The sequence below is a fragment of the Nilaparvata lugens genome, chromosome 8 (genome assembly GCF_014356525.2).
Source record: "Nilaparvata lugens isolate BPH chromosome 8, ASM1435652v1, whole genome shotgun sequence".
NCBI classification, from domain to species: Eukaryota; Metazoa; Arthropoda; class Insecta; order Hemiptera; family Delphacidae; genus Nilaparvata; species Nilaparvata lugens.
This window is the reverse complement of record NC_052511.1, coordinates 12,883,775-12,955,863: the sequence shown is the minus strand read 5'-3', so window position 1 is coordinate 12,955,863 and position 72,089 is coordinate 12,883,775. Positions and strand designations below refer to the sequence as shown.

At 33.5% G+C, this 72,089-nt stretch overlaps 1 protein-coding gene across 1 annotated transcript; it reads left to right on the top strand.

Moving 5' to 3' along the window:
• The first annotated feature begins 25,011 nt into the window (after nucleotides 1-25,011).
• Nucleotides 25,012-71,380, top strand: LOC111050841 (aminopeptidase N-like). The gene is made up of 16 exons (XM_022337205.2): nucleotides 25,012-25,198; nucleotides 26,209-26,619; nucleotides 48,156-48,314; nucleotides 48,957-49,064; nucleotides 50,326-50,511; nucleotides 53,995-54,175; nucleotides 57,486-57,636; nucleotides 58,530-58,611; nucleotides 58,823-58,991; nucleotides 60,060-60,270; nucleotides 61,236-61,510; nucleotides 62,323-62,510; nucleotides 67,461-67,622; nucleotides 68,902-69,030; nucleotides 69,510-69,585; nucleotides 70,529-71,380. The coding sequence occupies exons 1-16, from the start codon at nucleotides 25,116-25,118 to the stop codon at nucleotides 70,724-70,726; spliced, it is 2,769 nt and encodes a 922-aa protein (XP_022192897.2). The 5' UTR covers nucleotides 25,012-25,115; the 3' UTR covers nucleotides 70,727-71,380.
• The last annotated feature ends 709 nt before the right edge of the window (nucleotides 71,381-72,089 follow it).

The window sequence follows — 72,089 nt, the reverse complement described above, 5'->3', positions numbered from 1 at the left end:
GTATTATTTCGTATAATTTACCAATTTATTGTCAGAGTCATTCGTCAACTGCCTACCAATGTTTACTACCTTATTTTCAATAATTAGGTTAGAGTGAATTGCGCCAAAATTGATGACAAGCCTTATCTGTCAGCTGTTGATACTGCCGGCTACTGTGCTACTGTGATATCTCTATATTGTCTGTTTTCATTTTAAAACTAACTCAAGCTTGTTCATTTCTGCAACCCCTGTTTATTTTCTGTTTATCTGCTTTAATTTTATTGTCTTCCCGTTTAACGTAATTTTTTGTCATTTTCTGTGTTTTTCGAACCTCTGTGTCTAATTTAAATATTAAAACCGCGTGGAAAAATTCCCATATTGGTTCTCCTCTGTAGGAATTATTTCAGGTATTGGAATATCAATATTGAATTTACTTGTTATTCATAAGAAATAAATTACATTCGCTGTGCTCGGGTTTGAATTGCCTGGAGATATTGGTAGGCTATCACGCCTGATTCTCAGGCAGTTTATATCAGAGTACGGCGGAAATATTATTTCTTGTGGAATTGTAGGATATTCTGGACGGGTGTAGGCAGCTTTGCCGGCTGATTTTTTATCCGAATTACAGGTGTTAAGCGTCCAGAGGCTCTTGCGAATCCACAAGATTGGCGCTCGAACTCAAGACGGTGAAGGAGAGGGAGCTTATTTCATCTTAATAATCATAAATATATTTCAGAGATCGACTTATCTACGCTTGAGAGGGAGCAGAAATATAAATATTTCTTTTCAGTGGAGTCGTGGGTCGCCTAGCCATCAATACTCTGTTCAATATTGTTGTTCAATTTTATTTCTTAATAATTATTGATCGAATTGTGCAGGTATTTTTTGTTGCACTAATGGGGGCTACACGGTGTTACTCTGATGTATTAATCGCTGAAATGAACAAGCTTGAGGTAGTCGATTTATTTATTAATTTGTGATTGTTCATACACTGGATATTATTTTGATTGTGTTGAATTTTATGTTGATCATTACGGTATATTATATTGTAGAGTATTATTGTATTCTAAAACGTATTATTGTCGCGATTTTGTCTTGCTTTGAAGTTGTGGGAATTAGTCAGCGGTATTAATTCTTCAGAACTACAAGATAATTTGCACTGACCTGATTCTGTTATTCCAATTTGCGCGCACCACTATCATTCACTCACTATTTTTCACTTATTGGATTTCGTCTACACTTCACTTTTTGGGAGAATCATGGCAAACCCCGCCACGGAACTGGATGGGTCTACCACATTGTTTACACCGGCAGATCCTGTCTCACCCGAAGCTCCTCCAAAACCGGCAACCAGCGCGACTTCAGTTGACTTTGAGCGCGGCATTCGAGAGCGTTTGTCATCGACTCAGCTAGAGGAAAGTCAGCCAATACTTAATTCGGTGCAATCATCACCAATCGCCAACGTCGATCGGCGCGAGGTAGATCGTCAAACGTCTTCCAATGATGTCGTTGCTGCTGAGTTGGAGACCAAACAGCCGCAGGGGCTGCCATATCTACCACCTGGGACAATCGAAACCATACTCGAAGTTTTCAAGACCACTGCTGCTGGAATAGAAAAGAAATTAGAAGAAACCGGCAATAGATTGGACAAGAAAATAGAAGAAACAAGTAATAGTTTGGACAAGAAAATAGAAGAAACCAGTAATAGATTGGACAAGAAAGTGGAAGAAATGACCGCAAACTTTTTGCAACTCAAAAGTAACGTTGAGGATTTACATCGAAAAATGGATGAAAAACAAATTGAAGCTAAGAATTATACAAATGAACAAATACAAACGGTGAGAAGTGAATTTGGTGAAAGAATTCTAAACCAACACCGGGAAAATACTGAAGCAAATGGTGAATTGGAGAGCAAGATTACCCAGGCCAATGCTAAGCTAGCTCAGAATGATGTGAGGTTAGGTGAATTGGAGGCTCAGCAAACAAATCACACGGCCCAAATAAACCAGCTGAGAGCAGATGTCACACAGAATTCAGCTGAAACTTTAAATCCCGAAGTAATTAAGGGATTGAAAACTCAGCTAGATCAAACTAAAGCCGAGTGTCTACAAATAAAGAATAGTTTGGCTAACGTTTCTGGTGGTAATAATCATAATACTGGACAAATCTTGTCATCTTTACCAATATTTTGTGCCGGGCACTCTCTTTAATTCAGGCCTTTTCCAAAGTTATAATAGTAAATTTAATACGCAATAGACTAGAGCCATTATTGTAAGTGAGTTAGCGAAATAAATTATTTTCTCTCTCTATTATGAACGGCCATGACTTCGAGTTTCCCATGATAGATATTTAAAAATTGTGGCTCCGAGTCGTCGAGGAATGTAGATTATGGAATTATCTCTAAAACTTAGCCTTCTTGTCGCGACATAAAATGCGATAAGTTGGAAAACAGCAAGCATTGAAATTATAACAAACTACCGATTTGGCAGTTACTATTTGGTCCAAAGGCTGTAGAAGCCACGCGACGATTGGTCAAATTGATTCCATTCGCCCAATAGGAGACCTGTTTCTAAATACAGTAGTGGGGATTCCCCAGTCGAGAGACCAGATTACGTTCCGGAGGACACTTTGCTAGGAGCACTACGAGAGTAAAGATGTAGTCATTATGTTTCGCCCTTTTTGGGCAAGTTTATAAGTTTATTTCAGTAGTTAATGTAGGAGCTAGTTTTATTTTTTATTAATGTTTAAATTTACTAGTAGTGCCATGTCCTGAAAGGTTTAATTGTGTTTCTTCATCATGTACGAACAATTGTTTTTTCAAATAACCGCTAAGGTACGTAAACTAAGGTTAAAATATAATTTAGGGAAATTAATTAAGTGAAACTTCAATCAAAAGATTTTATCAACAAAGCCTGTTATTTTTCAAGTTAATAATATTGATTGAGAATAATCCTTTTGATTTTATTAGTGATGGAAGATACTTATAATTTTTTTCTACAGAAGTATAGAAAGTTTTCAGTTACGTTACATTTGAGTTATTGTTTCTGGAGATATATTATCGTAGAGTATTGCTGAAAGTCAGGAAGATAGCCTTTAAATTGGAATGAAACTTTTAAGAATTGTTCATATTGAGTTTATGACATTTTTTAATTTATATTTTTCAGACTCTGTTTTCTTATGTCATTAAGGCTGTCGAATGATTTAGTAAATTTTTTATGATAGAAATCTTAATAGACGAAGAAGAAAGTTTTTCTTTTCCAGGAAATTAATATTAATGAATGTTCAAATTTTAATACAATTTAAATTACTTTCTATGTGTTTACTAATTTTATTTAATTAAAGGTAAAAATTCCACAAGATGAATCTTATAAGGCAAACATTATCTTTCCTTAAAGTGAAATTTTCAATATTTTTTTCTTTTATTGTGTTATAAAGTGTCTTGTTTTATTAGGTGATAAATTCATAATTTCAGTTGATACTAGTTTTTGGACTTGTATTTGTAGGTAAATCAAATCATAAACTCTGGAATGTTCATTTTTAATTAAGGTTCTGAGCAGTTTTGGGCGAATGCCCGTTATTTACACTTGGATTGCGTCCTATAGTTCATAAATAATAAATAAAATAAATGTTGGCTGGCGCACAAGTTTCCAACAATACTAGCCGAGCTACTATATGAAAAATTATATTTGATTTCGCAAACCAAACGAAAAATATCATATAAGTTAGCATCATTTCAATTTGAATTATTTGTGAAGAAAGATCCATTAATTCTGATAAAAAGAATCAGTAGTTTAAAGATAAAAATCTATATAAAATGAGGATTCAAAGAATGAGAGAATTTAATTAATTGTAATCAATAGATAACTCCTGTTTTAGCTTTTGATGAATTGTAGGAAGAGTTAGAAATTAATGCTGTAATACATTTATTTACAGCGGTTCATGTGTGTCCCCAAACCAACTTCTTGTACTACCACCCCTTTGGTTCCGCAACTTTATGTAAAACCGCTTCAAGACACCCGTTCAGACGACAGGTCTAGGGACGTAAGAGGACGTCGCCGTCAAGCCAAATTCAACCGGTAAAAGCTCACCGCCAAAAACAAGGTACTGTAACCCTGACGATAAAGCAACGTACAAACCAACGAAAGTGCAGTGTAGTGAAACAAAGGTTCATTCGAGAATGTCAATAAAAAGTGGGGATTCAAAATTATTATGAAATGGGTTATATGGGTTACTATCGACGAAATTTGGGTTCAACGTTTTTTTTTCTTTCTTGAGTAATTTCATGTTGAAATTGATTGGTTATTTTATGACTGATCTTGTTTGGTTTTGTGACGTATTGCTATCTAAACGGGGATAGTAATGCGCCCCCGAATCAGATGAAGAATGTCAACAAAGTAACATGATATTGTTGTTTCTGTTGTTCGATTTTAGCTGCCAATGTTTATTGAAGCTGTTTGTATTTTTCTATTATTTCAAATTGTAGTGTCATCCTATAGTATAAACCTATTAAATCAGGCATGGCAAGATTAATTGAAGTTTTCTTGACTCTAGCCCGTTCACCTGCATGAATTAGGTATAGACTCAGGTATTTTCTAGATGTGCCGGCCTATTTCTAAATTCTAAATTTTATTCAAAATTATCTTATCTATTATCTTCTTAGGCACACAACTGCGCCGACTCTGCTGTCTAGAGAGATTTAAATCTCTGGAATTCAAATTTTCTAAAAAATTAAATTTTTCATAACTTACTCTAATCATACTAGATCAATTTTTCTGAGTCTATACTTAATAATTCATTCTGTGAACGTGTTAACTGTCAATATTTTAGGTTTGGAGTTGAATGAATAATTTATAGTTGCTACTCCAATTTTTCTGAAGTTTAAATAATTGTAGATGAAACAGAAAGTTATTCAGTTATGTTAAACCATTAAAATGAAAATCTTTTGAAGTGCTTAAAGATAAAGTTAGGTATCATTGATGCTTAAGTTGAAAGTATTCTAAAACTTAATATTGAAATAAATTTTTGAGAAATTGAAGGTTTAACGGTAGAATAAAAATTGGTAGAAGAAACTAGCATAGGTGAAAAACAACTGATTCTAAGTGCTGAATAAATTTTTGTATTCTGTAATTCCGTGAATGATGATAGAAATTATTGTAATGTCAACGTACGTATTCTGGTCTCACGTCTGGTAGTTGAATATCATTATAGTAGTAGTGAAAGGGAATATTGAGATTTTAAAGGTCAACCCAAGTAAATTAGGAAAATTCGGAAATTATTATGGGAGAATGTTTGAGGAAAATAGGAATTTTTTTTTTGATAAGTTTTGGTAGATCGAAGGTAATCAGAGAATAAATAGGAAACTGTTTTATTAGTTATTGTTGATATGTAGTTTTGTAAAGTTGATGAGTAGTTTTGGCCTTGAGATGTTTAAACTAAATAATTGGGTATTGTAGATTAAAGTTGAAACGATAATCAAATCCTTGGGAATTTGTATGAAAATAAGTTGATTCAGTTGAGGTTGTTAAGTCCCTTTATCAGTAATGTTTATTCTCGAAAAGGTGAATCAGTTTTATTATTGGAAATATTTTTTTTTTGTGTGATTTTTGCGGTAGGCATGCGTAGTGATAGTGTAAAGATCCGTTGTGTTGGTGACGTTTCCTGTAGGCTGTGGGGAATTTTTTTGTTTGTTTAGTTGAGACTCAAGATTTAGAGGAGGACAAGGGGATGTCCTGCCTATGTGTGTTGTTGTTGAATTTAGGTAATCGGCGCGAGTGTAGGTCCGTGTCCAGAGAGAACGGAGCACTGCCCGAAAGTTGTCCATGTAACAAATCAAGGAATTTAGCTGTGACTAACCTTGCAAATTTGTACGGTGGAATTGTATAATTTTAGCGAAAGGCACCGAAGATGGTGTGAGCTAAGATTTTTTTGTATCTAGTAAACGGTCTGGTTCATTCGAGAGTTATGGGGCTCGTCAGTAGAATAACGTAAACCGAAATCTAGAATATTTAGTGAGTCTTCGTAGTGATTGTAAGGAAAACAATCAGTGTAATGCAGTTTAGGGAAGCCCAGTCAAAAGGTTCGTTAATGTTTGGTAGGAAAGTCAGCCGCAAAAACACAAGTAAAAATTGGTAAAAAAAAGGGGTATTATTGAGTTTAAAGTTGATTAGAAATTTGGTATGGTAACGAAAATTGAAAGTTTTAGACAATGAATATTTAAAGTGATTAGTTAAGGTATACAAATAAAATAACAGAGAAACTTTTTCGAGTACCTAGGTAATGTAATATGGTTATCAGTGAAAGTAGAAATAAATATTGGAACAGTACTGAACGGGTTAAATTAAAATAAAATTAACAGTGAAATTCTTCTAGTTGAATTTGAAATGAAAAGGGAAAAATCTCTTTAGTTAAGCATGAGTTTAAATTATTTTGTAGTTGAGAGTTGAAAGGTTGACTAAAAATTTAAATGGAGATATAAAGTAGAAATAGGTAGGAAAATTCGTGTCAAAAGGAAATAGAATTTTGTTGGGAAAATTAAATTAAAGTAATTAACAGTATAGTAGAAATCTTATCTTGGCCAGTAGTAGTTAAATGCCGGGTGAACTGATGTAGGAGTCTTGGTCTAGTTCAAAGGAAAACGGAGAAAGAAGAGTGAGAGAGTTTTCCATGTGAATAAGTTGAGATATTTTGAGATCTAGTAGAGTAATTGAAACTAGTTGGATATGAAGTTTATTGTTAAGAAATAATTATGTGAGGCTCCAGTAAGGTTGAAAATGTCAGTGCACTTGTAAATCAGTAATAGTGTAATAGTAGTCTATTAATGTGTTAGTGTATTGGTAAATTCAATAATGTTGATGATCAGAAGTCAAGCAGTAGCAGTCCAATGCTAAGATAATTGTTCCAGTTGAATTTTCATATTATTGAATCATGCCTTGAGAATTATTCTTCCAGTGTTTAGAGAAAATGTCACGTACTTTGAGTTTGCGATAAATAATAGCCTGGCACTCGATCATAGTTTTGTTTTGACTAGCGTTCTGTCGTAAAGGTTTCCTACTGGAATATTATGATGCAAAATGTTCAACGGTTGAAACCACCATAAACAGCAATTTGAAAGATGACTACTTGAGTTATGTTGAAAAAAGACCCGACCAGGATACAGATCAGTCTATTGAAGACAAGATTTTTTGTCGTGAGTTATAATTGGATAAGTTTTTGTGAGTATGGCGCCACTCTATAGCCTTGTCTCTATACACTCAACGAGATGATTCCTAATGAATGAGAAGGAGAAAAGAGAAAAAGAGTTATGATAAAGATATTTACCGTATTTGTTAGAAAGGATTCATTACGGGTTCATGAAGGGTTAGTCAAAGATTTTGTTACGTGACAATATAAAGTATATAGAAGAAATTCCGGAATGTAAATAACTTGCGCAACTAGATTAGTCATTAAATTATGTTATTAACTTCGTAATATTAAATATATTTAGGTAGGTGAATTAGGTTTAATTTTATTTCATGCGCGGCTGCATACTCGCGGTAATTGAAATTATTGTACAGTTTTCCCACGGTAGTAGATAATTGATTGTTTGGTAAATCGGGTGATGATCAATTTTTGAAGTTATCAACAGTCATAATATCCTATGTAGCAATGTATGTATGTGATGTCTCTAATAATAATAAGTTATTTAGCATAAGACGATTTATCATAATATTCTATACTATACCCATTTTCAGTTTGACAGTTTGCGGGTTCTGCCCCATGAGGCTACTAGTAGTGATGGTTTGCGGGTTCTGCCTCCCGAAGCTGATAGAGTTCCCCATCCAAGTGTTAATAACAGGAAGGCGAGACCTACTGAATTGGTCTTTACAAATGAATTCAAAAATAAAGACAACTCCAATTTAAATCCAATATCTTCACCCATTATTCTCGAAAGTTACACCATTTTCCGAGAGGATGTCATAGATGATTTGTTAGATGATGAAGCTCCACATCGGTCCAGCTGCTCCACATCGCACCAGCTGCTCCACGATGCTCCGGCTCCACATCGGTCCAGCTGCTTCACATCGCACCAGCTGCTCCACATCGCAACGTTGGATCTTCACATTATCATCACAGCACCCACAACTCAAAGCAAGTTGTTTATTTATTGTATTATATTGTTTATTATTGTAATATAAAGATTTGCTCACTGGCAAGTTAAGCCTACCCGCAATTACAACTAAATTTGAAATTAATTCTAAAATATAAAGTAAAGTTATTTTGAATTATCCAGACAAAAAAAAAAAAATTATATAAAATAATTTGGAAAAATTAGCTTATTAACTTACTCTAAAAAAAAAAAAAAAAAAAAAAAAAAAAAAAAAATTGAAGATAAATAGAAAAATAGTCTGCTGTGATATTTATTAATAATTTTAGGTGTAGGATATTTTTGTGATTGAAAATCAACCATTAAATGGTCTTCATTATTATTAGTATTGTTTGTTTGAAATATTATTGTTGTTATCATTTGTGCTGTTGCATTATACATGCACTATTAACTATTAATTATCATTTGGTGATAAAATTATCTTGGATATTATATTTGTAGCATGAAAGCACACTATAGATTAGAATTCTTAATTTATATGTTATTATTGTTATTAACTTAATGAAATTATTGTAATCACATAAATGTGATTAGTATTTTGAAAAAAAAAATATGATGCATCAGAAATCTAAAACATGCATTCAGCAACTAATTTATAGGAAAATTTGAATATTATGTTACTTATTGTATTTTTGTATAGAAATGTTGAGAAATGAAGGGAATTTTGGAATCAAGCTTTAAAAATAAACAGGGTAGAAATTTTGATTGAACAAGTGGAGACTAGTTAAATGTATTGAATCACAGAGAGATATTATCAATCTTTGTAAGCTGGCATACTTGATGAAACTTGGTATAGTTATATTTTAACAGACCTGCAATATTGGATTAAAATTGTTATTAATGTTAAATTGTAAATTTTTGATAAAAATTGTTAATTGTTGGCATGGCCCTTTGATATTGTTATTTTGGCATCTTCTATGCACTCTATGCAGGTCTATTTCACTCATGCACCTCTGCTCTTTATTCTGTGAGGAGTGATGGGGGGCTTGTGCACCCATCCTCTCACCGTAGGGATTTTTTGGATTCTGTGCATGTGGTATTATCCCACCTCTGTACTTCCTTTGTAAGTCTGACTGGGCAAAAATCCCAGGACCTTAGTTTGTGGTTTCTGGCACCACTGCTGCGGCACAAAGCCATGCATATTTGTTGTAACATCATGCTTTTTTGTGCAGATTGTTGTTTGGCTGTGAATTTTTTGTGATAGACCCTAAGTCGTAGTTTTAAGTTAGCATATGTCATTGTACCCTTCTTGATTGAAATTAGAAAGCCTTTAATGGCCTAAAACCTTTCTAATTTGGGGGCTTTATGTCAGGATACAAAGCCTATGCCAGCATATTTTCTAAAATTAATGTATAATTGAGGCATAAATCAAATGTACTCACGTCAATTATGTAAAACTCATTTAATTATAGTTTTATTAAATCTTACAGTATTATTTCGTATAATTTACCAATTTATTGTCAGAGTCATTCGTCAACTGCCTACCAATGTTTACTACCTTATTTTTAATAATTAGGTTAGAGTGAATTGCGCCAAAATTGATGACAAGCCATATCTGTCAGCTGTTGATACTGCCGGCTACTGTGCTACTGTGATATCTCTATATTGTCTGTTTTCATTTTAAAACTAACTCAAGCTTGTTCATTTCTGCAACCCCTGTTTATTTTCTGTTTATCTGCTTTAATTTTATAGTCTTCCGTTTAACGTAATTTTTTGTCATTTTCTGTGTTTTTCGAACCTCTGTGTCTAATTTAAATATTAAAACCGCATGGAAAAATTCCCATTGGTGGACTTTTCCTTATTAGGCACAGGATTGGTTCTTGCCCAAATCACGTGGTTCTTCTTCTCAGAAGAAGACCAGGTGATTTCCTCTTTTTGGAAGAAGAGACACTTGCCTTCTGAGAATCGAATTATCAGGACCCGTTTAATTTGTCCTATTAAAATTAATGTTTAAATGGTTTCTCTTCTTGTTAAATGTAATATATCCAGTGTGTTAAATGTGTAGCTCCTCTGTAGTCTTGTGCTCTTAAATTGAATTGGAAGGCAAGTTCAATTTGTATAAGCTTATTCCTGAGGAAGAATTGTGAAACTAAATCCTGGGTGTCGCCATTCCACGCCAGATCTTCAAGTGAAATAAAATTATTAAGTGAATTGGGCCCCACGATCGAGTTGGTGAGCGAAAAATACTTATTCTATCCAATCAGTGAATTGAGAAAGCTACAATTTTTTATCAATTAATTATTGTGAAAGAGTGCAGGACTATATCCTCCTATAATACTGTGTAACCCCTATTAAAATCCTAATTGCACTATATTACCAAGAACATTCATATTATTATCTCATATCAAGAACATTTATTACCAAATTTTGAAAACTCTATTATTCCAATTTGTCAATTATTTAATTAATTATTATTATTTGATTCTTAACGATTATAATTCATCAATAAATTTGCATAATTGTTAACCAGTTTCAGTAATTTCTCTAATTAGATCCTGCTCAGTTCGGTCTATAATTACCATATTGGTTCTCCTCTGTAGGAATTATTTCAGGTATTGGAATATCAATATTGAATTTACTTGTTATTCATAAGAAATAAATTACATTCGCTGTGCTCGGGTTTGAATTGCCTGGAGATATTGGTAGGCTATCACGCCTGATTCTCAGGCAGTTTATATCAGAGTACGGCGGAAATATTATTTCTTGTGGAATTGTAGGATATTCTGGACGGGTGTAGGCAGCTCTGCCGGCTGATTTTTTATCCGAATTACAGGTGTTAAGCGTTCAGAGGCTCTTGCAAATCCACAAGATATATATATATATATATCGTGTAACATATTAAATCTGGGTAGATAAAAAGCCCTAACAGAAATAGTAATAGGTCTAAAAATAAAGTAATTGGCTAATATCGCCAAGCAGATAATAACCAAGATTAGATAGCATCAGCTTGTTCTGGCTAAATGGTACAAGAACCTAAAAAGGATTTGAAGGAAGTTTATTGCTCATAAATAGATTATTATATAAAATATTTGAAGATTGAGGTTATGTACATGTATTCACGGATCGGTGACCTAGAGATCGATCAAACCGAGGAACGTAGAATCTGACCAAAACCCCTTGGCAGAGCTTTATTGCAATCAGATGGTGTGCAATATGAAAAAACACCCGTCCACGTGGCTAATTATTAGGTAGCATGGAATTAATATTAATGTATAGAATATTAACTAGCATGTAAAGAGCATAAATAAAAAACCAAATAAAAATAATTTAATGTATTCAGGAAATAAGAGTTACCAGGCGCATGAATACCGAATAAAATTTGCATGCACCAATAGTAAAATGGCAGTTAATAGGCGGCAACTGTAGGCCAATTCAAAAATATTTCTATATATTTATATAAATGTACTAGATTTTGTGTTAAAAATTTGTGTAATCTATGTTATCGATATGGCTCGAATGCAAAGAAATTATTAATCATATAATCTAAGCAATATTTTGGTATTTTTTGTAAGATCTATTTGAACTTAATGGCGGAGGATTAAGATATTTAAATTTTATGCTAATTTGAAAGTCGGAAAGAGGATCTGTAAAACTTGAAAAAGAAGAACCAGCACTCGCCAGCCAGATGCCACCATAAGAGGACCCCAAATATTTTAGAGCGAAGTACCTTATTAATAATTTTGTAAAATTAAAGTTAAAGTAAATTATTAAATTTCTTAAAAGACTTCGTGATGCTATTGTGAAGCAGAAGTCATTTTTCATTTTAATTAAATTTATAACCCCTTGGAGGAGACGATTCCGGCTACCATATTCCCGACCACATGGAGTTGGATCGACATTGGCGGCTTACAAGAAGATTTTCGACACGTGAGTGATTAAATTTGAATTTAGTGATGGGCGCCCTAGTGCTTCGAATTAATCTGATGATCAAAGCTAGCTCGCCGAAAGGGTTATTATAAATTGAGAAATTAATAAGAGTAATACTTGCGCAAGTAAAAATTAGTATTAAAGGTATTTAATTGAAAGAAAAATATATAGATCAATATTTTAGAAATTTCTATTTAATCAAAGAAGTACGAAATCTAGGCTATTAAAACATATGCATATAATATTTAATTTTTTGCAATACAATTTGCGATAATTTATCATAGTTCTAATTCACTAGATGAATGGCTCTACCTATTCCGTCAGGTGCCGAATCTTGCACCCTGAGATGAAAATATATATTCGATACAAATAAATCTACTAAATACTAGAGATTTTATATATATATATTTGGATTATTAGTGGCTAATTTATCAAGCTGATCTTAGAGCACATATTTTTGATTGAATATCCAAGTCGACAAGTATTAGCAAGTGCATGTCGCAGCTACATGCAAAGGAATGCATATGATTTTAAGATAAAGGCACATGGTAATGATTCGTGCCATAAATCTAGAATATAAAGTTTAGCCTGTGATATTTTGCTGATATAAAATTATTGTTCTATTTTTTATATTATATTTTTTATCGCTCTATATATATTTTTTGCCTCGATTGATCTTTGCATTATTTGTGTAATATATGTATGAAACTTCATGGTGTGCAATTTATTTTTTATTCCTCAACACTATAGTATAAGTATCATTTATATATATATTTATTATTTATTGAATTACAAGAGTTATTGGAGAAGCCCATATCTAGGCCTATCAAGATTTTTTAAGACTGAATACTATTAGAAAACCACGACCTAATTATATAAATCTCATGCTTTACCGACTGATGCCAAGCAGGAGGCTAATCGTTATTTTAATATAAAGAATAACGTGACACAAAGACATGTCGCCCAACGTGATAGGCCACGGATACGGCATAAAGACATGTCGTACCAACGTGGGACTGATGATGAGAGCCAAGCTCATTGAATAATTATTTGAAATTAAGTCAATAACCATATTGAAAATTATAGATAACTTATACGAGTCGTGAGGAAAACTGGCGAAGGAAAATTTGTATTACTTTTTGGGGAAACAAGAGCTTTAAATAGAGAGAATTATATGTTTTAAAGAAAATTTTATATTATTAGTACTGTGAAAAATTACATGTTTATAGAGAGAGATTATATTTTATAAGCCTAAACTGCTATTACTTTCTAGTCAAAAATATATTAGGTGTTTAAGCCGGTTGGAAAATAAGTCGCAGCCTGTAAACTAGCCAAGAATAAATCAACAAAACATTGGGGGCGCTAGAACATTGTAAAAAACTTAAGTATAAATACCTTGTTGTAAGAGTATCCAAACACTTTACACATCACTGTTCACTGTAAGTCCCGGTTTGTGTCTTTTTTTTTTTTTTTTTTTTTTTTTAAGCATTCTCGCTCATCATTCTTATCACTGTTTAATTAGCATTTATCATATTTGACATAATGAATCACACTCCCGCAAACTCTGAAGTTTCATATATGTACGGCGGTTGCACAGATCCCACTTTGTCGACTCCAAGCACATCAAACCCCACCACGGTAGATGCCAATACGCCACGAGAAAGGGAACCAGGAAGCGTCGGGTCGATAGTCTTCGATCCACCAGGTCTGCAACCTCTATCATCCACTCGAATCGACGCCGCTGACACACCATTGAATCAACGGATAGTAGAGATCAACTTTGAAGGGGGCGAGGAGCAGCCTGCAGAACCCGCATCGCCGGAGGCCGAGTCACACCTGAGCAAACAAAGTATATTTTCAATCACAGAGTTAGATCCGCTTCAAAAGGTAATAATGGAACAAACTAGCAGTACTTTCAATATTATGTTACAAAAAACAATGGATAATATGATGCAGGAGATTAAAAAAGAGATTGCTACAGTAAAAGAGGAAAATAAACAAACAGTGGAACAGGGTATGAAAGAGACCACAGGCGCTATAAAATCAGTAGAACAACGGTTGGATAATATTGAAACTAAAGTAGAGAGTCATAGGGAAGAGTTAAAAGCAATGATAACCCTACAAAAAGAAAGTCAGGATAAAGTTACGGCAGGATTATCGGAAAGGTTGGATACGGTTACATGTGAACTCAATGAAAGGATAGATAACCTAACTACACAAATCACTACACCTATTCAGGATATAACAAATAACATTAAGGCCGATTGCCACCAAGAAATCCACAAACAAATTACCGTTGCCAATCAAAACTTAACAACTACAGTTGACAAAAATATTAACAATATTAAAGAAATACAAAACAAACAGATTAATATGTCCACAAAAATGAACCAATTGCAAGGTAGCATCAATCAAAACACTGAAACCTGTAAAGCTTTAAATGGAACTCTACTAATTCAAAAATCCACTCTGACTCAATTAAATCAAGAAATAAACGCAAATAAAATTACACATAATAGTCAATGGCAGATAACACAGGAAAAAATAATAGCATTGGAAAATCATATTCAACAACAACCTCAAGGAATTCAAACAGACAACCTCAACGTACATAGTATATTACAAGGACTAGGAAAATTTGATAACACTGATCGCCATTTGCAACCTCAACCATTCATTGATCAGATAAAATTAGTACAAACTCTTGCACCTACCTCTTGGAATTTTTGGCGTCTCCGTTTGACTAATTTATTGATTGGCGAACCCCTGATGTTTTTTCGGAGTAGAGCCCATGAATTTACATCATTGGATGAGTTTGTCGCTGTCTTCCTGGAACAGTATTGGAGCAGAAGTAAACAGTTGGACGTGCTAGCGGACATCATATCATGCGATTTCAACCCTAACTTAGACGGTGCATGTACCACTTTCGTCACTGCCATACAGTTTAAAAATTCTCAATTGAGCGAGCCCATTAACGAATCGGCATTAGCAAATATTATTTTAAAGAAGCTACCGTATCAAGTTAGAATGGCACTCGCCACACAACCCATTACTGATTGTAAGCAGCTGATAAATCATTTATATGGCATACAGTCTGCAATGGCAATATCAAACCACCGCTCAGACCAGAGATACGCACCAAATCAACATAATTCAAAATTTAATCCGCACAACAGCCAAAATTATGAACCGGTATCATATGATCGCTACCGATCTGCTCCTCAATTTGAACGCCGCTATGAGCACAGGCAAAATGGTAACTGGAATAATGAAAAATTTCAAAATCGCACAACCAACCACAATGCCCAGCAGAGCAACCGTAAGAATCACTATGATGGCCGTGATCGATTAAACTCAAATAATAATCACACTCAGAACAATTACAACAGAAATTATAAACCGCCACCTCAACAAGTAAGCACAAATTATACATTAGCACATGCAATAGGATTGAATCAACAAAAAACCCGGAACCCAGCACCCAACGACCCGCCACCAGATATACAGAAAACTACAGCTAATAAACCAGGACTATATGATACCCCCAATATCCAACCACAAAAAACCGCCGCCCACCATGCACTTAAAGCACCCTGTAAGCATCAACCCCTCTTGAGCCTTATATTCCCCGCCGACGATCCATCACCGCAGGTAGAGCAGCCCGCACATCAAGAGACCGCCACCGCAACCGTCTATCATTCGACACCACCAAGGCACCCCAAGGAACCCAGGATAGAGGACCAAGAGGACGGACTACCCGGATAAGAGGAGCGACCATCGTAAGGCCCGGAGACGAAGGCGCCCGAGGACACCCGACCGGCATCAGGACGAGGAGGACGGCATTCGGGAGAACATGCATCGCAAGGCCCGGAGGCGGAAGAAGCGACGAAGGAGGAACCACGCGCGCGCATACCGGCCGCATGCACGGTTCAAACGCCCGAAGAGGACACCGGACCGACACCGAGGAGGACAGGAGCGGACCGACGGCGTGCATCCGCGGCACATACGTTTTAAGAGAGCCAATCAACGATGTGACCAGAAGAATGGGCTAGAGAAATGTGATAAAAACGGAACAAAGAAATGGATTAAAAATGGAACTAAAAGGACTATTATGGATTCGTGCATGGGCAATAATAAAGTGGACTACTTGTGGAGATTGATGGACAGAAAGTGGTTGATAAAATCAAGAGAAATAAGGAATTATATTAAGAAAGTAAAAGTACCTGGATATTATATGATGAGAGATAATACTATTAAAAAGATGATAAATGTTTTGTTATGGTGTTTAATGTTTGTAATAATGGCTGTGATATTAATAAAAGAGTGTGTTGTAGATATGATGGAAAATATTATATTGTGGTTATTAAAAGAATCTATTATTGATAATTGGGAAGCTAATATTATAAAAATGTTTATTGTCTTGAGCCTACTAATTTATAATGAACCGAAATCAAGAGTATTAAATGAAAATGAAAGGAATGATGAGTTAAGAGTGCAGGATGAATCGGAAAAGAACAGATTAAAAGAAATTATTATTAAAGGAACAAGGAGTTATTTGAAAGAATACACGAGATACAAGGGCTTTAAATTTATGATGAAAAAATTATCAATAGGACAGCCTCACAAATCAACAGCAGATAACCTAACCGGCCTTGTAGCTATAACAAGCAGAAAGTCAAAAGATACGGGAAAGCCACGAAATTTCTACATGAAATATCACAGAATTTCAAATAAATACGATAAGAAATCAAGGAAAACATTATTATCAAACCGATTACTAACCTTCCTTAATAATTTTTAATCTTGGCATAGGACCGCGTGGCAACAATCCAATGTTTTAATTCCTTCCAGCCGTTAGAAGCCTGCAACAAGAAAAAGAATAATTTTTAAATATGTAATTTAATAATATATATCAGATAAAAAAGGACACAAGCGGGGATAGTATATTTAAACTTTGTTAATTACCTTTAAACAGAAAAAATGCAGCAGTTAGGTTAGTTATGAAAGTCGATAGCAAATTCTGATGTAACATGTAGCACTATGAAATGTAGAACAGCGACCAGCTGACCAAAGCCACCCAAATCAAATGAATGTAATGTCTGTTGAACATATGTTATAAAAAGAAGTACTGTACCCAAAGAGTTATTTATTATTGTTATTTATTATATTTATTAATGTCGATATATTTATTTATATGTTTTTATATTTATTACTTTTAATTATGCCACGTTTGTTACCTGAAAAAGACTTAAAGTGAATACCAGCTACCAAAACCAAAGAGCCATTAGCAAAAGAAAGTATTGTACCTGATGTATAGAAAATTATTTATATTAAGACCTAAGAAATACTATAAGATATAAGCCCAGAAGTTTATGAATCGAAATTATTGTCTAAAAGGAATCATTTATGAGAATTATGAAATGTGTGTAGTTAAGTTGGCGGCCCTGCAAGCGGCGAATTTAAAAATTACTATGTTTTAAGTGGTGTCAGGAGGAGTACGTTTAGAAGTTTATATTTATGATATTTTATGTGTGTTGAGGAGGAGAATTTGTTATTGTATTTGATAAAGGTATAAAGGAGATGCAGCAAATATGTCTGCGAACTGTGATAGAAGTATGAGAGTATAATTTATAAATAAAGTATAGTGTATATCGATGTATTGAAGGGTGGGTTTTCATTAAAAACATTGTGATTCTCAAATATTTTGAATTCAAACCCAGGGGCGCGTGTAACATATAAATCTGGGTAGATAAAAAGCCCTAACAGAAATAGTAATAGGTCTAAAAATAAAGTAATTGGCTAATATCGCCAAGCAGATAATAACCAAGATTAGATAGCATCAGCTTGTTCTGGCTAAATGGTACAAGAACCTAAAAAGGATTTGAAGGAAGTTTATTGCTCATAAATAGATTATTATATAAAATATTTGAAGATTGAGGTTATGTACAAGTATTCACGGATCGGTGACCTAGAGATCGATCAAACGAGGAACGTAGAATCTGACCAAAACCCCTTGGCAGAGCTTTATTGCAATCAGATGGTGTGCAATATGAAAAAACACCCGTCCACGTGGCTAATTATTAGGTAGCATGGAATTAATATTAATGTATAGAATATTAACTAGCATGTAAAGAGCATAAATAAAAAACCAAATAAAAATAATTTAATGTATTCAGGAAATAAGAGTTACCAGGCGCATGAATACCGAATAAAATTTGCATGCACCAATAGTAAAACGGCAGTTAATAGGCGGCAACTGTAGGCCAATTCAAAAATATTCTATATATTTATATAAATGTACTAGATTTTGTGTTAAAAATTTGTGTAATCTATGTTATCGATATGGCTCGAATGCAAAGAAATTATTAATCATATAATCTAAGCAATATTTTGGTATTTTTTGTAAGATCTATTTGAACTTAATGGCGGAGGATTAAGATATTAAATTTTATGCTAATTTGAAAGTCGGAAAGAGGATCTGTAAAACTTGAAAAAGAAGAACCAGCACTCGCCAGCCAGATGCCACCATAAGAGGACCCCAAATATTTTAGAGCGAAGTACCTTATTAATAATTTTGTAAAAATTAAAGTTAAAGTAAATTATTAAATTTCTTAAAAGACTTCGTGATGCTATTGTGAAGCAGAAGTCATTTTCATTTTAATTAAATTTATAACCCCTTGGAGGAGACGATTCCGGCTACCATATTCCGGACCACATGGAGTTGGATCGACATCGGCGGCTTACAAGAAGATTTTCGACACGTGAGTGATTAAATTTGAATTTAGTGATGGGCGCCCTAGTGCTTCGAATTAATCTGATGATCAAAGCTAGCTCGCCGAAAGGGTATTATAAATTGAGAAATTAATAAGAGTAATACTTGCGCAAGTAAAATTAGTATTAAAGGTATTTAATTGAAAGAAAAATATATAGATCAATATTTTTAGAAATTTCTATTTAATCAAAGAAGTACGAAATCTAGGCTATTAAAACATATGCATATAATATTTAATTTTTTGCAATACAATTTGCGATAATTTATCATAGTTCTAATTCACTAGATGAATGGCTCTACCTATTCCGTCAGGTGCCGAATCTTGCACCCTGAGATGAAAATATATATTCGATACAAATAAATCTACTAAATACTAGAGATTTTAATATATATATATATTTGGATTATTAGTGGCTAATTATCAAGCTGATCTTAGAGCACATATTTTTGATTGAATTATCCAAGTCGACAAGTATTAGCAAGTGCATGTCGCAGCTACATGCAAAGGAATGCATATGATTTTAAGATAAAGGCACATGGTAATGATTCGTGCCATAAATCTAGAATATAAAGTTTAGCCTGTGATATTTTGCTGATATAAAATTATTGTTCTATTTTTTATATTATATTTTTTTATCGCTCTATATATATTTTTTGCCTCGATTGATCTTTGCATTATTTGTGTAATATATGTATGAAACTTTCATGGTGTGCAATTTATTTTTTATTCCTCAACACTATAGTATAAGTATCATTTATATATATATATTTATTATTTATTGAATTACAAGAGTTATTGGAGAAGCCCATATCTAGGCCTATCAAGATTTTTTAAGACTGAATACTATTAGAAAAACCACGACCTAATTATATTAAATCTCATGCTTTACCGACTGATGCCAAGCAGGAGGCTAATCGTTATTTTAATATAAAGAATAACGTGACAATATATATATATATATATATATATATATATTTATATATATAGAAGATAGAAGATTTCATTCGGCTCAAACAAAAGCCAATCTAAATGGAGGTAGAATAATAAGGTTGACAACTTTCAGTTCTGTTGTTTTAAAATTTTCAAAAAAACACTTTCAAAAAGTTTATGTAGTACCTACTATTGTGATTGAGACACTTTTGGCGCTATCATAGTTTTACAACTATTCTGTTCCACACTCCAATTTCTTGCAGTCGTTAACCATATCTATAATAAAATAAAGAGTTGGCTTATACACGTACGGGATAGGAAAATTATGTTTGACGCATCATCACGTCTGAACTACTGGACTAATTAACTTGAAATTTTGCTTATAGGCTCGATTCTTAATTGACCAAGAATGGTTATAGGCCTATTTTCAATTCTTCAAGATTTCATTACGTCAAGTTTTCAGATTATCAAGTTTGAAAATAGATCCCTGCGAAGCTCGGGTTCCTGCTAGTCATAAATATATAGACAATCAGTCTCCTGAATTGTTTGTTTATTATTTGCATTACCCAGCTGTACTCCGTACGAAGTTGCCTTTGACTTGGAAGGACATGCTCAGCAGAGAAGGCATAAGTTACAATAGAACAGAGATACAGACAGTTATACCATCAAATCATAGATCAAACAGTATCTTCATTGATTTCCAGGTTCGAGAGTGAATCTTTTGAATTTTCAATGAATATTGAGAAAATCTTACTAGGAGATGATTCTTATTAAGATTAAATATCTAGTTCCTGTGAAGGCGATGTAGATTCTTAACGCCTTCTCCTCCATAGAGAAATATTTAATAGAATTTGAAAAAACGACCATGTTGAGTACCTGAGAGACATAGTATCTGTTCTCAAGGAAAATCCTCATAGAGGTCTCCCTAGAGGTCTTACACCAGAACTGCACGGGTTTGTACGTATTATGTTAGCCGTACCGGTGTCAACATCAACTGCCGAGAGATCGTTTTCTGGTCTCAAAAGACTGAAGACCTTATTACGATCGACGATGGGCTAACGAAGACTCAACTCCTTGAGTCTTCTGAATTTCTACAAGGAGGATGCTGAAAAATTAGATTTGAACATGGTGGCTGATGAGTTCATCTCGAAAAACGAATGTGACTGATGGCGTGGAACAATCAATCGATGGTGTTGTAGCCTCAAAGTTTTGAATAATACTACTGTTTATCGGTTCTACTTCTCTTCATTACTATTACACAGTTTCTGAATGGTGATTCATATTTAGTAACTATTATTTTTTATTTCTAAATATCTTTTTATTTTCGTGTTTAAAATGTAAGGAGGAACTTGATTTATTTACTAGCTAGAATCACGATTATAATTGCAAATTTGAATAAAATTTGGTAATAAAAAATGGTAATAATATAGGGAATTGAAATAGTTGAATGGATCATAATCTCTATACAGAATTCATTACAAAATCAAATGCATAGAAGCAGTCTTACTGTGCTTGCGTATTTCCACAACCCCCTCCCAACATATTCGGATGACACACCCCTATAGATCATAATGAAGGACTTTGTCCCTAAATATTTGAATGAAGTCGGCGCCGCTGTATGCAACAATTGATTCATTTTTCTTCCCAAGTGTTTTATTATTATATATTGAGCTAGGACACAATTAAGCTTTGAAAGAGGACTCATTCCATATTCACATTCTAGAAAAATGAAAGAGGATTACACTAACGTTTCACAACGTAATAACTGTATTCGATCAATTAACAGTTCATCATTTGGAAATAATCATGACAATAGAACATTGGTTGATAAGTGTCTCTACAATCTATTCAAATTCAATCATTGGATTGTAATTCTCGAGTTTGCTGGATAGATAAACGAAGTAGCAAAGTGAGCGACTGTCATTGGCCTAGATAAGCCACTCCCATAATTATGTCTAGGCCAATGGCAGATGTAGACCTTGATAAGTTATAATAATAAGTTATCATATTTCGAAACACTTGCTCAATACTATATTTTCTTCTGATCCATTTCAATTTTAGTTCACAAGTGATTGATGATTTTTTGCTAATTTTTTCGTCTATATGATCATACTATTGGAAACGTGATCGATGAAATTTCCAAAATACTATTTAATTTCTAATTATATGTTATGTAATTTGAGGAGGAAATAAATTCATTTATTCTTTTCTACTCATCAAGGATAACTGCTACAATATTAACAGCAGCATAATTAAACTGCTCCATCTTCACGGCTTCCTGGGTCAGATAGTTAGATATTTTTGATAGTTACGATTCATTACTGTAGGGCTCATCAACTTGAACGTTTGCTTGCAAAGTATGCTTATTGCTCATCAATTGGTTATGTTTCACAAATTTACTACTTAGTTTGAAGTTTGAGATTCTCTTTACTGAATTGAGTTATGGAATACTGTACTCAGTATTACATGTAGTAGCCTACATAAATACCACATGTTTCTTGACTTGTATCCGTGAATGAATAGGCCCGGCCCGGCGCCATTGATAAGAGCACTCAGAGTCGTGAGTTGATAACACTTCCTCCAATATTCATCATAGTTATTCAGACTTGAATGGACACACAGAGCAGTCGTGAGACTGCATATAAATGCAAGGTCGTGGCTAACCTAGACTATGTCCAGAGCTCATAAATTTGCCAGACGTTCAAGTTATTCAGCCATAAACATGTCCCCTGCAGATGCTATCGGGCTGCATATCGTCGGCTATGATTCAATTCCAGTAAGTCCCTGTAATAGGGGTTGAGATCAATTGAAATTGGGGGTGACTTACCTTGAGCACTACATGAATAAGCTTCTGAGGAGATTGGTTCAATTTGGTAAAATAGTGCGCTTCCTGGTTGGTTTACTAACCAGGAAAGCTGGTTGTCTCTATGTTTTCGACTTGATATGATGTGATGTGGAGGCTTCCAGACTCTGAGAAACAGCACTCCATTTAGGCCTAATCGTATTTCCATCACATTAATAATATCACATACGTTACATGGGCCTATTCCTCGTCTCTCTTCTCTCTTCAATATCTCTTTTATCTTTATTATCATCATTTATTACATAGTAAATTACAAGGTTTTGCAATGTTCTTCCCGTAATAATCATAGTTCTAATAGTGTCTTCAGTTAGCTCTGTGACATTCAGTAGCATAAAAAATTACAAACTCGACCATATTCTTCCAAAAATGGAAGAAAAGAGATCAAGTTGGAATAATTTATATTTCTAAGGGTGCGTTCAGACTAAGCTCCACAAACACGCGTGTTCCAATTTTTATCAACTGCTGCTGCACTTATTATAATTTTCTGTATCGTACTGTTTCTGTAAAAATACAGATAATGAAAAAATAATAGCATCAGCTGATGGGAAGTGAAATGCGCGTGTTCGTAGCGCATTAGACTGTACACACCTTTAGAAATAGAACTTATTGAACTTGATCTCTTTTCTTCCATTTTCGAAAGAATATGGGCGAGATTGGAATTTTCCATGGTACCGTACTGATTTCAGTGATGAGCTGTAGAACCTGGCATGGAGACCACTCTGCTTATCTCGAATGTGTTCAGAAATACTCTACAATAATAGTTGGAAAAGTGTTAACCGAAGCTGATCTGGTAACATTAGTAAAGATTGTTAGGAGTGAAGAGTGTAGAAATTGTAAAGAGACCTAGCTACATTCAATCAAATTCACAAAATCAGAGCTATGTAATATTGAGAAGAAAATAGGTTACACGCACGTACTTAGAAGAAGACAAAACTACACACAAGATAGCTTGCATCAGTACACAAGAAAACTTTTTCTTGGAGACCTGTTATTACATTTTTCCTCTCAATTTGAGGGACTCTAGAGGCCGTTTTTAATGATTCACAAACCTTAGGGTGCGTACACAAAGAAAGCTGGTTGCCGGCGCCGGAAAACCAGCCGCTGTAAGCGCGTCCCGGCTTGAGAAGAACTTAACATGGTTTCAAGTGTGCCCGTACACAGTAAACGCCGGTGCCGGCTCAACAAGCGCAACAAGCGCGAGCTGCCGGCGTCAACCGGCAAACAAGTATGAAGAGAACATTCTTGTAGCCGGTTTCCAGCAACTGACTCAGTCTGCGAGTGGTCTCTGTGCTGTGCGTACAGTTAGTCTCTAGTACAGTCTCTGTACTGCAGTTGGTTAGCGTAGTGTGTACTGTGCAGTAGTTTTAAAGATGGTGATACAGATGATTTAATTTCCAAAGTTTTACTTGGAAATCTACCTCAAAAATATGACAAGACGCTCTTCTGGTTCTATTGGTTGTTTATGCCAGTTTGACCACTTTTTAATCAAACGTCCTTCAATGTTTCTTAATATGTAATCGAAAGTCGCTAGCTCCATTCTCATGTATGTGTAGAACCGTTGTGGGTCACCTTTTAGTTGCGGAAACAAGTGATGGTATTCACCAAGTTTCTTCCTATGTCTATTAATAACATGAACACCGAATTTCCTCCTTTGCAATAATTTTAAATGAACACTCTCCGCCAAAACACATCATCACTAGACGAAGACATCTTTGACACTGCTCAAAGTGAACTGACTTGTCGCGCTTGTTACCAGCTTTCTTTATGTACGGCTTCAAGCTTTTACCGCGCTTATAAGCTCGAGGAGCAAGCTGCTGGTTTTCCGGCGCCGGCAACCAGCTTTCTTTGTGTACGCACCCTTATTTCGGCTTCATTAGCTGGTTCACCTTCTAAGACGAAAATATCTTACTGGATTTTGTATAATAATTATTTTTGCAAATGAAATTCATGTTTAAATAGGGAAGATATTTGATGATATAAAATTGAACTTCAATGTTTACTAAATCAAAATCAACTCAGAGTGAAATATATGCAAAACGGTACTAATTATTAGGTAAAGTTAGCCGATCAGCCTTTTTAGCCGAGAACATCCTAAAATATAATTTTTCAAAATGAAATTTATAGTAAATTTACTTGAAAGAGATATTTGATAATAAGAAATTGAACTTTTATGCATACTTGATTATAACATAATAACAGATAACAAACTCACAGTAGAATAGGCAAAACGGTACCAATGATTATTACTGGAATAAATAGCTGAAAGCTCACAGTCAAATAGGCATAATGGCAAAGTATTATCAAGTGTAATTGAAATTTAATAGCTGAAAAATTCAATAGACCATTGAACCGTACTAATCACCGTAATTGAGCCTCGGCAATTTTCTTGATAACTGACGATTACAATACGATAATTTCTGTTGGTAAGGTTGGCAAGCATGTTAGCAAGCCAGTTCTAATATTTCTTCTTGGATAACCAGCAATCAGTTTCTGCGCGACCGTCCAAGTCGCCGGACCGGTTCCAGTGTTCTTAGTTTGTAGATTTTGAGTGCGGTCCGAAATGTTGGAAGCGTGGAAGTGGAAGTGCTTAGCTTTGGCCAGCCTGTTATCATGTGCTGCCGGAGTGGTCAATGATCCTCAAGGGTAATTATTGATTTTATAAGTTAAGACCTGCGAATTTGAAGTCAGCTGTCAGAATGATTAAGACCAGATTTTGAGGTCTGAATCGCAACAAAATGACTGAGAGGATTCATTTCGAGCACTCACTGTTAAAATTACCTAAAAATATTCATCTCAATAATCAAAAGTTGTATTTTTGAAGAATACTGTTAAAATATTCTCCATAAAAGCAAAATATTTCTTCCACCATACATTCATTATTTACGTTATGCTTACAACGCAGACTTCAACTTCAAGCATTATTGATCTCAAAATTTATGAATTTGTTTCAAATACTAGTAGGTCTGTTTGTGGAGAAGCTATTGATCAAAATCTCTTTACAAACTGTGTTGATAATCAATATGATGATGAGTATTCCAGTTATGGTAGATTCATGGCTCTTTATCAACCCATGTTGAGTTGATATCCAACAAGCCCTTGGCTTACCCTCATTTTACACTTGAGTGCATCCAAGAATTTGTCATTTATCATTGTATTGTTCATCATTTTTTTCAAATTTCTGATGGAAAATCCACTGTTTAGAAATATATAGTTTCAGAAGTATACAAATTGAATGTACTACTGAACAAGAATCTCCTCATATACATTTCTATTATACTGAAGGAAAGACACAGCAGGCTTATGCCCAAAACTGTCTCTCTTCCTCCATATCCATTCATTAAATTGAGGATTGAAACTTTAAAGCGCAGTAGAACTAGAAATTTTGAATTGAAAATAAATTATGAAGAAGTAATAAAGTCACTGTTTGAAGGCGGGTAATGTGTTTGATTTCCCCTGAACAAATTACGTTTGGGTGGTGTCGTTTATCGATTTATCTATCACCTATTTTCTCGTTTATGAATATCGACTGTAGAGGGAGTAGGTTGGGGCAGAACAACGTAATTGTAAGAGTTAGGAAACATTAATTTATTAATTGTATTAAGTTTTGGAAACATTATCTCAGTATTCTCAACCCAATTGTTCATGTTTTTCAGGGTGACTCCAGTAATACGCCCAGAGGAGGACTACTTCCTGCCAATCACAATCTTCCCGCAGCACTATGACCTGATGATAATGCCAATATTCGAGGGAGAGACTCCTGTGTTTGTGGGCTCGTCAGTGATGACATTCACAGTCAACCAGACAGGAACCTCTTCAGTCACTTTCCACAAGGGACCCAATCTGAACCTGGTGCAATCCACTATCTCAGTCACAGATAGCAGTAACAGCTCTCTGAGGATCCTTAATCGGGTCTATGATACTGAGACGCAGATGTTCAGCCTATCTCTGGAGAAGGAACTCGATCCAACAGAGACCTACAAAATGGCAATGATGTTTGAAGGAAAAATAACCGAGGCTGGGTTCGGCATGTTCCGGGGATCCTACGAGTACCAGAAACTCAGAAGGTGAGAGCTTTAGTTTCTTATCAACAGGTATTGTAGCACAGAGGAAAGAACATTTAATATTATACTCAATACTTGAACTTAGAATTCAATAATATCTGATTATAGTGAAATCGTGTGAAATCATCATAATTCAACTGTCATTTTTAAACATTATCCTTCTATACAGTCATGTTCTTCAATCTTATCTGCTTTGAGAAATTTTTTCTCATGCCGCGTTCTTTCATGACCAATGCCGCTACTGAGGACATGCAATAAGAAAAACATACTCAAAAGTGACAAGATAAGCTACATTGGTCTCAGGAGATTTTACAGCATTATAGGGCTTTGTGTATTCTTTTGAGATTTATAATAACAGTTTGTTATGGAGAAAAATTTCTCCACGTATTAGAAAAAAACCACACACAATCCTTATTCTTATTCAATTATATTGATTAGTTGTAGATCACTTTGTAATGCAATTATCCATTCACTCTTTGCATCAAACAACTATAGAACTCTATTAATTAAGTAACTAGTTCCCTCTAGAAATAAACAAACAAACAATAGAGCTTTTCTTATTCAAGACAACGTGAATGGTTTTGATCCAAAATGATGAGTTAAGGCCTAAATTCAATTATTCTCGTTCCCTGCCTAGCTAGTTTTTCCAATTTGGAGTTCGCTTTTTCTGGCTGGTGGTGAATTGACTCCAAATACTTGATTATAATCAGTCGGAATATCTCTATGCAAATCCTGAAGAAGTGATCAGTTTCCACTTAATAATACAAATTCAACTGGAAACCAGTTTTATTAGAATTCCTCAAAATGTCATGTTATCCTGATTTTAGTACCGCTATATTTCTGTCATTCCAATTAGGAGTTCAATAGGAATACTGTCCTACGTATCCTCGTATACTGTTCTAAATTATCAAAATTTGAAACATAAATATCAAAATTTAAAACAAAATACTCATATTTGAAGCTTCCATCTATAATAGCATACAATAAATGCCTCTTTAGCAAATGAATGAGGAACTGAATCATTTCAGTAAATAAGCATGTTGTGAATAGTTATATAAATTAATACTGGTATGCTAGTTTTGATTTAACAAGGGTTATAAGAATTCTTTTCATTTGTTTACTTCATGCATAACTTGATCCAGTTTCCATTAGAATGACTATTGGAATATAAGATTTCATCTCAAAGCTTCCTCAGTTGAAAACTCGTGAACTCATCGAAAATTCTGATGGAAAGTCAGCGACGAATTTCCTTCTGCAATTGCATTTCAAAATACTGAAGTTGACTGGCTGAATAAATTCCGTCAGTAAATAAACAAATCACAACGAGAATTGAGTTTGATTTGAAAATCAGGAAGATCGATTATTATTGGATAAGCTTGTTTCTGTTGCGACTGGCCCACGGTTTGCACATTACAACTTCGATGTTTTTATTGATGATTGCTAAGGAGAAGAGAATTGTGGATTTCTAGGAAGAAGAGATAAGTTGCAGACTCGAAAGAGATGAACAGGAAAACAGTGTTCACTGGAAATACGATCAGATTTTTGACGGTGAGGAGAAAATTTATCAACTCAAGTGGAAACTATGTTGACTCGTTCATACCTTGCAATACAATCACATTTCTATATTTTATTTTGAGTTCACTTCCACTTCTATTGTTAGTTGAGGATGTACATCAAATCTGGCCGATTCATTAGTAGGCCCAACAATAAATTTTTGAAAAACGTTAAAGACTTCTTAAGGTAAATGTTTTGAAATATTCAAGCAATTGAATCTTATAATCTATGTTCTCAATATGAAACATAAAACTGATATAACAAATTTGATACATAATAATAATTCCAGGAACAATTGTCAGAATTATCCTCACAATATCCAAAATCTCTCTCAAATACTCAACCTGTTGAAACAGCTCTTGGATTCTTGGAATAAGCTAATTATTATGTCCTGGTTATTGGATACAGGAGCAATAATTATTCACTCGTGGAGAATCCCTTTACGTTTTCATGTTTCTGACTGCTTTTTGGATGAATAGAGCATCACTGGCTGTTTCTCAGTGCATAATTATTCAAACAGCATCCATTTTCTCGAACAAATTAATTGTAACATGAATTTCGATTATTTGAAAAACCTTGTTCCAGTGTGACCTTGGGTTGATGAAATTAAGGATGGTTATATTATAACGTATTGAAAAATATACCATTTTTTTAAGAAATGGAAGTGAGTGAGATCTTATATTATTATCCGGCTCTTTATATCATATTTTACAGACGAACTTCTATAAATTATGAATTCTAAAAGCTATCAATTTACTTTTGAATTGAAAGATGAGTTTCATATTTATTTTCCTAGAGAATCTGAGGGATGCCAATTTCTTTACAGTGGAATTATTCTCATGTTGTATTTTCATTTCTCTACATTTCTGTACGATTGGTTTGTTGAGAAACGATTTAGAATAGAATATTTCAATCTAATAGTTCATCATTGATAAATATCTATAATAACGAGTTCGGAAAGCGTGTTCAATACTCATATTTTAAAATCATATTCTCAAAAATGTAATTTAGTGCTTCTTTCAAGTATTCAATGATGATCGATGTACCAGATCTTCGTGAACGTTATATGTCAATAATTATTGTGAAATAAACTTTGTACTAGATGTCCACTACCTACTTGGATTGAAATATTCAATTCCAATAGAAAGGTAAAACAATGAATTGATTGGAATAAACTAAGATTGTAGTATCCTACACTTATTCAACTCACACTTACGTTCTTATTTGATATTTTTGAATCATTAATGATTATTATATCTATTAGATGTAATTGGTTCTCATTCTCTTATACATTTTCTCACTCAAATATTACTCATCCAATAGTAGGATTGATATAATAATATCATAGAGAAACAATAGCGTAAGTAGATATCCCATGGTATAGGGAATTTATGTCGCAACTTTTACTGTTATCTCAAGCCGATTACTGTCGATTATTGTCAATTTCTACTGTTTTGTTGGGGTGAGAGTGTATGAACGGCACAATTTGAGAGACTACCAGCGTCACACAGCTGCATAGGAAAGAACTACGTGAACTATCGCTTGGGATAACAGTAAAAGTTGCGACATAAACGCCCAATACCATGGGATATCTACTTATGCTATCGTTTCTCTATGATAATATCTAGTACTAGGAGGATTGATAATAATTGACGTACGGTAAGTATATCATTACTACTGCTGCTTTGAGCAATATGGTTTGGCCTTTTTTGCAGGAGTACTCGTTCTCCTATCTCATTATAAGAGTATATTGTTTTCTATAATTATATTGCGGTTGAGTTCAAACCAAAATTCTGTTTGCTTTGGTTCAGATTCATGAAGAAATTATATTGGATCGAGAAATGATTGCAAGTATCAGAGTATAACTGTATCGTTGTATCGATGTTGAATAGAATTAATTCAATATTTTCATTGTTTTGGTGATCATTCTGATTGACTGTGACTTAGAATATACTGTGAGTATCAAAATCATAGTCCCAAACCCAAGCAAAACATGAGCCTTTATTAAACGTTATCTAATTTATTGTATCTTATTTACCGTCATTTTTGCACAGTACTGTCCAATTAGGTACTTCTATGTTGATCCTTTATGGATTTTCCATTTTGTTCCATTGTACCATTTATTTTGAATATCGGTAATAATGGAGCAAGTAATAGTCTACGTTTTTACAAAAATTAGTTAATTGATTAGTTTTGTAACAACTTCTCTAAATGAACTAATAATGATCACTATCAACAGTGTTAACTAATATTAACTAACAGTAACAGAACTTGTTTGAATGTTTCTCAAGAATTCCTCGTGTTAGTAAACAGAAGTTCAAAGTTGGTCAAGGTCAGTTCTGAGCTCTGCAGGTCAGAAAAGTGAGTTTTTCTTATCTGGTATTCTCAGCTATAATTACAGTTTGATCTTCTCATTAAAGAGTCGGAAATAATCTATATTGGTTATAGATGCGTAATACTATGATGTCATAATATTGAGATTTAAGTAGAGTTGAATAATTGAGATAAGATATGGAGGAGAGCTGAATTGGTGCCAATTCAACCAAAAAACACGAATCAAGTCTTCACATATGCATCCCAATAAAAATTTGAAAATTTCATACAGTAAATTGCATTAAAAATATGCGAGTTAAATGAAAATTTTGACAAAATTTATCAATATCAATCATTTGAGAAACTGTTCACAGTTCACATTGAATAGAATATCTGAGAATTTTGTGCAAATCAACTCAACTCTCCACTAAACCTATTCAAATAAATTTTAATAATACTCATATTTGGCATTTGATTAACTTCTCAGTTGCACTCTAACTATGAAAATAATATGATAATTGGAATAATTTTAGTTCATCAAATGAATATAATAATATTAAAAATAACTGGATGATAATAATAATAATAATAATAATAATAATAATTGGATGCAACACCGGTTATCCAGAGTTCACATTTTAGTTCCAAAATTCGAAATCTCAATTCCGGATTCAAACTCAAACAATAGATCACAATAAATTGAAATGAAACCTGTCAAATCGAGGAGTACAGGTTCCTCTAAAAAGTTTAAAAAACCGCCAGTTTATTCCAACATTCCTCCTCGGAAATTGCACGTTACCTTGTGACAAGTATTAAAACTGATAATCGATCTCTAAATCACTCTCAAACACTTAGAATCTTCCAACGTTTTCCCTCTCAAAGAATGGGCTCTTCTGTTGATAATATTCAATATTGATGATACTTTATCAAACAATTCTTCATAGTTCTTACGTTCAACTTTTCAACTAAAAGGAAATGAAATACTCCGAGACTACACGTAAAGACCTGATTCAGACAAAACTACGCGTTGATTTTATCAATGAATCAATCCATCCTCATAACCTTTCTCACTCAATCAGAGCCTAATTTGGTTTCTTGTGTAATCTCAATTTTGGCTCCAACTCAAATCCAATGCAAGTTTGATCTTCGAAATAAGGAGTAGTGTCCTTTCACTTTTATGCAAATAACCTTAGCTGTCTCGTATATATATCAGCAATGACATCGGTCAACTACTTTCTTCAATGACCTTAATCTATTTTATCTCACCTCTTTTCGCAATGTTTACTATTGTGGTTTCAGTAAACTCACGTAGGCTAGAAGGTCTATTGTGAGATATACGATTTACTCCGAACTTCCAGCATTTGTAGAGTGGGAAGCGTTAATGTAAGGAGTGCTGGCAGTTGGACGTGAATCTTATCTCACTATAAACACACTTAACTACTGATGAGTGCGATAGGTAGCTGAAAAGTTCCGCAGAATGAAAAATTCTTCATAGATAGGGTTCACAATAAATTAGTTGAGTTCTCTGGATGCTGGAGCTCACAATCTGTTCAATGACTGTGTTGGGAAGTGTAGTAGTTGTAGTGCTGAACAAAACCTTGAGAATAGATAATTCATTTTTTCCCAAAATATTAGTTTCAAATAAGAGTAGTCTATCTGGGAAGACTATCTCAATTTTGCAAGTGTACAGATATTGTAATATTGAAATCAATTCTACAGGTAATAGTGGGAAATTTTCCTATTTTTTGTAAGGGTTCATATGAATATTTGAAAAAAAACGAATTCTCGAGAACGGTAATCCATGTTTTGTTAGGAGCTTCATTTTCCTGCCGTATAATATTATCACTACAACTCATGACTGCGAGCTCTTCTTTTTTAGAACACAGTATACTTTCTAGATTCTAGAGCATTGTTCAAGCGATTTTTCCACATTTAGAACAGTCTTTGTATTGTCTTCAAAATTAAGATGATTCTCGGCTTGTAGCAGAACTACTGCACAATGTCCACGATAAGTGTTTTGGGATTACAAGTGCACAAAATAGCCAGTTTGGGTGGCGGAATGGAAGGGGGGGGGGAAGTTTGCGCCTTTGTTTACGGCCGGGTAAGCCAGACGGGGGAGGGGGTAGTTGGGAGATAGGAAGTGGAATTTTGGCCGCTTTCAACTGCATGTATGAAACCACAAGGAAAGCTCAATATTAGATCTTTGTTTATGGAAGCAACGCTTGAAGGCACTCGGCTAAGTTCGTTCATATTCGCCCTCTGTGCTGCTGATGTTGCTGCTTGCCAAAGCGTACATAAATTTCATTCCACAAAGCACTTGGAAAGAATAATGGTCTCTGGTATAAGCTGAAAGCTATTCCATGCATCAAGATCATTCACTGGAGAGGAGAAGATAGAACTTGATTTTGTCTTTTTGCGCCCTCTATTTTTTGCGGCGCGCGTTCCCTGGGTTAAAAAGCAGACGCACAGACGCATCTCCCCAACTCATTCTCAACAGTATTGTTTTTATATGCAGATTGACGACTGAATAGACTTTGTATAGATTTCAGGTTGTATCTAGGAGATTTTCCAGTAGAACTCTTTCTTCAAAATATATAAATATCACATAACAAATCAGGCAAGATTTACTGACTTGGAATAGAATTAAAATAAAGACTCTTCAATGTTTGATTCCATTAGGAACTGCTTGTTAAATAATCACTTTTGAACAACTAATCACGACATAGCAGTCAGGTACCTGACTGTCATTAAAATAATGACTTTCCCTAAATGATCAACCCGAGAGGAACCCAATCACCAAGAAAAATTGCATACTCGTTCCAATATTTCGGTGGTGAGTGTCAAATCAAAAGAATCAAATGAGTTGGCCTATGAATAGGAGATTTTTTATTGTCCTCTATCTTTGTCCATTTCTTCTTTGTCAATTTTCTTATTGCGGAACAAACTCGTATCTCAAGCCAAAAACTTCCTCTAGTCTCTCAGCCAACTGACTTAAGCTCACAACACTCTGAAAGCAATCTATTCAACAAATATCATTAATTACGGTTTTTTCAACAATTCACTGATGGGGTTGAATGCTTATTTTGGATTTTATGAACTAATGTTAATAAGAGATTGATTTTAAGCTGAAAAGAGTCAAAATATGTTTTACAAATGGAATAATATAATTTGGAGGCCAAATCAATTCTATAGGATGAGCTCGAGAGCCATCCTGATTCGAATCATGATGAAATAATATTTTTCTCCATCCAAATAAATCAGCAGAGCTTGAAAAAATGATATCAAAGAGTTTTCTTTCTATCAAAACTACTGAATTACTAACTAGGTATGATAATGAAAGTGTATCCTAGGGCTCCAGTTAAATTAAAATTTAATTTATCAAGAGATTCTCAAGTCTCAACTCAATTACCGTCTAGCTGCATTTTTTAATCTACAAATTCAACTAGTAGGCGCAGTTACATTAACCACACACTGCTTCAAATTAGAGAAAACAGTTGAAGCGCTAAATGAACAGAACACAAGAATGAAGGAGCGTGGTGCTGTACTACTGTTGCACTGTGAAAGGAGCCAACTAGCGCTCTCTCAATTTATGTCTGTGGAATTAGCAGATGCCGTCCGGCGCTGCCACTGTTTTATCCGGTGCAAGTTTCTTGCCTCAGCAGAAAGGCTGCCACTTTGTGACGCTCTCTTGCTTTTATTAGAATAACACAGCGCGACGTTTGTCTCTCTTCAACAGATAAAACGGAATCGAAGAGGATGGCTGTGAATTTTGAGGGGCATTTGCCGGGTGGAAGGGGTGAGTTTTCTTGATCACCGATGGTGTGGGAAAGCCAGCAGAAATAGCGATCAAGAGACAAGCTTTTAGGGTCACCCAAGTCCTATTTTACCGGCTTAACTTCACTTTCAACGCTCTGTGACTGGTGAAATACGGCCCTCATATACACAGATATATACACTGTGTTGTGTTTTGTTAATACTTTGGCAACTACACTGTCTGGCTACATGGTTCACCCACTAAATATAACTGTATTTAGACTCAACTACTGTCTGACTTAGCTATGTATTTATGTATGTGGGAAGTAGACATAGAGTAAGGGCTTGTTACGGTTGTTTGTGTTGCGTTAATAGTATTTATGTTATATGTAGCCAGTAAATATCTATGTTTAGTTGGAAAATTTGTTGTATATTGTGCACATCGCTCGTAAACAATTCACAATCCACAAACTTTCCATTTCATTGTCGCTAACAACTAGTAATACAGAGTGCAAAAAATAAACTGATACAGTAAATTCAGTTGGCGGCTATTAAAAAGGTCTTCCATGTATCTACAGAGAAAAAGAGAGGTTGATACATGAATAGTGGAAGAGGAAGAGAGAGATATGTGGTAGAGGATGAAAAAGTCTGTATATTTACTTTTGTTGAGCATGATTAAATCGAGAAAGTTGTACGTTGAGTTGGCGCTACAAATTAAAGTGGTTTGTATGGGGAGTTGTCGGCAGAAAGCTGAATCAAATGCCTGTGCTCCAGAAAACTCAAAAGTGGATAATCGATTTGAACTTTTTTGCTAGGTGTATTTTGTTAGGAAAACCTGAATAAATTTGTTCGTTTTCCAATAGCTGAACATTTTTCTTCAGCTTCAAGGTAAAACTAGATTTATTCATTGTGGTTAGACTTCACGAGTGGGTAAACTACGGTGACAGAGATTCCTGTTTTGCTTATTGATTATGAATTGAAAGAGAGTCCAATATAAAAAATTTCAATTGTGCTGAAAGCTAATAGTACATGGTAATAATTTAATCGTCAATAGTTTTTGAAGCAAGGTATCGATTTCCTTTAGCTGTTAGTAATAATGATAGTGTTGATAATCTATGAGAAAACGAAAGATATTTTTTAAAAAATATCTTTCGTTTTCTCATTAATAGAGTATTTTATTATCATTGATCAGTAATTTCTGTCAATTTGTAATAGTTTGTGATAAGAGACTGGTGGGAAAATAGTAAGATCATATTGTGTATTATGATGCCAAAAATAATATTTTAGAATGATGTTTAGTTTCATAACGCAGGAGCTATTTTGTGTTATAATTATTATCTGATTTCAATATTGTAGAAATGGGAGGCGACACTTGGAATTATAGGTCTTTATATTTTTAATATAAATATTGGTAAGCTATCAGGATAGAAATCAAGTATTTTCTTAATTTATCAAGCAAGTCCTACAAAGTATTTGTATGAATTGTTAGGGTTATAGATTGTCTTATTATTGTACAAAATTGTTTTCAGAATTGAAATCACACATGATATTTTGCATTTATTGAATAGTTCCACAATATTAAAAAGCATGTGTGCTCAAAATATACCTCTCTCAAGGGACTTCAAACAAGCTCTTCCTAGAAATTCATTGCTGAGAGAGCGCGCGATAAGCAGCCAAATCGTGCAAAATGATTTCACTTTAATCAAGAGAGCACGACTTGAAACCCCTTTATCAAGCGAATAAAGTGCTCTTATACAAACAGTGTGTATTACACACCCCGGCTACGTGATTTCAGATCAAAAGGCTCATTTATATTCCATATTGCAAGGTAAATATAACAGCTACAATCCAAGTGGATTTGTATAACATGAACCATCACAACCCACTCCAGGAAGAGGTGAAAATAGTAGAACTAGAATATGCTTATCATAAGAGTATTCTCCATAAATTATTGAACAATTATTTCATTGGTTACTTGATAAGTTGATACATGATAAGGCAAATGTCAATCAAATTCATTGTTGCTCTGAACTCCAACTTCTTCAACTTTTCTCTTGTATTTCATTCATATTCAATCCAACTATTCTTTGTAAATTTAAAATCCATGGAATCATTGGTTACTGTACTTGATAAGTTGATACAAATGATGAAGCAAATTTCAGTCAAATTTAGAACAGAATTGTTGCTGTGTACTTTAACATATCTGGAAGGTCTCTTTTAAGAACAGCTGCTACTAATTTTAAGTTTCATTGGGTATTTTGACTGTCAGGGAAACAGATTTTTATAACAGCTGACATGCAAGAGCACATATCATTTTCATCGGAAAAGACTGCCAATAACGTTCAGGTTTCGGTTGTACAGTCGAAAATGTCTGGTGAAAGGCTTCGTTAGTGGCTGGCGTAAGTAACCTAATGATTCAGATCTATATCAAAGAACTGGTTATTTGAATTTGAAACACCCGTTTCACAAGAATGTTTCAATTGATGAGAAATAAATTGAAGCTAATTAAGGGGAAATAATCGCAACAGATTATTATTTGAGGCCACAAAATGGTCATGCGGAAAATGCCCGAGGACTGGAAAAAATTAAATACCTTAAGCAGGAATGATTGAGGAATGTATCCATTCATTTATCAGATTACCCATTCCCAATTGTAAACGTGAATGATTTGTGTTATTCAATTTCGTTCGTATTAATCACCCGCAAAATCATAAAGCACAACCATGTTGAACATGAAAACCGTACATCACGATAATATTCATTTGCCAACCAGTCTGGAACTTAATTGCATGGTCTTGTGCCATTAAATTTTATCGCGCTTGCTTTCAATGTCCAAAATGCAATAAAAACGCGATGTTAAACTCTCAAAGTGGTATCCTTGTACTTCACCTCTTTTAAGTGCAATTCGATCTTGAACTCAAATCAATGAAAGCTTTCTCATCCAAATTTGCTTTAACTGTACAAATAATATGTTATAAGCTCGGCTAGCAATGCTATAAAGTTTTTTCTCCCTTAGATACTACTATCAGAATACTATGAGAATCAGAAAATGTATACAGTATTTATAATTTATAATATAATACAGTATTTGAATTTATAATACAGTATTTAACACTTACAATGTACGTACATTATTTATGCTATGTAAAGTCTTTTTTACATATTTAGAGGACCATGTCATCAAATGCCGTCCCTTATTTCCAATACATACTGGTTTTTAGTGTTTTATTTATAACTTGTTGAAGCATATCGGGCGTTATTCGGTTGTAAATTTATTCCTGGATTAAAATCTTCAATGCCTGATGCATCAAGCATCAATTATTCTAACCAGGTTGATTCCAGGTAATGCAGACCAGCATTAGAGTCCTTGGAATATTCTCATGATCAGGAATGCCCAAGCCCACCTCCCCCTGAATATAGCACCAAATCAATCCCCTCGTAAATCCCCTTAAAAAGTCAATCTCGCATTTTCTTGGGACTCCCTGCGTTCTTTTCCCCTCACCCTTTAGCCTTTAGGCACCACCCTGTCATAAACATACGATTTCGAAAAAAACCTCCATTTTTCAATGATGGTCTCAACTCTCTTACGCTCTCAATTATTCAACGCAATTTTACAATGCTCCCATTTTTCAACTTTCTGTCATTGCTTTCAACGCTATAATGCTACAATCGATTTTTAAGATTGGAATAGCTTTTATTATTATTATTTAGTGTATGGCTTTCAAGACGTATCAATCAGTATCCATTCCATTTTCAGGATCATCATTGGAATAATCCCTTGTCATATATCCAGTCCGTTTAAGTAAGCTATTGACTCTGGAGTTGCCATCAAGAAATCTTCTTCTGTTCCTCCTCTGAAGGCTGTGATTGCACACTCTTTCACTATATGGTCAATTGTTTGTTTTTCCCCACATTCACAGGAGGGCGATGGTATTTTGCCCCATTTATACAACAAGTCACCACATCGACCGTGCTTGGTTCTAATTCTGTTTAGAGTCGACCAAGCTCTCCTTGGTAAGCCAAAACCTGGTGGCTTTTGGGAGAACCATGGGATTTGATCTCGCTGCTTCATAGTCCATTCCTGCTGCCATGCACTAAGCAAATTGAAGTTCTGTTCTGTAGCAGTATCGATTGCAGTTTTTGTTGGTGGCTTTCTTGATCGCAAGCGGGTTTTATTTGCATTTTCAATATCCTCATGTATTCTCAGGTCTGGGTTATTTGAAATTTTTTCAAATTCTCTGATGAGAGCATTTTTACGACGCAGGTTTGGTGGTGGTATGTAGCTTAGAACTGGAAGCCATTCAGTAGGTGTTGATTTGATGACTCCACTAATCATTCTCATTGTATTGTTGAGTTGGGCATCTATTCTGTGTGTGTGAGGACTGTTTAGCCACACAGGTGCACAATATTCAGCAGCAGAAAATACAAGACTCAGAGCTGTTGAGCGCAGGGTTGAAGCTGAAGCCCCCCAGCTAGTTCCACAAAGCTTTTGAACAACATTATTCCTGGTCCTCAGCTTTTCCGCTGTTTTTGTTAAGTGGGCTTTGAAGGAGAGAGTTCTATCGAGTGTTACGCCGAGGTATTTAGGAGTGCTGTTATGGAGGAGCAATGTGTTCTCAAATTGAATTTTGAGTTCTTTCTTGGCAAGTTTGTTGTTTAGGTGGAAGCATGAAACCTCTGTCTTGCTGGCGTTTGGCTTCAAGCGCCATTGTCGAAAATATCTTCCAAGTTTTTCCAGATCTTGAGTTAAGACTTCCTCTGCTTCTTCAAATGATTTAGACCCAGTTGCTAGTACCCAATCATCAGCATAGCCAAACTTTTTAGACTGAGTCTCTGGCAAGTCAGCAATGTAAAGACTGAAGAGCAAAGGTGCAAGGACTGAGCCTTGTGGCAGGCCATTTTTCAGTTTTCTTTGTGTACTCTTGTTGGCACCCATGATGACTTGGAATGTACGATCACTCAGCATGTTGTTTAGAAGACGAGCTGTCAGTTTACATGGGATTACCTGAAGAAACTTATATATCATACCCTCCCTCCAAACTGTGTCATAGGCTGCAGACAAGTCGATGAAAGCAGCGGAGGTTTTAAGCCTCTCCTGGAATCCTCTTTCAATGAATGTGGTAAGTGACAGAACTTGATCACAGGTGCTTAGCTTTGGTCTAAAACCAGCCTGTTCAATTGGTATTACATCAAAGATCTTCTGACAAATTCTGTTGTAGATTAGCCTTTCCAGTAATTTGAAGAGTACTGATAGTAATGCTATAGGCCTATAGCTTGCTGGCAAGTCTGCAGGTTTTCCAGGCTTCAAAATTGCTATTATTTTTGATTGCTTCAATTCCTTTGGTATGTTACCTGTCTGCATAATATCAGTGAAAAATCTTGCCAGCCATACTTTAGCATATTTTCCACAGTTGATAAGGAATTCTGGATTTATGTTATCAAATCCTGGTGCTTTACCAGGCTTTGTGTCCCTGAGTGCAAATCCAATTTCTTCAGGTGAAAAAGGCTGACCATATTCTGTTGCCATTGCTTCATTTTTCAGCTTTTTCAGTTCATGCTCAATCTTAATTGAATGTTCCTTATCTTTTGGTACTCTGGATGTGGCTGTTATATGAGATGCTACATCATTTGGACTGACACCTGTCTTTGGTCTCTGGGCAGGTGCTGCACTGCCCAATTTCCTCAGCAAAGTCCAGGCTTGGCGGCTTGAGGTCTGGAAGTTGAGACTTTCCACTGTTTCCATCCATTTTTGTTTTCTTGCAGAGTCAAGGCTTTGGAGAAGTTGGTCTGCCACCTCCTGATCACCAGTCTCATTAAAGCAATGGTAGAGTTCCTCACTATCTTGAGACCAGCCTGGAACATATTCCCTGCGATACCCCCTGGGAATGCATTTCTTAGCAGTGCTAATCACTGCTCCAATAAACCTGCTACAGTTTTTGCTGGTAGGTGGGATCCATCCCAGGCATTTGTCCAACTCATTTGAGAAGAGTTCCCAATTAGCTTTTCTGAAGTTCCACCGAGGACGAGGTATGGAGGTTACTAATGGGATTTGGATGCCCAACCTTATTATAACTGGCCTGTGTTGACTGTGGGGGAAGTCACAAAGAACTCTGCGGCTGACTGGTAGAGGTTTGCCTCTCTCATCAGTTGATGCAAAACATAAATCTGGGTTGTATCCCTGTCTCCAAGCAGCCGAGCTGAATGTGAATCTGTCCTTGGCGTCATAAACAAGGTTTAAGTTTTCATCCTCGGCCCATCTCACTACAGCTTCCCCATTTGCATCACAGTGTCTACTGGATTTAAAGCTTTTATTAATTTTTTCCTCTTACTAGTCGACTGAAATACAAGCAGGAAAATTGGGAAATACCAGAGCACGTGAAGAGCTTTAGACTTTATTAGAGCCATCAAAGGATTCTAAAGTCTGCGCCATCAAAGCCATCATATCATGTGAGAATAAACTTAGAATGAACTGAAGCTAGAACTGAATGCATTGATCATTAATTCTCTTGTTCAAAGACAATACATGGGGAAATGTTCTATGGGAATCAATCAAGTCCGTTCGTATTGTGTATGAGGAAAACAACTGCTTTTCCAGATTTATTTATTCCAGCAAACTCAAATAAGCTTTGCGGAATCGAATCTGTTCTTATCAAAATATTTGAATAATTAGTTTTCCTCTAGAAACTTCGCTGCTTGTCTACACTCTACACATTTATTAAAATTGGTCTTAATCCACATATCATTTCATCAATCAAGATCACTCTCTCAATCTACTCAACTCTCTATTATTTACACAGGTTCAGAGAGACCATACTGTTCTTACCATTTGGTTAAATTTCCATTCATTTTCATTGAATGGCCTATTATTTGAAGAGTTTCAGGAAAATCGATACCACTGTATTTTGTTGGCATAAAATCCATTACCGTATTGTGTATCCTTCATCTTTCTCAGTAGGTTACTCTCAAATCGTCTGTTCATCATAAGGGAGATACATTAAAATTCTATAAATGTTTAAATATATACGGAATTCGATAAGATCGAAGAATACAAGTACGGTATAACCTATAATTTCCGTTACTATTTCTACAAAACTATCACACATCAATCACTAATATTAATGAACAGTTGAACCGTTAGTTTAGTGTGTGTTTAATATTATGGACCAATTCCTGCTTCACGATACTGAATTAACTAATTAAACAGTGCTTGTTTGCATATAATCACTGCCACGTTTCTCTCCATAGGCTACACACATAACTTGAATCACTCATATCAGTGCGCAATAAATTTCAGAATTTGTTCCTCTAGGGTTAGTTGATGTAATTGAGGAATATGTTTATCTAATACAGTCAAGCTTGATCCATTCATTGCTGTATTTATTCCATAGGCCTCATATTTTTTTCCATTTATATGATTCTTAAAATTTTCAAGATAATTTTGTGTATTTATCAAATTTTTCGAAGAACATACTATTCAGTATAAGAGCCGTATTATCCAATGAAATAATATAATGTGACTCTCAAGTTGTCTGGATTCAGGATGGATCAATTACTATCTGATAATTCATAAACAATAACACATTTATTTGAATGAGTATTGAGTCCAAGAGGTTTTCGTTTTTGATGAGATATACAAGTAAACATGCGTAAGCGTAACTTCCATAATTTATTAACTGTTTTAATTAAAAGTAAGAAAATTCTCAAATAAATGGTCCAACAAATCAATACAGCATTGAACCCCCTAAACAGAATTTTGAGGGTAGAATCTGGAATCCATAGATTCACTTTAGAGTTCTCTGTCATTCAAAAATCGTATTAAATACAATCATATTGAGATAATTATTTCAGGGTTTCACGAGTATATAACTGCATCATAAACACTTTGATTGCATTACAGCAGAGGTGTCCACAAGGGAAACAGCAGTGTTTAAAATTACTATTGACGAGCGTTTCCAATTTGTGGAGGGGAATTTTTCTTTAGGGGGAGGACTGCGAGGATGGGCATCCTTGATATAGTGTGATTCACTCCCATGAATTGATCATTCTAATTTCATTCATGGCCGACTAATTAGTGTGGAAAAACATTAAAATCCATAGCATTTTTCAAGGTGTTCACGCAGATTCATACCTGAAATAAGCATTTCCATAGACCACTACGGGAACCTGTTCTTATTAAATGTGACGTGATAAATGGGAAGTGAGGTCATCCTGTGCTGATAGTTATTCAACTAAGACTGCATTGTTCGATCAGTTCAAGCCCATTCAATAAAAATGCATAGGACTCCATGCAGATAATAAATGATGTGATATCCAGTCCATAATTCACTTCAAAAAAATTGTTGAATCTCAGAATTTACATACTTGACTGAGAGTAATTCTGCATCGAACAATCTTCCAGACTTATTGAGGCTTATTGAGGAGTTGAGTCAAGTGGGCTGACCCGACTTGTTTGCTATCTGATGTGATAGTTTGCACTTTTATTTGACAACTGGTTTTGTTGTAATTTATGTTCTCATAAAAAGAGGTCATTGTATGATGTGACAGCATTATAGACTGGATTTTACTTACATGTGGGCTGAGTGCTGTTATGCTATAAAACTTTTACCTTTTCGAATTCATGTTATCTTTCTCAGGAACTTCCTCTCACGGTCTTGCACATAATATACGGCAGTAATGTTGTCTCTAAAAATACTTATTATTTTATCATTCACAGAGATATTTTTGGGTAGAGCTTATTTTCCTGGTCCGAAGTTACGTTTGGAAGACTGGGGAGCTTCCTCTCAATTACGATATCTTGTAACAAACGTTACAAGATCTAATATTGTATTAAGGAATAAATAAATACTTAATCATTTTCGACAGAAATATTTTTAGGTTGAGCATATTTTCCTGGTGAAGATCTATCTTGAACATACTATGTCTATTTGGTTATGATTGTATTTGAATATGTTTTGTATTGGGGAAATTTTCACTGTACTCTATTCCTTAGAACAGGTATCACTTTTATTCTTGAACATTCTTTAACAGGCTTATTGCATATTGTTCAAGTAAACAATCATTTCTACAATTACCATTTTTTAAATTTCTAAATACAGCTTCAATTATAATTCATATATCATTTTTCAAATAACTGTGAATAACAGAAATTGTTCCGTAGTTTCTTGAAAATGAACACACATTTTCTCATTGTCTATTAATGTTCAGTATTTTTTATAATTATTATGTCTCTTCTTTGATATTTTTCTTATAATATCATAATATTATAGACGTTCATGATACTTTTCATACACGAATTATAATATTGTTTGCCATTTTTTGCACTTTCCTTCAGAATAAGAAATAATTGGATGGTCCACTGTTACTAAAAATTAACGCGGTAGATGATAGTAATTTACTGATCAAAAGCAATGTTAAAGTATTTAAATAATAGCCTGACGGATGTTACATAATGAAACTCTGCGTTATCAAGTAGGAACTAGTCTGGTTTGCTAAGGAAGTGGACTTGTACTACAACCAACATACCTAAACAGTAGTTGGTGTTGAGTTCACTACAAAGTAGCGTAACTAATTATTGGCGGAGTACTTCTTTCTTTTTATTTACTATCAACCTTCAAGGCATTGATCCCTATCTGCTTGTAGCTGTGATGTGGAACTTAGCCTTAATGTGAAACTATCATACGCTATGAAACAACAGAACAATTGAGTATACTTCCTCAGGTTGTAAAGAAGTATCTAACTTATAGGCAAACCACATCAATAATAATAATGAGAATTGAAGACTAATAATATTCAGCTCGAATACATAAAATTGATCAATCGATCAAATCGATATAATAATTGATTCTTCTCAAAAATAATTATACTATGTATATTATATTGTACATGAAACAGGGGTTTCATGGATGCGTCTGTGGCGAAGTACTGAAAACGTTGGATTTGTTCTTGAATTGGTGGGTGTTGTCACCCCTAATGAAAACATTCATCCTACATGGTTTCATTACAACTTAGAATACAAGTTGAAAATCTCGAGAATTTATCAAAATATCAATTAGTTAGCCTACCGTACAGGTAGTGCACCTATACATTCCTTTACATGGATGATGCGAATGGTTAAAACTTATTTTATACAATTTTCATGGGGTTTTTTTAATGACATTTTCAAGCTGAAGTTCTGAAGTGAATCATAAACTAACAGACTCTGAGTTCATTAGAGGCCAAATAGAATAGAATAAAGGCTATCAATGATCTGTTTTCCGATACTTTTTTCTCTTAAATGACCTGTTCTCAACCCTCTCAAACTTTTGTCTCTTTCCTCGATAATCTGTTCTCTTTCAGGCTTCCTCTATTCTTATTCTCTCATCCTTTCATAGGGTTGTGTGGCAGATAGGACCTGCAGTTATAACTCCGTCCTAATAAAGGCAAATAATCAATCAAACCTATAAATTCATCCAGTAATATTAGATTCCCTGCGACTAGTCGGCTTCAAACTTTACTTCAACTTCCTTATCACGATTTTCAGTTCTAGATAAACGATTCAAAATTATCTAAAACAATTTTTCTCACTCGTCAAATCATGGAAGTTGTAATTGAAGTATTTGCAGACTAGCTGACCTCTAGAACGGTTCCCTAATGATTACCTGTCAACTACCTTGCCAGCATGTGCAGTAGGCTACAACCTACTTAGTTCCCAATACATCACGTAATAATGGGTATTACACGCAGCTCACATAGGTAATCCAAATAATTCATGTTATTGTGGATTCCATCATGAACAGGAAATGAAAGTACAACATGTCTTAATTACATAAAGATAATACTCCCAGATGGGACAAGACTTCCACTATCCTTACCAATTTCTCAATAAATTGCTGGTGGGAGAATTTTGGAATAAAACTTTACAGTATAATCGCTCAGAATGGAAACCAGCTTCTGGTATCAGGTTTATACTAATTTTGAAGAAATAATAATTTATCCTCCACAACAATCATTATAAGAAAATTAGAGACAATAATTTGATACTCTCAAAATATTATTGATATTTACTTCTTAGGGCTTTTAGAATAATAAATCTAGAGAGAAGTGTACCCTCATATTGTCTTACCAGAAAAACACAAGAACATAATGAAGTTAATCCGATCAATATGATTTTGAAGGATGTACAGTATGAGAATAACATAATTATTGTGATTTTTCTACTGCAGCCTGAATTATAATATTATATCATTGAATTGAGTTATTAAACTGTGGCTTGGTGCAAGAGCAACCAACGGTACATATGTCAAAATATCAACTTTCTCACAAATCAACTTGAAAATTCACCTTGTATTTTCGAACTACGGAAATGCGAGTGCTAGAAGTCCAGAAGTCGACATTGGTAGTTCTGGCACGGAGTATAAATGACAATCTAAAAACATATGTCTTCATTGTTAGTTTTCGCACTCTGAGAGTGGAATAACTAAATCATGACATTGGTAGTATAAATTTTATAACTTTATATTGCTTTGAGATAGGACATTGGCACTGGCACTTCTGGAACTGAAAATAATCGATATTAGTGATGTATTAGTGTAGACTATTAAACTCATTTTTGAAAAAAATTTAGATTGGTAGTTTTTGTACCAAGCCACAGGACTAATACCTTATGTTTTATTCAAGCTTCACTAAATGTTAAAGTTTCCTCGTCCTCCACATTATTTTACTTCATTCGCCTCACTTTGAATCAGCTAGGTACCCATCTCTCAAGTTATTACATGATCACTTTACATAACTTATGTCATAATCTGATTTCTGAGGTGCATATAAGTCGCATCTATTGCTGGATACGGTACCTTCATAACACTGCAGCTTGTCATGTAATAATACATATACACCACTTACCACAAAGCCAGGCAATTTGATACTATCAATTATTGTCAACATGACAGTTGTTTTCTGCTCGAAAAAATCAATATCATATCCTTTGCAGTCCTTCAAAATAGGTGGTTTATAATCCAGACATATATTGTTTTTACATAACTGTGAAGGCTTAAAAATTACCTCATTGTTTTTTTTCAATTCCAGAAACAGAATAAAACTTGATTTGGGTAACCTATACCATGTACCTAATGGCGTTAATGATAAATGGAGCGAAAAATCACATGATCAGTGTCCAAAATTCATTCATCTAAATTTGATATAGCAGAATCAATCTTTACAATCTATATACCGTGCTATATTTTGGCATGTAGTACTTAGTAGCCTCTGCTATATCAAATTTAGATGAATGAATTTTGGGCACTGATCATGTGATTTTTCGCTCCATTTATCATTAACGCCACCTCAAGTCTAAAAACTCCTAAACTTCAACTCCAGACTTAAATCTATTGAACCTAATATGTTTGTTTACTCAATTCACACGCATATTATAATTATTTTAATGGTGAGTTATATTATTCAACTCAAGCAAATAGAAAACTCAAGAAAGTATTTACTGGTAGATAACAACGATTTGATTACGCAGGATCTTCCCTCAAAGAGATGTTTATATTTATCCTACATAAATGTTCACTAGAACAGTAGAAATGCTGGCCTATTTATTTTTAATTACTTTGTCCTGATAATTACCTTTTCTCCTTATTACTCAATATATCCACTCACACACGTACTGTGCGGTGCATTCCAAATAAATTGGCTTGTTTTCATTACGAAACTTGTTTCTTTGAAACTTTGACTTGAAGCTAAATACTTTGCCGGACAACTTTCAGAAAAAACTTTTACCAACACATCCTATCTAACTTGATTTGTTCTTGTTTTTCTTCCAAATTGTTTGCTTGATGTCAGGTTCCAATAGAATGAAATTTTAGTGATGAATGAAACTTTAATCAGAATCAACAGTCACCTTGTGAAGGTAATAGATTGCAGGGAATTATTTACCTACTTGAATTAGTGTAGAGTCTTTTGTGGAATAAATGATACATGAAAGTTGAATCTTCAAGTTCATCAAGTTAATTGTGTCAATTGGCTACTACTTTTACTTTCCAAGCAAAGCTGACGTTTTGAACGGTCTTGATATTATTAATCCATGATAAATAATACGATGCCATTAATTTTTGTGTTGATTTACTAAGAGGTCATCTCGAGTATTAGCTATTTCTTTTTACATGAGTAGTTCATTGCCAATTCTTTTCTAATCATCATTCGCAATGATGGATTCATTACAGTATATTTTAAGTAGCATAGAAAAATAGAATCTATATAGGTATACAGTACCCGTTGTATCTGGGATCTTAAATTTCCACATGTACCTTCTTCGCTATTAGAACAGCTACCGTAATTTTGGTAGAGAGTTTTGGGGAAGGATAATATTATAGGTTATTCTTTTCCAATAATGAACGCTTAGCTGTGCAAACCTCCGCCAATTTGTATAGATACAAACAATAGGCTATTATCTGATGTTTTTTCTTTTGCTGGTGGCGCCTAAAAAATTCTACTTTTATCTTAGGTCTTCATGATTAGTCAAGTTGGTTCTATTCTATCTTATTTCTTAGTTTAAGATATTGTGTTTTTGTTAGACTTGTCTATTTCAAATTTTTGTAATGTATGAATTCTTTGGCAAATAAATTTCAAATATCATGATTATTGTTGAAAATTGCATTTTGAATTGTTTAATATTCTCAAATGCATACTTACTTTTTATTTTTATGAAAAGTGTACTATATTGTGAGCTATTCATCTGTGTATAAACCTGTACCGTATACCGTATATATTGTGATCTGCATAAATAAAGTACTGGTAATTCAATCAATCAATCGATAAGTTTTCTTATTTGGGTTATGTTTGGTGACGTTTGTACTTTCATTTCTTATAATATTATGCATCACTTGTTGAATTATGCAGACTTCACGACATATTGTACGTATGAGCTGCTTTGTAATTTGCAGGTACTATGTTGGAACACAACTGAGGCCAGTGTACACCAGAGAGCTTTTCCCATGCCTGGATGAACCGATTTACAAGTCAGTTTTCACCATCAGAGTTGCCAGACCACAATCCTATGTGAGCAGATCAAACATGGAGATCATCTACTCTAGTGCTGTTGAGTAAGTAATAATATTCAGTTAATAACAACAAATTTATACCCAAGTTACCATGTAATATTTCCCTAGACTTATAGCATACGGTATAGTTAATTAACAGGTGGCATTCATATTAGTCTGAATCAAGGTACCTAGAATACAATCTATTCTTGGTACATTGGTCTGAATGATCAATGGAATTACTCTAGTATTGTTACACTAAAAATAAATTATCATGAATTACCTTAATGTAATGTACTTATTTGAATGATTTCAATCATTATTGATCTGCGTTAGCAAAGATTTGAAAATACAATTACGATACCTACCTAATCAAATCAAGAGCATTATTCATTGATATTCTTTTCAAAGCTTACCTATGTAAACGGTAAGCTATATCTTTCTGCATTCTGCTGGACAATCAAGTGAATAATTTTCAAAACTTATTACAATGAGGAGAAAAAGTCCGTGAAATTTTATTTCACTTGCAATCTTGGAACTATTGTAGAAATATCTTATTCTTTAATTTCATGAAACTGGAAATATCATATTCTTGAATGACAGTTGTTTACGCTGCTCAAATGTGATTTTTTTGTATGTCATTTGCAGTTCATTCATCAAATTAAAATATTAGCACATCTTGAAAATGTATTTTTTTGTTTTCAGCAAGAATGGGAGGATAACTGATACATACGCGGACACTCCACTGATGTCTGCTTACTTGGTTACCATATTTGTATTTGACTTCCAATCAATTCGTAGCACCGATCAGAGGTAAATGAAATACTTACAAACTCTCGCCTATATTTGTTAGTTAGATGTAGTGATTTCTATTTTCGATAATTTGACGCTAGATGGATTACTGAAAGATATTGTATGTATAATATAATGATAAATGTATGTATCTTGGTTTAAGTGCAATAGCATATACTTATATTTATTTTTTGTAAAGCTTTTTTATATACTTTGTTTTTGGAAAATGAATAAATTCATTCATTCATTCAAAATATTACCACAAAATAAGGAAAGACCCACTGTTCCACATCTTGTTGTTATTTTAAAGACTGATCCACTCCATAGTATAACTGAGATTGAAAATATATGGAAGAATATTTTCAACAGTTGTGATGAATCCATCCTGTAATAGTATATTCCACTGATAATGTTTTAATAATAAATGAATATTGAATTTGATATTTTCATAATTCAAAAATCAATGGAAGAATATTCGACAATGAATTGTGATAAATCGTATTCTATGAGCATCCAATGAATTCAATATCACCTCAATTTTTTATATCTCACCTTTTTCTTATTCATTTTTGGGGTTTTCAAATTATAAAGTATAATACTTTGAAATTGGTGTATATTGAGAACTTGCTAGCCTATAAGGAAGTCACTCATATTCTATCATTACCTATAGTATGTACTCTTTAGTACTCTATAGTAGCTTATCAATATGATAATAATTGATATTTATAATATTATATTATTATTTATTGTAATATAATATTCATCATATTATATGAATCTATAAATAAAAATATAAATCTGAGTGCCCTTTTTAAATCAAAAGCCGAAACATGTTATGACGAAATAATTTAGAAAGGGTGAGTTACTCAGATTTATATTAAAAACTAGCCCTAAAGAAAAGATATACCGTATATAAATGACATAATGTATATAAATTACATTGTAATATCATCCATTCATCAGATTCAAATCAATTTCATTTGATGATTCTTATACATTGGACTATGTATACCGGTACTATAACGTATTGCTTTTTTTACTCATTTGAGACCAAACTATGTACATTGTAAAATATTCAAATTGAATGTATGATAATAGGCACCAGGTAAATCATGTTTATATTTGACACCAAAAAATTAATTTGACAGCCTAGTTAATATTAGCCTACCAAATCACAATAGGAATTTATGATTTTATTGAGAAAATAAAAGTAGCCTACTCTATATTAAAAAATTATACAAAATTGTCTGCATACGTATTCGATGGTTGTTTGATTTTACAGGTTTATTGGATGGGCAGAGCCGAACAAAATCACCCAGATGGAATTCAGCCAGCAAATCAGCCCTCGCCTCGTGAACATAGCTGAGGCATACTTCGCCTCCCCTTTCCCTCTCCCCAAAATGGACCAGATCGCTCTTCCGCAGTTTGTTGTAATTGCCATGGAGAACTGGGGAATCAACACTTATCGGTAACAACCGAAAATATAATTAAATCAATGTATTCAGATAATGTATCAATAAATAATGGAGAACTAGTCTGGTAATTAATTAGTGCAGCACGATAATTGACATTGCTTCATCAAAGTAGATCCTTCTAATCTATTGAACAATTAAACTAACGAATGCAATTAACGATCAATGCAAGTGAAACTTGAACAATAGGTAACCCAATGATTGTGATTGGAGCTATTTGCAATATTGATTGGATGATATGTTGTGCTTTAGAATATGAATTTGATCTGATCAAGTTGCATCGAATTGGGTAATCTCAAATTCAATAGTCTATCGATAGCTCGAAAAATCTGAATGTGAAAATATAATGTGATATTTAAAAAAATATTTCACATAAACTCGAATTTTACTCGTTTATTATGCTTTTGGAGTGGAGATAGACTTCTGCTCCATTGATTAAGGCTGTTCGCTACACTTTTTTTAAATTGGATAATCTTTTTCAATATAACTGTTAAGTGATCACTATAAGAGTGAGAAAAAGTGGCAACTGAAAATTTTAAGTGGTCTAATAAGCGAGGAGTTATGGGTTGTTGAAAGTGCTAACTCCGTTTTCTTTCCAGATCATGAACGGTTTCGAATTTTTCATTGGAGTTTTTTTAATACATTCAGTATATCATTGGCTTTGTTCTAATATGCGTTTTTTCACGATTTATGCCAAAATAAACAAGTTACCGAAGTCACAAAAAATTTTACTATTTTATTTATGAACGATATGGGCAATAAAATGTTTCAGCTTGGAAAGATATATATATTTTTTTAATTTTTAAGAGAAGTTCTGTTAATATGGTCAAACCCGTTTATGATCTGGAAAGAAAACGGAGTTAGCGCTTTAACGACTCATAACTCCCATAACTCGCTTATTAGACCACTTAAAAATTTCAGTTGCCACTTTTTCTTACTCTTATAATGATCTTAACAATTATATTGAAAAAGATTATATATCCAATTTAAATAGAAAAAAGTGTACGGTATCGAGGTGAAAAAAATATCATAAAAATGTGTTTTTTTTTTACTTTCCTTGCCCTATTACCATAAGTAAGGAAAGTATTGCTTTCTGAAAAAAATTAAGGTACCCCAATTTCTAAATTTCTATACGTTTTAAGGTCCCCTGAGTCAAAAAAGTAGTTTTTGGGTATTGGTCTGTATGTGTATGTGTGTGTGTGTATGTGTGTGTGTATGAGAGTATGTGCGTCTGTGTACACGATATCTCATCTCCCAATTAACGGAATGACTTGAAATTTGGAACTTAAGGTCCTTACACTCACTATAAGGATCCGACACGAACAATTTCGATCAAATGCGATTCAAGATGGCGGCTAAAATGGCGAAAATGTTGTAAAAACAGGGTTTTTCGCGATTTTCTCTAAAATGTCTCCAACGATTTTGATCAAATTTATACCTAAAATAGTCATTGATAAGCCATATCAACTGCCACAAGTCCAATATCTGTAAAAATTTCAGGAGCTCCGCCCCATCTATGCAAAGTTTGATTTTAGATTTCCAATTATCAGGTCTCAGATATAATTAAAACGAAAAATTTCGAGTGGAAAAAATTGAGCATGGAAATCTCTTCAAATTATGTCCAGTAACATGTTCACCTAAAATTGAAAATAAGCTTGAAATTTGAGAAAATGTAATTATTCAATTGCAAACTTTTGGCAACTGTTGATTCTATTAAATCATTCACTATGAAGAGATAGCAGATCTCGTGTGTATCCAGCGTTATTGAACTGTTACCAGCTGGCTCAGATCTTTGACTTGAGATGCGCGTTTACACTAGCGTCAGGTGATCAATTTTCATAACGGCAAGGAAAGTTGTGTGAGTGCGCCACACCAGATTTTTTAATATTTCATCTGTTCCAAATTAAAACTTCCACCAACATGATGTAAATTCATCATGTTGGAATGAATTTATATAGACTACATCAATAATCTATTGTCTAATAGTCCCCTAATCAATATGCATTGATTAGGAGACTATTAAATTGAACGTGATACTAATATTGTACTTGAAATTTTGAATTGAAGTTGAAGAATATGAATTTATAATTCCTTCATATAACTCATTCACGATTTTATCAAACACTCAGAATAATACTTCAAGAGTGATACAATTCAACAAAATCAAATGGTAGTGTAGAAAGTTCATTCATGAGTCCATGGATGACAAAATATTGAGTAAATCTTGAAGATAAAGTCAGGAAAAGAAAAAAAATCTGGTGTGGCGCACTCACACAACTTTCCTTGCCGTTATAAAAATTTATCACCTGACGCTAGTGTACACGCGCATCTCAAGTCTACTATTCAAAGATCTGCTAGCTGGTGACAGGACAGTAACGCTGGAGACACACAAAGTCTGCTATCTCTTTCATAGTGAAAGATTTAATAGAATCAACAGTTGCCAACCGTTTGCATTATTGAATAAACACATTTTCTCGAATTTCGAGATTATTTCCAATTCTAGGTGAAAATGCCACTGAACATTAATTGTAGATATTTTTATGCTCAATATTTTCCACTTGAAATGTTTTGTTTAAATTGTATCTGAAGCCTGATAATTGAGAATCTAACATCACACTTTGCATTGATGGGGCGGAGCTCCTGAAATTTTTACAGATATGGGACTTGTGGCAGTTGATAGAGCTTATCAATGACTATTTTAGGTATAAATTTAATCAAAATCGTTGGAGCCGTTTTCGAGAAAATCGCGAAACCCTGTTTTTGACAACATTTTCGCTATTTCAGCCGCCATCTTGAATTGGATTTGTTCGAAATTGTTCGTGTCGGATCCTTATACGGGAAGGACCTTAAGTTCCAAATTTCAAGTCATTTCGTTGATTGGGAGATGAGATATCGTGTACACAGACGCACATACATACACTCATACACACACACACACACACACACACACACACACACACACACACACACACACACACACACACAACACACACACACACACACACACACACCACACACACACACACACACACACACACACACACACACACATAAAAATTCAGAAATTGGGGTACCTTAATTTTTTACGGAAAGCAATACTTTCCTTATCAATGGTAATAGGGCAAGGAAAGTAATAAATTGATTCATAGTAATACAAAAAATGTGGAAGTTATGTCCAATTTAATTCGAGATTCGGATATCACAACATAATCTTCGTTGATCAGAATATATTTCATATTTTATATTTAGATCCTGGAACAAGCTTTTTTAGTGAATTATTGGTGAAAAAAATCGATCAATTTCCAATCAAATCATATTTATCTAATGGTCAATAGGATAGTGCATTTCAAAAATGTATATTTATAAAAAGATTTTTCAATCCGTTCGATCAAATTGAATTTAATATTTTATAATACGAGAGAGCATCTTAGTAATGATGATAAAACAACTTTTCCAACTTATAGATTGTGATTTTCCAGGGAAATCAATGTATTAGCCGACAGCAATTCACCAACTCGCCAATTCCAAACTGTTGGTCGATTCACCGGCCATGAAGTTCTCCACCATTGGATTGGGGATTTAGTCACATTGGAATGGTGGGATTACCTATGGATACAAGAAGCTTTCGCTATGTACTTCGAATACTTCTTTCCCAATGAGGTAAGGTGTTTCATGAATAAGTTTTTATGTGAAGGCTACTAATATTAATAGAACATTTAATATGTAATAATAGACTAATATAAATATATGAAAATCATACGATGTAATTCTGATAATTAATAGTACAAAACTCACAAGAATATAATTCAAGAAAGGAAGGAAGGAAGGTCACAACCTGAAGATGGTACCTTTGCCAAAAAATATACGATAATGTAAATCTGAGAAAATTCCAATTGTATTGAAATAGACTACAAGTCGTTACTAATTTTGTGTAATTCAATTGGATGGTATTATTACAGTAATCGTATTTTGATCAGAAACATATTGAACTTAATGTGTTTGAGATACAATCTTTTCTTTTGTACCACTTCTCCAGACATATCATAATTGTGTTTTTTTTTTCAATTGAACACTGTTGTTAGAAATTTCTACAATAATTGTTCCAAAATGGAGTGATAACACAATATATGAAATCTTTTCTATTTACTTGAAAAAACTATCTAAGTGAGAGAGACAAAGTATTGTGTTATTTCATTATTTGTTACTTCTTTTCTTATTTTCAAACTTGATGCTTTTAGATCTCGAATTGCCTGTGGATATCAACTTGGAAGGGAGAGAATTGAAATTGGGAGATGATGATAAAGATATGGCAAATTCTTTCAATGAATTTTTTATTAGTATTGGATCAAAACTGGCCCAGGACATTCTAAATAGCGATTGTAATGGCGCAGATGAGCATGCGGCAGCTGATCAGATAGTCTGCCGGTCATTATTCTTTACACCTGTCAGTGAGGACGAAATGATAAAAATCATTAATAGTCTTAAAGCTAATAGTGCACCTGGACTCGATAATTTAAAACCAGATTTTTTCAAACAGAATAATACGATACTTGCCAAGCCTTTAACACATATTGCAAACAGAATTTTTGAGGAAGGTGTTTTCCACAGTGTCTTAAGGAAGCTGTCATTTGTCCAATCTTCAAAACAGGAGATAAGAAAGATATGAATTGCTACAGACCCATATCATTACTAAGTACATTATCAAAAATTTTTGAAAAGTGTATCAAAACAAGACTGATCAGCTTTCTTGAAAAAAATAATCTTCTATCGCCAAACCAATATGGTTTTAGATCTAGTCGCAGTACAAATATGATGCTATCCACTATGTGACCACTCAGATTGCCGATAAAATAAACACTGAAGAGAAACCATTGGCAGTATTCTTAGATTTAAAGAAGGCTTTTGATATGGTGTCACATGACATTCTTCTTTCAAGGCTTGATAACTATGGAATAAGAGGAGTCGCATGGAATCTTTTCAAGAGCTACCTATCAAACCGAACACAATGTGTCACAGTCAATGGATGTATAAGCAACAAGCTGACTGTAAAGTTTGGAGTGCCACAAGGAACAGTACTAGGACCAATTCTTTTTCTTCTCTACATAAACCCATTATGCAACATGGAAATTAATGGATCAATCACCACCTTTGCAGATGATACTGTTCTACTGTTCTCTGAACCGACCTGGGAGATGACCTGGAGAGAAGCCGAGACTGGACTTCAGAGGGTGTCTCGCTGGTTGAGTGAAAATCTGCTAACATTGAACCACGAGAAAACCTTCTCTCTGACCTTTTTGGCGATTCAACATGGATAGCCAACAGGAGATGAGATAGTAATCAAGAATCAATGGAATAACACTTCATATACAGTTCGCAGGAAACAGTCACAGAAATACCTGGGAGTTACAATGGACTCTTTTCTGCGCTGGGATCATCATCTCAATGAATTATGCGGGAGACTGAGGAAGACTATCTGCAGATTCAGGATTCTGAGGACACTGGTCGACAAGGGATGTCTAAGAGTTATCTACTTCTCTCTAGCTCAGTCCCTCATGCTGTATGGGATTGTGGGATGGGGAGGTGCAAGCTTCTTGCACATCGAACCGCTCCTCAGGGTACAGAAGCTGATCATGAGGGTCATCAACCAGAAGCCTCCACGCTATTCATCAGACCAGCTATTCAATGAGTTTGACGTGATGGATCCAAGACAGCTTTACTCCAAGGAGATACTATGCAGATTACACAAGAACCCAACAACATTTCAAACCAGAAACCACAACCACAACACCAGATACAGGAATCTTCTCATCACTAGTGTTGAAAGGAAGGCACTATACCAGAGACATTTCAATCATTTAGCACCAAAATTATATAATCTACTTCCTGCAAACTTTAAACAGATTAATCATCCTAGAAAGTTCAAAACAATAGTACACAATTGGTTGATGAGCAAAGGAAGACAGAACATAGAAAACATTATTTCAAACAACAACTAACCACCTAATTACTTACTAAACACTAACTAATTAATAATACGCACAAAAAAAACAACAAAACCTACTCTAGAACATGGTACGCCATAGTGGAGTAGGTCAATTTCCACACAGAAAAAACTAAACAAGTAGAGGACACATTATAAGAATTTTTTGTAACTAACTATTGTATGTAATATTGTAATTTATCTAATATTTTGTGTAATTGATGTTGTAGTTTTAGTTTTTTTGGGAAATAAACATTTATTTATTATTTATTTATTTATATCTTTGCTTATACAGTTGTTAGATTCTGTTTTCTCAATCTAATAAGTAACTCAATAATCCTGATTCTAGATGATATTTATTTCACATTTATTTTATTTCAGATGATTAATTGAAGAACAGTACCAAATTAAATACTACCATAGAGAAACAATAGCATAAGTACCTAGATATCCCATGGTATATGGCGTTTATGTCGCAACTTTTACTGTTATTTCAAGCTGATAGTCCACGTAGTTCTTTCCCGTGAAGCTTCATGACGCTGGTAGTCTCTCATATTGTGCCGTTCATACACTCTTACCCGGTCAAAACAGTAAAAATCGACAATAATCGACAGTAATCGGCTTGAGATAACAGTGAAAGTTGCGACATAAACGCTCTATACCATGGGATATCTACTTACGCTATTGTTTCTCTATGATACTATCTACTATTCAATTCAAATACACACAGAAAGTGATGGTATCTCTCTGTTCATGCATCTCAAAAAAAAATTCTCTGGCATAATAATATCCAAATGTTTGAACTTCCAATAGAACTGAAATTTATTCATTTATTATTTATTTATCTATACATTGATTTATACAATATCATTCTCAACTATGAATGATTGGAAAAGGAACAACACAGGCTTAAAGCCCAAAACTGTTAATTTCCCAAATTTAGATAGAAATTAGAATAGTTGCAATAAATTTATTTGCATAAATTTACAGATGGATCCAACATGGAGAATGATGGACCAGTTCATAACAGATCTGCTAGTCGAAGGCCTTCATGGTGACAATGCAGACTCGCCCCTCACCAGTCGAGTGGTGACCCCCGCTCAAATCACTGCCAAATTCCAAGGATTAACTTACACCAAAGGTACGGTAGCTTAATGGTTAATCAAATTCATTCGTTTAATGTCGAATTAAGAACATAAGTTTATAAGCTTTCTTTTTTAATTAAGGAAATATAGAGGAACACTATTTCATTGAGTAAAACAAAAACTTTTTAATTATTTATTCATAGTGAAAATCATGAGAATTGTAAGAAGTTATCAATAATAATTGTATTATTGAATTACAGGAAAAATGATCACTGCTGTAATTTACAAAGAATATAGACGATTAAATTTCTATGGGAAAACAGAATGAGCAATCACTTGAAAAATGATAAGAGTTTGTAAAATGTCGGTTCCGTTTAAAATCCTATTGGAAATAAAAAATTACTCTGTCGCTTCAACATCTTTGTCCCTATGAATCCAAATTTATTTTTTTTAATGAGAAGGTGGTCATGTGATACATGATTTTGATACAGATTTCCAAAGAGAAAATGAATGGCGAAAACCACACTTTGATAACTCAACAGGTATCAGTTTCTTCAATGTACCTAGAATACAATGGTCCACATAGTACATAGTCTTCAAGTCTACAAGCTTTTTTATTTATATTGGAACCAACAGTCATTTCTGTATGAAACCCTCATTAAATTGAATCTGATTTCTAAAACGATCGAAAATATAGTAGGCTACTTACAATAGCAATATACAGTACCTTACTGTAATTGAAACATTTTTTTGTAAATATATGATTTGATATCCATTTGAAATTTGGATGAAACATTTGAAGGAATATTATTGAAGTCTTATTCGTCGAACCTGAAATTCAATTGACCTTATAGACTCATACATTGCTGTATTAATAGATATCAAATTTAAATACTCTTTTCACAAAGTCAACATGAATCTAGTTTATGCTTCTTATTCAATTTTTCAGGTCCTTCGTTGATAAGGATGGTAAATCATATAATAGGAGAGGACGGGTTCAGGAGTGCATTGCGGGATCTCATACAAACAAAGTAAGTCCTAAAAACGGATTATGTTCTGGAGATGATTATCAAATTATCATGTTCTAAGTTCAGAGTATGTTCTAAGCCTAATTGCAGGTACAAACATTGCAATAGAATCTAAATTATTATTTTATCAGACAGGATAGAATAAAAAACTCCATTCAATTTATTCTCTTATCAATTATGAAAGCTCAAATGTTATTTTTTCGTGTTTTCTTAGGAAATATTCGTCTATGACACCAGCCGAACTGTGGAGTTTCTTCCAGAACTATGCTCCAGCAGGCGCTGACATTACAACAACAATGCCGAGCTGGACTGACCAGGGTGGCTACCCCGTTCTCATTGCTGTTAGGGACTTGGAGCAACCCATCATGATACATTTATGCCAGGTAACAAACTTTTAAAATGATATCTATCTTCATAAGGAAGACAATTAAGTTTTAAGTTCAAACACAAATTCACACAAGTTTATCATTGACTCCAAAATCCCCTTTGGATATTTGAAGAAATATGATATTTTGGATGAGATTGTACAAAAGTATACTTCTTCACATCAGATATATTAATAATAAGGTTCTTACTGGACTTTGTGAGCCTTTCCATGTGTTAATGTTCAAATGAAATAAAAATATTGAAATTTAAAAAAACTCCCATAAATACTTAATTTCCTACATGCAAGCTTTACACAAATATATGAGCATTTTTTGACATATGGATGGACTATCATAAAGTATGGAATGATAAATGTTACTGTATGGAAAATGATAGAGGAGAATGAGTAGGTTATAGGTATATTTTACAGGCTATTTGTTGAAATCAATGCTAGTAGGAAATCACTAGCAGTAAAAAAACTTCTCTTCTGAGTATACGAGAAGAGGTGTAAAGAGATAATGAGATATTGTTGCATTTATTGGAATTTCAATGGATATATAAAAATTTAGAAGTACCTAATGTTAAACAAATTTATTTATTACCTATTTTTCATCACATTACATCATATATTGAGAATACTCCCACTTGATAGGTGATTTGTCGGAAAATTGCATCCTTAGAACTAAGTAAGATTTTTAAAAAATAAAATAAAACAATAACAGTACCTATATAAAAAATTATATAACAAAGTGTAGCCTACATTAAGTCTATCATTATTCTTAGTCCTAAAAATAGAGCAAATGTGAGTTTTTTACTTTGTGTCATTGAGTTAAGGTAAGTTTTATGGTAAATTGAATTCTGCCACCGAGTAGCCTAGTACCTACACGCTACTATTCTTTGGTTAGTTACAAAGCAATTTATAGTCGAAGTACCGCGTATAGGTGAATTATTGTTCATGTCCACTAACAGCCAAATGAATAATTTAATTTTATATTATAATGCATTTCTACAATAGCCTAATTATTATTAGAGAGATATGCCTCATAAAAAATATTTTATTGGAATTTCTGTTTTTCTTATTCCAGCACAGTTTTGACAAACTCAAGTCCGGAAACACCCAGCAAATAGAAGATGATAACATACTGTGGTCTATGCCAATATCCTATACAACGAAGAAGAGCGACAACTTTGAGAATACAAGTGCCAGCAGCTGGTTGAACAGGAAAAGAGAGACAATGATTATCAACGAATACGATCCAAATGAAGACTGGTTCATATTCAATGTTCAGTTCACAGGTAAATACATATTTCAACTACATTGAGTAGTAAGGCCTCAAAATATTATTAGTTTTCATTTTTTTAGGATGAAGGAAACTGATGATATTTTGAGCCTTTCACTGTTTTATTTTAATGCATGATACTCAAGATTCGATATTTTCAAGTTTAACTCCAGCACCATAGGCTACAATAATATAATTTTTAAATTTTAGTACGCCTGACTCCGACATTTTTGTTAATATTGTTTGTTAAATAACCTAATAGAAAACTGTTGCTCAAATAATAATGTCCTAAGTGAGTGGCATTATCTTAATACTGCTAATTTCATTTCAAGAGAAAATTAAATATTCAATTTTCAAGGTACTAGGCTATACAGTATATGTGGTACTTTTTTGTAATACTATTTCAGGTACTGGTATAGAATTTTTATCTAACATTTTTGTGAACATAAAAGTGTTTTACATTTTCCCTTACAAGCTCTATCAGTTCAGTACTATTTACCTATGCCAGCGCACAAACCTAGGTTTTGCTGGCTTTGTCAGATACAAAACAAGTTATTTTTAATTTAAGAGTTTATGTGTTATTGGAATCTTATTATGTATTTCGCGTATCTATTATTTTTATGATTCATAGTCTTCATTGTATTGTTTTCAATTTGACAAAATAAATTTTGAATTTGAAATACGCTTTTTTGTGAGAATGCCTTACCTGTGGTGGGGGTTTGGTATTGAAATTGAGATATTTAGAGGGGATGCGATATTATTGTGCTGAGGAGGTAGGCTACTCCTCTGTTTATGTACTGTTGTAATAGGTAGTGATAATAAGGATAAGATACAAGCTCCACTTTTAAAATATTACCTATACTTAGTTTTTATTGATAATTTATTGAGTTTTATAATTATTTGTTCTTCAACCCCAAAAATTTTTCCAGTATTCTGTGTACTAATAATATTAGTAATGTCTATTACCACTTGTTTTTCCAGGATACTACAGAGTGATGTACGACTCTTTCAACCTTGACAAGCTGATTCGCCAGCTCTGTGTGGACCACACAAAGATACACAGACTGAACAGAGCTCAACTCATTGACGACACATTCAGTTTTGCCGACAACAAAATCCTTCCTTATTCAACTGCTTTGCGTCTAGTCACTTACATCAAGAAAGAAACTGATTATGTGCCCTGGCGTGTTGCACTCAGAGGCTTGAATCAGATTGCGACTAGATTTATGTATTCGAATATTGGACCATTGGTGATGGTAAGTGAAGTAGAGAACATTTGAAATAATATTGTTCACTGGTGCATGAGAATTTTTTGGTTTAGTTTCTGAAATTATCGGATCAATCGCCTGAATGTACATCGCAAGGTGTTTCAAAATGCAATAGTTTCATTGAGTACCGGACGTCCTCTATCATCTCGTTTCCCAACTGGTTGGTACAATAAGGACTGCTTAGGAATCCGGTAGGCCTTTAGTGTTGCCTATCTCAGAGTGTATCATATTATTATATTAGTTGTCATATTGTCAATAAGCTGATTATTCATTATAATTATTACACTTATAACCTTGATGATCCATTAATATTGAATGTGAGAAGCTGATAGCTCTACTTTCACCTTGATGATTGAAGTTTTTGTGCTCTAATTCAAACAAGGTATTATTTTTCAGTTTTTTCAATGCTATCTTTTGTTGGCAGAGTAGAAAGAATTTTCAGTTTTATATTTTTACAGTATTTTCTCTATCTTATAATTCTCCATTTGTGATTTGATGTACCGTACTATTTATATGTACATCCATTTGATGGTCCTTTTTACACTGTTGAACAAATTATTTTCATATAATTTGAAAACTATATCTGCTCCTATAGGCTGATAGATTAAAATTAATGGAGGAGTCCTTGTAAAGAAAAAATCTCGAATTAGATTAAATGGATAATTCATTTAGAAAGTGTTTGAAATCTATGATGAGGATTTTCTATAATCCTTTGACATTACGCACTGTTATTTTTTATCACTTTTTCTATGTGTACGGTAGAGAAATACTTTTTCAGTAAACATTTTTCTCAATTGCAGAGGTTTGGAAAAGATCTTGTTCGAGATATTTATGCCACCACTGGCTTCAATGATAGAGCTTCAGATGAACCTCTCACTAATTTGAATAGAGAACAGATTGTTGAGGCGGCGTGCGTTTACAATGTCGGAGGCTGTAGGGAGACTGCTGTTAATACATTTGCCGACTACATTAATGGTGTTATACCTAAGTAAGTTCTCATTAAATTTATTAACACAAATTAATTCATTCTTAGCGCTGGTGAGCACTCAAAGCCAGGGGTGCCCACAAGGGGGGGGGGGCATGGCGCAATTTGCGCCATCAACATTTTTGGGGGGGCATGATTTTTTTTTTATTTTATGTCAACATTTTGAATCATGGCTAAAAAATCAAGGTATTAAATAGAGATATCCTAATGTAGTTAATTTTAATACTTTTTCCCACCTTTACAATGTTATATTCTGCAAAGTGTAACTCAATATAAAGCATAAAAAATACAATTGATAATAATATGTTGTATGCAGGAATTTTAGTAATTTTAAGCCTATGAGTTTGAAGGTAAATCTTTGAAAAAAAAAATTATAACTTCATCATCCACTATTATTCTGATTTCCTTTGCTTAATTTTATTTTTAATGGTCCTGTGTTTGAGTTTCCTCGCTGTTGCAACCAAATTTTCTTAAAAGCACAATGATAAGTTAAATTGTAATGTACATTTTAATCTAATAATTATTTTAATTTCGAAGGCGTTTTATGATGATATTAATGTCTCTGAAATGGGAATGCAATTATAAACAACATCGCTAACTAAAAGAATCTCCTCTTTTATGTGATATGAATGATTTTTGTAAAAATATAATCGTGAAGTAAGATACGTTTGATTCAAAAAATCAAGAAATTTTCGATATTTTTCTCATTTTTACAGTCTCTACAGTTTTTCGATATAAACAGTGATGCAAGATCAATTTTTGGCAACTCAGCTTATAGAGCATAAAATTTTCTCTCATTTAAGACCAATCGCAAGTTTCTATCATGTATTGTACTCATTTTAGAGACTCTTTAATAACAGTAAAATCGTAAGAAAAATGAGAAAATAAAGATCATCATTCAATTGGCTGTAACTTTTTAACGGCATTGAAAACAGAAGTATAATTCATGGGAGTGAAAAGAGGAGAAAATTCATCACAACCTCGACTACTTTCTGGATTTTTTATCTGAAGTGTTCCACAAGATACGCAACGTTGCATATGCGAGACTGTGAAAATGGGGGAAATATCACAAATTTCTCTCACATTCAAAGTTGTGTATCTTGTGGAACACTTCAGATAAAAAATACAAATACAATTCATTAGAAATAAAATTTTATTATCTTTAATATTATATAGAGAATGCTTTATCTCAATAAATTCAAGGTTCTCGAGATTAAATGGAAAACTTAAAAAAGTCCAAAATTTTGGGGGTGAAGTCGCCCTCTGGCGTGTGAGCAAATTTCAGATTAGAATTTAGCGCCCCAAAATACAGATAGAACCATCGAAAAAAATTCTTTCGGGGCTGTTTCCTGAAAAACGACCATTTGACTGGACTATAAGTTGTTATCCTATTATATTAAGCGAGCAATTTCTGTATATCTGTTTGTATTTTTCTATTTTTATATCTGGTTATCTGGCTATCTGGTTATATGGTTATTTATGTTCAACGGATCTCGGAAACGGCTCTAACGATTATCACGAAATTCGGAATATAGTAGGTTTATGATATCAAAATTCGATTACACTAGGTCTCATCCCTGAGAAAACTCCCTGAAGGACATGAAAAGGATAATTCATCCTTGGAAAAACAGATGATGATTTCGTCGTCTTTCGATAACAGAAGATGCGTGAGGGAGATCAGCTGTGTAATCAATTAGCTCATCGTATCTCGCGAGAAATCTAGAAATTTTAATTGACTCGATCAAAATACAGTAATCTGATTTGTTGACATGAGATTGTATATATCATAATATACAAAGTTAATCATTATTTTACAGTTCTAAGTGATTAGTGAGTGTTATTTTGTTATTCAATTTGGTGTGTAAACAATCTAAGTTAGAACTTTTATGTTTTCAAATATTTGGACTGAAAATTTCACTTGAATTCAAGTCTATGAAACATAACCTACTTTTTGGAATATTAAATATTCCAAATATAAATTTTATAGTGAATAAATCAAAATTCGGGGAAGAAACAGTTTTGGGCTGTGCCTGTTAGTCCTTCCCCAATCATTTCAAAGAATTGAGTTCTGTTTATCAATGAATAAATAACGAGCAAAGCTTGGTGCCCCGATATTTGGTATTAATAGATAGAATTTACAAAATGTACTTGTTCAGATGATATCTTTATTCCAAAAACCAAACCACTTGAAGATACATTTTGTTCGACTTGTGTTATTATTTACTCCTGTAATGTTAAAAAGTAAATACTACCAACAACACAACATCAGTGACAACCTGTTCCAATTTATGATAAATATCGGGGCACCGAGCTCCGCTCTGGGGTACCTACAAAAGCATATAAAAATTATTAAGAAAGAAGAAATCATAATAAATATTCATAGTTCATATAGAAAGGTTCTATCTAATCACAGTGGATTGAGATTAATTCGCAGAGGAATGCAAAAATTTCTCTCACAAAAAGCATGTTAAATTTTAATCCTGATTAATTTCACGAGAACCAAATCACAGAAAACCATCTCAAAAAGATAGCTTATCTGATTGGTTCTACTGGAATTAATCAGGATTAAAATTTAACCGGCTTTTGTACAACCGCCACTAAGTACCTGATTGAATTAGGTACAAAAGTTCAACAGCTGAGTCATAATTTTGTCTGAGTCCCACACACATGCACTCGCTCACTCACTTCCATCATCAACAGACGACGAAATTATCAGCTGTTTTTCCAAGGATGAATAAATTCTTTTAATGTCCTTCAGCGAGTTTCCCCAGGGATGAGAACTAGTGCAATCGAATTTTTATATTATAAACATACTATGTTCTGAATTTCGTGAGAATCGTTAGAGCCGTTTTCGAGATCCGGTGAAATACAAACATATAATCATCTAAACATCTAAACAGAAATTTCTCGTTTAATAGTATATAGGATTTAGAATACCTGAACTTGCCGACATTATAATATTGTATGAATAAAATCGTTCCAAATTTGTATGAATGTTCACCAAAATTGCTATGCAATATTCTTTTGCAATAAAAGAATATCAATGATATTATATTATTATTCAACTTTTTATAAGTAACCTTTACATTCAAAAAGCAAAGCCTCCTTTACTTATCTTTTAATATCCTATTAAAATATTTGTAATGTAGTTATTCCTGATGTAATATAGTACTTTTTAGTCCTTCCGAACAAGAATGGGTGCACTGCTAGTCTCAAAAATAATATCAAAAAGATACTTTATTTCTATTTTAAAAGAGATAAGAAACGATGGTATATATTATTTTTACAATATTATGAAAACAGAAAGAATTCCTCACAAGAACAAAGGTAAATAATGCCCTTTGGAAGATTAGAATGTAAGATGTGAATTTTATTGTCATACACTGACTAATGCAAAAAACTAAAGGGTTGGGAATTTGGATACTTTGGGGGGGGGGCATTACACTTGGATTGGGAGGGGCTTGCGCCATTGCCCTTGGGGGGGCTGGGTACCCCTGCTCAAAGCAAAAGTTTGAATCTGATTGGAAATTTATTTATTATTTTATTTCAAATTGTTGACTTACATTTATGCAATCATCATTTTTAACTGTTGCCGTGCTACCAATTTATCCTAAATAGGTTGGATAGCATTTTTCACCTATTAACCTAAAGAAAGTTATCGGCTCCAAAATGGTAAATTCTTGATAAATTATGAATGGATCTATTGCTAATGAATAGGAAATCCAGTTTTCAGAGCAAATCAACTTATAATCTTCATAAGAATTTTAGCAATATACAACACAAATCCACAAAACATTACCCTACAACACTTAAACATATAGCATCATTACAAGCTAAAATACTTATCCATTTATATAGTTTGTTGAAAACAATGGCTATAGGCTTGTAGACACACAAATCAAATTATACAAAATTAGAACACCATAAAACTGTTCAAATCTCAAATTAAAACATTATAAATTTCGATTAAACAGAAAAATATTCAGAGAGCACAAAACACTTGCCATAGCCAGCCACCATTTTTTAGAGAAGGGCTAACAAAGATAGCATTTTAGATGAAGCCAAAAACAGTGACGACGTTATGAACACGTCATCGATATTAAATTCCAAAAAATTATAAATTACAAGTTTAGAATTTACATTTTACATTTGTTCTCAATAAAACTTTATTTCGAATCTGTTATTTTAGATTTATTTATCATCTATGCTATTTATAATGATCTGTTAACTCTGTTTCGGTGATACCATGGAATGTGCAACACAATTATTTATGATAAATTCTCAGTTAAAAGTTGTCCGCATATCGATTACTCTGATATTTACTATCAAGTTTTATAGATCTCGAATTGAATATTCGATTTTAATCGAGAAAAAATGTAATATTACACTGTGAATAGAAGTTTCACTACTGATAACACTACCAAGTCAACCCCCACTGGATATTCGATAGATCCACAAATCTGGAATATCTGGATGTCTCCATCTGCGGTTTTTAGCATATTCTTCATTGTATCAACAATATCATTTCTTTACATAAAAACTTATAATATAACACATGTAACACTAATTAATATTAATTGTTTTGAATTGATAGTAAACTATTCATTTGAAGCATATTAATTCTGTTTACAGGAAAAACTTTATTTAGAAGAAACTAGGGATTTGTTAATTAGCTTTTAGCTTTAAGCTGTTGAAGAGCTTGAATTCAAATTGATGAGTACCCTATGTACTCTATGTACCCTGAGTACCTTATGATGGAAACATGAAAAGTGTTCCATTGAATTATTCCCTAATAACTATAATGGCTACCTTTATTATTATTATACAGGCAACCAACTATTATATTTTTATTATGATCAAATTTCCATTAACGTGTGTGAGATTTCACCTGAAATCATCGCATTGTTTACATTGGATGATTGATTATTGGGACTATTATTATTTTATTTCAAGAATTCCGCAAGATGTTCAAGACACCGTCAGATGTTATGCTGCGAAGGAGGGAACTGCTGACATTCGGAACTACATGAAAAATATCATTCAAACTACAACCAACAGTCAGAGGAAATCTGAAGCCATCAGAGCATTAGCTTGCAGTCCGCCTAACTACTTGGGGTAAGTATATGGTTTCATACTTTCAAACAATAAAAATTGACAATTTTGAGATTTTTCGTTATTATTTTTTCTGTGATTTTTCAAGTGGTTTTGAACTTTGGGGTGCTGCTCGGCCACTCACAAGCTAATAGGAATATGTATTAAATTTCAGTAAAATATAATCTCTGAATGCAGGATATTCCTGGATAAATTCAAATTCAAATCAATTTATTGCCACAGACAAACACTTTACAATTTGTATCGGACACGTCAATATTACAAACTATATTAGAGATCATACAACAATAGCAATTACCTAAAGATCTAGATAGACTCCATGTTAACATTGAAATATTCATTCACACTATAAAAACAATTTTTCATAAAAAAAAATTGTTAATTCTTAGTTTAAATTCCCTGAGCGTCAAACCTCGAACATTTGGTGGTAAATGGTTATAAAACTTTATTGAAAAGGCCTTAAAACTCGTATGGCTGGATTTGTAAGAGCAGTACTCGTTCCTCAGATTCGATTTATTCCTTGTGTTATAAAAATGAATGTTGTCATGAGTTGAGAATAAATGTAGATTTTACTTTACAAAAAGCAGCATTAAACATAAAAAACAAGGTAAGCTGATGACTCCCAATCTAATGAACAACGGTTTACAGTGCGTTAAAGGAAGCACATCCAATAGAGTTATTATATATAAAAATTGTGAGTGTCATAATGGATGTAGGCCTACCGTAATATATATTTTGACTGCCTAGTCAGATAATTCATAGTGCGGTATCGGTAATTCAATGTTTCATTTATTGGTATCTCTTCAATAAAGTCTACTCCAATACTTGAAATATTTTATAATTTTACATATTATAGGCCTATAGAATATTATGGAATGTAATAGGTAGCCCAATAAATAATATATTGTATAGAATTCGACTATTTGAATGAGGTAGTCCCTCAATTGAACATTATTTATTTTCAAACTTTTGTAAACCTATATTCATGTCATATCAACAATCAAATAACTGATAATTGAGACTAGAATTAAAAATTACTCCTATTCCCATCATTACATACATTATTATTTTATATACCTACTACTTTCAGAAAAGCGCTGATACAATGTTAGTGTTAAAACCCATATTGTAATATCTACAATTTGTGATGAATATCGATAGAAATTACTAGGTATTTCATTTACTTTTATTTGCAGTGATAGAGTTATTTTTGTATACCTACAGTAGCCTACTATCAGTAGATACGGTAGTCTAATAATCTATGTATTACGTTTTGTTCCAGGGGTCTAATCCTGTACCAGCTCCCAACTGCTGACGCCAAAGAATTTTTCCAAGCCGTCATCGCTCGTGAAGAAAACTCTTTCTACGCTTTGAAATTTCTCATTCAAAATCTCAGTGAATTTATTGGAAGGTAAATAACCCAATTCCCTATGTTGAATCAATACAAATTTCAATAACTACTTTATCAGATTAAAATCACTGAACAAATATACTATATTTTTTTAGTAGTTTTGGAAATATTATTTATCTCTAGTACCAACTTCACAAATGGTTGTAAAAGTCTAAATAATTATACTAAGAATAGGAATAAAAAGTGCTAAATTATTACGGTCTAAAGCCCAGCCTATACAAGTATTTATAATTTGTAAATAAACCATTCAAAAAGTGAACCGGGAAAATCAGGATCATAATGATATAGTATGATTGATTCCAAATCCTTTGAACTAATAAATAAGTAAGTATTCAGACTACCTATATAACTTATACATATTAAGTTTTTTTGGTCCTTCAAAAAATTTAAGAATTTCCATGAGCTAAGTTAAATATAATATTAGGTATTGAAAACACTGAATAGGCCTGTTCGTCTAATATTGAAGTTTTTATCCTCAGGTTTGGTGTCACTGATGTCAATTCCTTTATTGGACTAATTTCGAATAAAAGGTCCCTATTTGGAATGTCAGACTTGGTGAGTTGAAAATTATTTTTCATTCAATTATCTTGAATTTGATTATTTACATATTCCATATAAGAGAAATTTAACAAAGGCAAGAATAGTAGGTTGTAAATTACTGTATGTATAATGATTATTTGAAATATCCAATGAAAGCTATGTAAATATAGAACCAAGGACTTTTGTTACTGCAAATATTGACAGTATAACTAGGTACCCAAATAGCAGAATGAAAATTACTTTTAAAAAGCAGAAAGAAGTAACTACCCTTCCGCTATTTAGTTCTTTTGTCAATATTTACAGTCCTTATCTCTATTTACATAGCTTTCATTGGATATTTTTAATAATTATTATATAGTAATGATATTCCAGGATTCCAGCAGTTCATTAACTTCAATTTCTAATAGATTTTCCATCTTTAACAGTTTTTGTATTAAATATTATTTCTTTATCAGAAAGAATCGGAGATTAGTTGTAATTGAACATTGGAATAAGGTACGGTACCGTACTGTAAGCTGGAATTCAACATTTTATTTTTGATAATTGATTTTCTATTTGATCAATTCCTATCCCAATTTGGGAAAATTTTGGGAACAGTTTTGGGCTTTAAGGCGGGATGCACACCGGAGAAACGCATTTCGTGAAGCCCTCTTTCATGAAACTTGTTTCATGCAATCCGTTTCACTCGCGCATGCATAGAAAAGAAACGTTCCCTGCTTAATTTTATCAGTCGATTGCGAGCAACTTTCGTTTCACGTTTCCTGAAACTTTATTCACGAAACGCGTTTCTCCGGTGTGCATCCCGCCTAAACCTGTTGTTCCTTTCGCAATCATTCATAGTTGAGAATCATATTGTATCTATCAATGTTCAAATGAATATCAATCCATCTATGATAATAAGAGTCAACCAGCTGTCACAATAATTCATTCTTTATCAAGATATTTTTTAAATTCACAGGTACTGACAAACCTATCGGCAGCTAGACAGGGAGACGCGAGTCTAGTGAAGACGGCCACTGACAAGCTCTTAGAGAACTTAAACACCAACATGGGATGGCTATCTGAACGGCTGCCAGGAGTTGAAACATGGTTCAGCACCCTCTACAACGAAGTTCCACTTGATGCGCCGGTCGAAATACGTTGCATTGCTAGCTGATAAAAGTAGTGCACTGACTGTTATGAGTGAGATTGAAAACTAATTGTGCAAAAGAACAATTGATTTACAGTTTTGATCTTTTTTGTATTGTTATTTGATCTCCATTTCTATGAATTCAAGGAGAACCTATGAAAATGAATAATTCCCTTTCTGTCAGGGATTCAATAGTTCTAGAGTAGAATAAGTTGAGTCTACTACTGATAGCTATTCATTGACAAATTCTTGTAAATTATTATTCTCAAGCCAACAATCAGGGCATAAAGCCAATAGGTTATAATATATGCCTAGGCTATCAGAATTGATCTGAAAATTAAGCTTCGTTCAACCACTGTACAACCTACAACTAACTTATAGCCTATTTAGTAGCGTGCCTATTTCTAATATGTCTAACTAAAAAATAACACAAATATGAATTTAGTAGATTGAATAAGAGACAATAATTGTTAGTTTAAGAAAAAAAACAATGAATCGAATTAGAAATAATAATCAAATTAATTGTTAGTTTCATAAAAAATTGGCATGAGCCTCTTGAACAATAGAAGAATATATCTATTTATTTCCTAATGAATTGAATAAAAGATCATTGTTTGTCTTGATAATAACCATGAGCTTTTCAGCCAGGACAAGGTCATCATCATAATATGATCTACACTTCTTGAAAGTTTAATGTATGATAAAATTTAACAGAATACTACATTATGTGCCAGGATATCTTTTTCTTTTTTTAAGTATATTTTTCATGCCATACTGGGATTGACTGATTGATTGCCTTTATTAGGGCGGAGTTAGGACTCCTGGTCCTCTCTGCCACACAACTCTTTATAATAAGAAAAATTACATAAGTAGATTACACAATAGATTACAAAAATAATTGATTCGGTACCTACATATTATGTAATAAAATTACATAAGATTAATAATATAAACAAATAAAATTCTCAATCAAAATACAATCACATATAATGAAAGATAATCTTAAACTAAATTAAGAGAAGATTTGCTAAATTTTAATTAATCAGATTAGAACCACTTTTTTGTTACCATCAGCTTTCTATATGTAATTGTAAATGAGTAGAGTATACAAACTGTATTGTATCTGAATTATTCTCTTGTTAATGATTGAATTCTGTCATATACGGTAGGGTAATAACTTGTTTATGAAGTTGAATAAGGATGTCAAATGTATAAACATTGTACATATAATGTGTGTCAACAAATAAATAATTTTTTAAAAGGAAATACTCAGAACTGATTGTTTTTATTTGCAAGGTGAGAAGCCTTAGATCCCTATAGGCCTATTAAATATCATTTTAAAATACCAACAACAAATCCTAATTCTCAAATTTTAATTTTGAATTATGGC

Coding starts and splice junctions, on each gene's coding strand:
- LOC111050841 (XM_022337205.2), top strand. CDS start 25,116: ATGTTGGAAGCGTGGAAGTGGAAGTGCTTAGCTTTGGCCAGCCTGTTA. Junction 48,315..48,956: donor ATCTACTCTAGTGCTGTTGA/GTAAGTAATAAT, acceptor TTTTGTTTTCAG/CAAGAATGGGAGGATAACTG. Junction 57,637..58,529: donor AGGATTAACTTACACCAAAG/GTACGGTAGCTT, acceptor TCAATTTTTCAG/GTCCTTCGTTGATAAGGATG.